At 39.6% G+C, this 70,394-nt stretch overlaps 6 protein-coding genes across 7 annotated transcripts; 2 read left to right on the forward strand and 4 right to left on the reverse strand.

Moving 5' to 3' along the window:
- The first annotated feature begins 328 nt into the window (after positions 1-328).
- On the forward strand, positions 329-13,334 carry LOC122771098 (protein FAM83F-like). The gene is made up of 5 exons (XM_044028444.1): positions 329-914; positions 8,259-8,426; positions 9,468-9,589; positions 10,666-11,354; positions 12,360-13,334. Exons 1-5 carry the CDS (start codon positions 444-446, stop codon positions 12,404-12,406), a joined length of 1,497 nt encoding a protein of 498 aa, XP_043884379.1. The 5' UTR covers positions 329-443; the 3' UTR covers positions 12,407-13,334.
- Positions 13,335-15,827: 2,493 nt separating this feature from the next.
- LOC122771102 (cytohesin-4-like) lies at positions 15,828-25,156 on the reverse strand. Its single transcript, XM_044028451.1, has 13 exons — positions 24,870-25,156; positions 23,398-23,480; positions 23,256-23,320; positions 22,681-22,747; positions 21,956-22,074; positions 21,668-21,748; positions 20,604-20,716; positions 20,146-20,294; positions 18,929-19,040; positions 18,713-18,789; positions 18,236-18,307; positions 17,234-17,388; positions 15,828-16,628 (listed from the first exon to the last, which is right to left on the reverse strand). Exons 1-13 carry the CDS (start codon positions 24,886-24,888, stop codon positions 16,547-16,549), a joined length of 1,194 nt encoding a protein of 397 aa, XP_043884386.1. The 5' UTR covers positions 24,889-25,156; the 3' UTR covers positions 15,828-16,546.
- Positions 25,157-26,730: 1,574 nt separating this feature from the next.
- Positions 26,731-39,411, forward strand: rac2 (Rac family small GTPase 2). 2 transcript variants are annotated; one of them, XM_044028458.1, is made up of 7 exons: positions 26,732-26,839; positions 31,642-31,713; positions 33,319-33,436; positions 34,536-34,598; positions 38,120-38,279; positions 38,391-38,525; positions 39,261-39,411. In XM_044028458.1, the coding sequence occupies exons 1-6, from the start codon at positions 26,805-26,807 to the stop codon at positions 38,519-38,521; spliced, it is 579 nt and encodes a 192-aa protein (XP_043884393.1). In that variant the 5' UTR covers positions 26,732-26,804; the 3' UTR covers positions 38,522-38,525; positions 39,261-39,411. The 2 variants fall into 2 exon arrangements, with proteins under 2 accessions (XP_043884395.1, XP_043884393.1); XM_044028460.1 differs by lacking the exon at positions 39,261-39,411 and having other exon boundaries at positions 26,731-26,839; positions 38,120-38,295; positions 38,397-38,519.
- A 4,800-nt stretch (positions 39,412-44,211) lies between these two features.
- LOC122771110 (anionic trypsin-2-like) lies at positions 44,212-50,145 on the reverse strand. The gene is made up of 6 exons (XM_044028461.1): positions 48,553-50,145; positions 47,844-48,030; positions 46,952-47,131; positions 46,790-46,851; positions 45,790-45,929; positions 44,212-45,036 (listed from the first exon to the last, which is right to left on the reverse strand). The coding sequence occupies exons 1-6, from the start codon at positions 48,596-48,598 to the stop codon at positions 44,875-44,877; spliced, it is 777 nt and encodes a 258-aa protein (XP_043884396.1). The 5' UTR covers positions 48,599-50,145; the 3' UTR covers positions 44,212-44,874.
- Positions 50,146-50,755: 610 nt separating this feature from the next.
- On the reverse strand, positions 50,756-53,800 carry LOC122770946 (cytohesin-4-like). The gene is made up of 8 exons (XM_044028181.1): positions 53,747-53,800; positions 53,578-53,642; positions 53,253-53,308; positions 52,753-52,876; positions 52,451-52,531; positions 52,158-52,260; positions 51,003-51,114; positions 50,756-50,863 (listed from the first exon to the last, which is right to left on the reverse strand). The coding sequence occupies exons 1-8, from the start codon at positions 53,798-53,800 to the stop codon at positions 50,799-50,801; spliced, it is 660 nt and encodes a 219-aa protein (XP_043884116.1). The 3' UTR covers positions 50,756-50,798.
- A 1,121-nt stretch (positions 53,801-54,921) lies between these two features.
- Positions 54,922-58,707, reverse strand: LOC122771108 (thrombin-like enzyme cerastocytin). The gene is made up of 6 exons (XM_044028457.1): positions 58,638-58,707; positions 57,952-58,144; positions 57,028-57,207; positions 56,866-56,927; positions 55,932-56,077; positions 54,922-55,627 (listed from the first exon to the last, which is right to left on the reverse strand). Exons 1-6 carry the CDS (start codon positions 58,681-58,683, stop codon positions 55,439-55,441), a joined length of 816 nt encoding a protein of 271 aa, XP_043884392.1. The 5' UTR covers positions 58,684-58,707; the 3' UTR covers positions 54,922-55,438.
- Between the last annotated feature and the right edge of the window lie 11,687 nt (positions 58,708-70,394).

Below are 70,394 nucleotides of genomic sequence, written 5' to 3' on the forward strand. Positions count from 1 at the left end.
AAGATAAATATGGACTTATATGAATGTAAAGAGTGTCTGATGTGTTTTATTAACTACTTAACAAAATAAATAACATTAGTCTTGCAGTTTTTAGATAACTAAATGCAAGAGTGTTACATGTATTCAACTTTAACTCTTCTATTCAGTTATTTTACTGACAGTTTAACTCATTTAAACAGTACACACACACACTCTACTATAATGCACTCATACTGGGCCAATAAAGTGGATTCTAAGTCTAAAAGTTGTTTTAGGGGCGCGGCTACAGCCAAGCAGTGAATTCCGTCACCTCGTGATGGCCCCGCCCTCTTTGCTTTAGAAAACTTTCCTCAGGTTTGTTTTACCTGCCCGGTGTCATACCTGAGACAAGGACTTGTCGAACACACGTCAGTGAGCGTTAGAGTCCTGTGAGCTGCGGGAGACCGGGACACCCACATCCAGCCATGGCCGAATCCCAGCTCACGTGCATGGAGGACGGCCGCATCGGAGTCAATGTGCCGGAGACCAAACCGGAGTTTTACTACAGCGAGGAGCAGCGCGCTGCCATCGAGGAGCTGCTGAAGAACGGCGACGGTGCGTTCAAGACGCGACTCAAGGATGACAAAATGAAGGACTTTCTGTCCGCGAGGGAAATCAAAACACTGACCAACTCTTTCAAACTCTACGACTCCGCCGAGGACAGCGACCGCGGCGGCAAAGCCGCGCAGGACCGGGAAGGGGACGCGGACTCGGGGGTCCACTCCACCTACTGGCCCCAGATGTCGGACACCGAGGTGCCACAGCTGGATATCGGCTGGCAGAGCGGGGGGATGTTCAAAGGCGTGACCCGCGTGGCAGTGCACACACATCCGCCCAAAGATAATGGACCGCACATCAAGGAGGTGGTGAGGCGGCTCATACAGGAGGCTGGCAAGGTGAGGTGTGGGGGCCCAGGCCCCCCAGGGCCCCTCACATCTATCTATCTATCTATCTATCTATAGGTTATTTACGTGTATAAAGTGTAAGAAACAAGGCCATTTCATCAAGAACAGTCAAATATTGATGTAACCCCCAAATAATAAGCCTTAAAATTAAAGAAGAGTTGTTGTTAAGTGAGTTTTCATATTTTTTTTAAATTTAATTATATAGCTTAACTATAACTTCATTTGATTACATTGATAGATATGTAGAAGCAGAACAATATGTTATGCAGTTCACAAAGTAATTGCTCATTGTGAGTTAATCAAATTAATTAGTGTTATACTTAGTGTTATAATAACGGTGTTATTAAGTCAGTCATACAACATGCTTACCTCAGTGCTTTTACTTTTGTATTACAATTACACAGGCATGTTTAACCACACGTGTGTGTGTGAGTAATAAAGTAATAATAAGAAGAAGTGTAACACTTTTTTTTTTACTGTGACCCTTATATACAAACACATTTAACAATACATTTCAATCATCAAGTTTCAAAGCAATTAAAGGTTATTTGGGCTCTGTAACAAATATAAAACGTAACATGTATGTGTAAAAAAACAGTATAACATGTAATCGTCTCTGATCAATTGAGGAAAAGTCAGATGTATAAAATAGTTTTTTTAAGCCACTGAAACTTGGAAAAGCTGGAACTGGAGTGAAAATGTGGAACATTATGGAACAAAAAAAGGATTTACTTATCAATTATTATTATTGTTGTATTATTGCAGATTACTCATATTTTCGCCCGTCTCTAACAATATCTATTTTACAGTAATCTCCAGATTATTACATGAGAAAAAAATGTAAAATAATTTGTATTTGCAGTGCAGCGCTATAGAAGAGTGGGCTCCTGTTAAAAAGATGAAGGGTCTCTCTCAGAATTGCTGACACTAAGTATGTGTGTACCTATTATTTTGACCAACTTGTGTACACATTGTAACAGTTTCCATGGCACTTAATATTACATTACATGTCATTTAGCAGACGCTTTTATCCAAAGCGACTTACAAAAGTGCATTTAAACATTTGGGTACAAATAAGAGCTAGAAGTAAGTAAGAGCTTCAAGTAGATCAAACTATGAAGTGCTAGTCATAAGTGCGATGTACAAGTTTTTTTTTTTTGTTTGTTTTTTTGTCGTCTTAGTCGAGGTAGAGTCGGAAGAAATTCTCTGCCCTTTAATGTTGTATGTTCAGTGAAGGTGGGGCGAGAATTACCTCCTTACCCAGTGACTGAGATCCTGGAGTAATTCATCCAGCGTTGCTGTTTACTCTCAGGCTGCCATATTATGACTCGGCTGAGTCATCCGTTCCGTTTGCTCACCGTGGCAGTCCCCGCTCGGCTCCCCCGGGCTTTTTTCAATCTGGGTCAAGGAGGAAGAGTCATGCATCAGTCAAACCTTTATTACACAGACTCCGTTCATCATATCCTGTCATTTCTTTTTTGTTTTGTCATGTTTCAAAATCAGCCTAGAATCATGCTGCACATTTAATCGATTAAATACTACTAAATAAATCTGAAAATTAGTCAATCTTCTTAAAAGGTCCAGTGTGTAACGTGTAAGAGGGTTTATTTATAGAAAGTGAATATTGTACCATGTTAAAACATGGATTATTTTAACCTGAAAAAAGCCTTTTATTATTATACTCCTAAGACGAGGTCCTTGCATCATGGAAGTCACCATCGACAACAGCCTCTACTGGACAAACCAGCCAGACTTGCTCCTCATACTTTTATGCAGAAGATAAATACACAAATGAAGACAATAATGACATCCTCTCTGGAATGTGAAGGTCACTGTATGTATAGTTTCCTGACATACTTAGGAAAGAGGGAGAGGGGTGAGGGGGAGGAGTCCTCTGTTTTTGTCACCACTTTTTACACACTGGACTTTTAAATATGACTCTTTTGGCTTCCATATGGTAGTAAACTCATTCTCTTTTGTTTGTGGACAAATCATTTTGAGCTTTCTGACATTTTATAGGCCAAACAAATACTTGATTGATCCAGAATAACTGATCATGACAATAACTGTAATGTACATGTATAATAATATAATATAATATACAAGCTTGGCCAAGATATTCATATTTTGAGTTGGTCAAGGCATAGACAATCGTTTAAACACACCTTTGCCCTAAAATAAATAAAGTTCAGGTTCAAGTGACTTAAATTATATCCACAGCTTTGGTTTGTGACAGAGGAATAGGCATCGATTTCTCACACAAACTATCAAGAACACCTGACGAACCATGACAAAACATAAGCAGCCGTACGTGACAGTGACAAAATAGACCAAAAATAAATGTAAAAGTCAGCTTTATCGCCATTTCTTTAACAGAGGTTCGTACAAACTGCTTAGTTTTGCTTCCCCACTCGTCCAGAGACATTACAGAGAACATACAGTTCATTTACATCATTTCAAGCAAAGTCTCTAACGCCAACAAAACAGCCAAACTTGGACATTGGTACCTATTGTCTTTTTCCACTGACGTGAAAGTGATTCAAATGTGGTTTTGCGGCCCCCTACGAAGCGTCCAGATTTATTTTTAGCTGTAAAATTCATACAGCTAGCTTTACACGTACTATTTAGCAGTTTGTGCTTCCGTCTCCATCAAGTCATGGTGTAAAATGCATCACTTCCTGTGTGTGGTTACTTTTTAAATATGACACATTTTATTAAAGCTTTTAATAATTTAGTGACCAAAGGATGGACTTGGACAAAACAGGAGATCACATATATATATAATAGCCAAAGTGGACTAGAGGAGAAAAGCCAGACTTGAAGGTCATCATGTGTCTGGATTAAGTCATTTCGCACCCATTTCTCACGGATAAATTGGCATGTAGACGAGCAGAGTTGGGAATCAAACCCACATCTTTCCCATTAAGACAACCCGCTCTACCACTGATCCACCATCGCCCCTGATGGAGTGACTAACTTTTCAAAAACGTGTACTTTGTCAATGCCTGGCCTCATTCCTCAAACTTGTATTGGGCTTGTACGCTTTTCTTGATAACTAGGTTATTTTTTCCGTGTTACCTTACTTCCTTGTCGTTCCGGTTATCCCCTTATCGTGCAAGGGCAGTCAGCTGGCGCAAACATGTTGGCTGAGTGTTCTGTTTACCACATAACTTCCTCATCTTATTGACAGTGCCGCTATTTTTAAACTTAACCTACCACTTTTTCTATCTTTAGGGGAATTTCTTTTCTTCCAAAAGTTGTGCGATAAGAGAAGAGGAAAAAATGCACAGCAGGTGATTTAGGTTGCTTTGGGTGAGCAGACTGTACCAAACGCACCAGCTTTCTTCTTCCTATTATAATTATAATTATAATAATAATAATAATAATAATAATAGCTGAGAAACCAGTTCACATTATTTCAGTTTGATTTTCTCTTTCTCGACACTGCTCCAGTTTCTGAGAGCTTCTCAGTCTGCTGTCCACATGCCTCAGCTTGTACAGTGTATGTGTAGTTTTCCCTCACAGCTCTGCTCAGCATTTTTCCTCAGTGACACACACACACACACACACACGGAGTGTGGAAAACAACCAGCCTTTTTCTGCCTGACAGAGGAACATTTGTTGCAAATTTAAAGAGGCGCTTTCTTTCCATGACTTTCTGTTTTTCAAGGAACAGTGGAATCACACACACACACATTTTTTTCCCCGTCCGTTACGTCTCAACATGTGCTGACATTTGAAATACAGAGCACTCTCTTTCTTTGTCTTGTATCTCCATGATGCTGTTAATCAGCAAACTTTTGTTTGACAATTGTAGCTTTGGCTTTTCACCTTTTTAAATTCCCTCAACACTGACTCACAGATTCTGCCTTGTAAGCTGCATGGGAGCGTATGAAAAGCCATTTATGGTCATCGACACAAATATTAGACATCATTCTATTGTTTCAGAGAGTGAAGCCAGTGCAGATGTGCCTGAAACCTGAATGATCATCACGGTACGACTCAGTCAGTCATTGTTTGTAATTCTATGAGAAAAGTTGATTATTATCAGTAAATATTTTTCTTGATCAAATAATGGTCTCAATCATAGATCTATGTCTTCTTCAATACATTTTGATGGATACAAAACAATACATAATGATGTCCATTTTGTTAACTATGGTCCCATTTAGAGTCATGGAGCGTTTCCATCGTGGTACAGTTTGGTTTGGTACAGTACGGTATGGTCTGGAAGGGTAAAGCCCTCGGTCAGGCTTGTGTTTTGACTGAGAACACTACCTTTGCTTGGTAGGCCGGGGTTGGGCTGTGCCTGATGGCCGTGTCAGCAAGATATGTGGCATGATGTTGTGCCGGTGCAACGACATCAAACGCAGCACAAAAGTCAACAACATAAACCTGCTCGGTTTGTGGCTGTTTGTCTCTCAAGACATCAAGCGATATCTGAGAATAGACTGTGGGAGTGATGCTTTTCTGTCACCAAATCAGCTGACTGTCATGGGTCTAGCTCCGCTCGTACCATACCATTGCTTTGGTACCCCAAAAGGGCCGGTTATTTTGGTACTATAAAATATGTACCATACCAAACCATTCCACTCACAAAACACGCCAATATAGACCATGACGTTTGACCGTGAAGAGTAGTTTTGAGTGGTCAGACGTCAAGGTCACTGTGACGTCATGGACACATTGGTTGGCCTTGTGAATTTGATTTCTGTTATCTGAAATCAACTGTGATCTTTAAATTTCTCAAAGTGAAGAACTTGCAAAGGGAATTTCATTACATGAATTTACAGTACTGGTGTAAAGGATGACCACATTAGAATTTGATGGTCAAATGGGAGTGGTTAAGAATGCTTTGCTATCCCAAAAATGCTTTTAGCCTCATGTCTATAGGATGCATCTGGAAAACCCTTGGGGATTTTTGTCAAATTTGGCACAAACATCCACTTGGACTTAGGTTAGTAAAGGTAACTTTCACTTCCTGGTCTGGGATCAGATTCCTGATCTTTAGCCAAACCACCCCTTCTTCTGAGAAACACCATGTAATTATGTAATCAGCAACAGGGACGGGTTCTTCCACTTTCCCTTTTGTCTCATGTGATAAAGCATTACCTCTAGCAAGGCAAAAATACTGAGGGCACGACAAATGGCATGATCATTTGTCATCAAAGAGTAGACCACATGAAGAGCTCATCATGAAATGGCATTTGCATACAAAAGTTAACATTGTCGTCCAGTGCTTTTAACTGTTGCATGACCAGTCCAGCAGAATATTGACCAGACTGGTTGTTAGCCTTTACTGTATATATGGCTATGGCCAAATAAGCAACTGCTAGCCCCATGATTGCAGGAAAAGCTGGAGCCAATACCAACTGACATTGGATGAGAGGTGGACTAGACCAACGGACCAACGTTGAGACACAAACAGCCATTTGCACTCACATTCACACCTCCAGTTAACCTAACTCTACTCTGCATCCACACACCTTAACTTAACTAACACACTGCCTCTAACCATGTGTCTTTGTTTTGTCTGCGTGCCAAGGTTTAAAGGTGCATGACAGTATCTCTAAAAGATACTGAATAAGCACTAAATTCCTCCACTTATCATTTGTTGTCATGCAGCTTTATATCTCCACGATCTGGAGCACCTGCAGCTGAGCTTTATATGACCTTACACTGCCTTCAGAGTGAGTGTATCACCAGGTAGCCAGTGCCTCCAGAGAGATTAGCTTCACCTCCAGGTTTCTTAGCTTTCTGAAAAGACAGTCTGAGTTTGGGTGACTTTTAGGAGTCAGCCTCTTTTTCCACATCTGGCTTTTTCCTGCTATAACGATACAGCATTTACTCCCAGGTTAAATGACATTGTGGTCGTCACAGTCGTCAAACATGGCACTGGGGCGAATGCACTAATTTCCTTGTCTCCGGTTCTGCACCTTTTCCCACGCAGTGATCTAAAATTGCTCGGACGGCATTGAGCTTGATTGTTTGAAAGACATAAACGCTCTCTCATCATAATATTGTCATTGAGTGTGCCTCTGTTATTTGTCGTGTGCCCTGCTTGTGTTGGTTCATGGTGCGTCTTGTTTGTGACACCAACAATCGGGCTTGTTTACAGGTCATTTTAAGCAGGTTTTCCCACGTGTGTTGTCATTTGTTGTTTTACAGAAATATCTGTAAAACAAAATGTGCCGGGTTCTAATTTTGCAAATTTGAACCCGATGGCCTCCAAAAGTAAAACCACATGTAGTCATTCTGATGAGTGTTCAAGTTGTCATTTTTCTGATAAATGTGGTTTTAATGACTTAATTGATGCCATGGAACAGAGAACAACATTAAAAATGAGAGTGTTTCTGCTGCACCTCGATACCCTGGTTCTACTACATGATCATTACAGCACAGACTAGAGCTGTTTCGATACCATTTTTTTCCTCCCGATACCGATTCGGATACTTGTGCGGTGGGTATCAGCCGATACAGAGTACCGATACCGATACCAGTGTGTTATAAAAAAAATAAATATATCATACTACGCCTGCATGACTGTGATATGATTATCATTGGTGGTAAGGTTTGGCTCAGGTTAAACTCTCTGTAAAACATGAACGAATACAGCAAATGAGAACCATTTATTTTTACCAGTGATATGTTATTTCGTTTTTCAGCTTGTACGTTTGTTTTGACTCTGGTCCAAACAATGCAGCACTGGCAGAACTTCATGTTTCCATGACGACTGACCGGGAAAGGAAGTGTGTGACATAGTTTTTACATGACAGATTGTTGAAATGATTCTCTGAAGTAACGCTAAACTTTAAAAACAGAGGCACACATACGCAGGACGCATGTACGCTGGTCAGTTGTCGCGCTGCTCTTTTCGTTTAATAAACGGGCCACTCCAGTTTGACTGTAGGCACGCTAACGGCGCTAGTGCAGCTAACAACGCTAACGGAGCTAACTGGTAAATACTGCCAAACCGCTAACGTTAGCTCCTTGTCTACAGGTTTCGGGTGATAAATTCTTCTTCACACCTCTAAAACAGCACAGCGCAACTGTTTCAAGAGCGGCGAAGAAGAACCGTGTCAGAGCTAACGGAGCTCTAATAAATGACGTGGTATCGGATCGGTGCATGGATTCCAGTACTCGCCGATACCGATGCCCAAATTTTCGGCAGTATCGGAGGCATTTCCGATACCGGTATCGGAATCGGAACAACTCTAGCACAGACTATATCCCAGATTTTTCTGGAGATGTGTAGTCCATCTTTTCCAACCAAAACACGTCATGGACTATAGTTTTCCTTCCAAAATACTATTTCCCTTTTTTTTTGTCTTGCAGGTGATAGCGATCGTGATGGACTTGCTCACAGATATCCAGATCCTGCAGGATCTGATGGACGCGGCCTGGCGACGCTCTGTGGCCGTTTACATTCTCTTAGATAACCAAGGTGTGCCGCACTTCCTCGACATGTGCTCCAGGCTGCAGATAGGCTCGCAGCACCTCCGGGTAAGACAACGGTGCACAGATACACCTACAACTACCACCAATTCAAACCAATATCAGCACCTTTGCTTTAAAGGAGACATCAAATGCTTGTATCACACATATATGTTAGTTATGGAGGTCTGCTTACACATATTAACTTGTTTTCATGGTTAAAAACCTACTAATCGCTGCAAACGAGCCGATCAAAATATCTCCTCACTGACGCTCTCGTCAGCCGCGCTGTTTCAGACCAACATCACCCCCCCAGAACGTGGACTGTGTTGTGATTGGCCAGCCAACGAGAGCTTTCCCACTGTGCTGTGATTGGCCAGGTACCTGGAAGTGACGTAATTGGTAGGCCAGCTCCCAGATACACAGCTCCCCCTCTGGCACAGTGGATGTTCTGCATCTCAGCAGCTACAACGAGAGTAGTTCTTCTTCTTCTGCGGTTGAATGTACGCAACCGGATGTGCCCGAACTAGTGCCCACACCGGGAGGCGCTACGGTGGTGAGGATTTCTGATGACGACATCAAATTACGGAAGTGCCGATCCGCTTCGCAGAGCCCAGGAAAACAATACAACACTATTTTCTCAGCGGTGGCTGAACTGTTTGTTCTGAAACTTTAGGGTTTCATAAACGAGGTAATGACGCAGATACACACACACACACGCACGCAAGGTTAATTGGAGCTTCCGGTCTATGTCGCCTTTAAGCCGAAAAATATCAATACAATTCTTTCGGGTTGCTATATATGAAAGACATTCAGTGTTTTACTTCTGCTGTGTTTTAAATGGTTTGCATTTAAAACAAATATAAAGCAGATTTAAAATACCTGTACGCAACTAAATACCGGGCCTCTTCAATTTTATGGAGTCAGGGAGAGTAGTCACCTTAAAACGGACAGATAGATTCACTGTATGGTTTTGCTGTGTGACGCACATGTGAAAAATAGTTTCCACACGAACTCTTTTGTTCGTATCAACACTTTTGCCTAAATCGTGAACCAGTTCTCTCTTTTCTCTCTCGTGCTGAACCATGTTGTGATCCTCTGTGCCCGCAGAACATCCGGGTCAGATCGCTGCAGGGAGTTGGATTCTTTCTGTCGTTCGGCAGACTGCCCGGTTCGCTCTCGAACAAGTACATGCTTGTAGATGGAGACAAAGTCATGTTTGGCTCCTACAGGTGAGTTTGTGTGCAATGTATGCACTCTTCTTCATTTGTTTTTCCAACACCGGTGAAGGTGTGTGTGTGTGTGTGTGTGTGTTGAATCACACGATGACTGCAGGTGAAGTCAAAAGAAACAAACTAATAATCATCATTTCAGAAGGGAAATTGAAGCAGGTCCTGGGTACAATTGAATGTGAAGTGTGTGTTTGCTCGAAGTAATCAGTCTCCACCTGAGTAAACCTGAGCAGACCTGCACTCACTCCGATCAGGAGGCTTCTGCAGTATGTAAATAATCTCTTAGACCTCTATGAGCACTGTTTGGGAATGCCCAACAGTCTGTTCTGTATATAGCAGGGGTGTCAAACATACGGCCCGGGGGCCAGATCCAGCCCGCCAGAGGGTCCAATCCGGCCCACAGGATGAATTTGTTAAAATTTCACACTACGATTACAATCTAAATGTAACGTCAAATACAATATTTCAGATACCTGTGACTAAATGTTTGTGCCTTTTTAGATCCAGTGTGATGTGTAAATAGTACATTTAGGCACGATATTGTTGAAATATCCTTCATTAAATGTAAAACAAAGGAGAAAAAAAGCAAGGAGTTCTTGTTGTTCATAGGTTATTATGCTATTATTTTACAATTTTTACTGGTCCGGCTCACTTGAGATCAAATTGTCCTGTATGTGGCCCCTGAACAAAAATGAGTTTGGTATATAGTGTCCGTTCTTTGTTAGGTTAGTTTTATACTGCATGTTACAACATGTTTTCTGTCCATAAAGTTGTTTAGAAGGTTTTTTTTTGATAATTGTAATTGTGGCAAACTGTGCTACCCTGGAGACAGATCTGCCACAGATGATTTTAAATCCTCTGGCAGGTGATTATTCGTGTGTTGCATGACAGCGATGCGAGATAAAGTCACAAAACATTACGGGTGTCTTGTTAAGACGAAGGCCAAGAAGAACCAGTTTTCTTAAAAACCAAATCCTTAGTACAGACTCTGTCTACAGGACCACATTTTGTGTCTTTGATGATGATGTTACAATGACCACCACAGACTTAAGTAAATCTGTGTCTCCCTGTTCCAGTTTCTCCTGGGCAACATCTCGCATGGACCGAAATATGATCACTGTGATGACGGGACAAGTGGTTGACTTCTTCGACCGGGACTTCCGTGAACTGTACGCCATCTCTGAGAAGATGGACCTCTACAAGGAGTTCCACGTCAGCCCGCCTGCTGCTCAGACGACCGCCACGGTCCGCTCCAAAGTCGGGCCTATACGTCCACCTTTACCGGCCACCACCTCTCGCTTCCAGGTCAGCTTAGGGGATTCACGGAAAGAAAAAATCGAGGTACCCGCGCACAAGTACTACAACCCCAAATACTCGCTGGTGTTTGGGGATGCTCTACGGCCAACGGGGTCCCTACAGGAGCCCGGAGCAAAGAGGGGGACAATTATGTCTCAGGTCGCTGAGGAGATGGAAGAAGGTAGACCACAAGTGACCAGCAGTGAGAGGATAGACCGGCTGAGTCCGTCAGCCGAAGCCCCGAGTGAACCCTTCAGTAGACCGGAGACGATACAGGACAAGAAGGGGCGCAGCACGATCAGGCAGAGATTATTCGGCAGGAAGTCCACTAAGAATTCACCGACACCACCCAATTGTGAGGAGGACAACTTTGATGTGTTTGTGAAATCGTCGCCCAGAGGGAAGGGGAACAAACTAGGCCTCAAGTCAGAGTCTCAGCAGCCGATTAACACCGCATTCGACAATGAGAGTGAGTAACGTGTAAAAGGGGATTTATGGAACGATTGACACGATATTTGATTCACTGTTTCTCTTAAGTGTTGGGTGTTGAATTTGACCCCATTCCCACTGATTAAATGGTTGATTAAACAGGTTTTTTTCACCAGTGGAAATATGTTCCGAGCAATTTGTACTTACTATTTTATTTTATTTTATTTTATTTTATCTTATTTTATTTTATATATAGAAGAATAGCAAACGTAAAATGTATTTATTTATTGCCAAGCAATAACCCAATTTATTTTTTCATGTTAGTGCAAAGTGCCTTGTGTTACCGCTAATGACAGCTGTGGAATGACTAATATTTAATAAGATACCAACTGTAATAATGTTAATACTAACTACTCAAGCAAAATGTTAAATGCAAATGTGTACTTTATTCGTCTAAGAATAATTTATGAGCCAAAATGTAAAATCAAAACATGTTTTTATTTTATATATAAAAAAAAAACTACTAAGAACGTAATATAACAACATTTTATTTAAAATCCCTAGACCTGCAATACATTATTATTTGGGTCCTGACAGTCAAAGCCGTTAGCAATAAATGTTAATGAATAATCATACTTTTTATGACTCGTGCTCAATATGCAAGTCATCAAAAAATTGTGCCGCTTAGTTTTTGTTTTTGTTTTATTTCGCTTTGATCGACGGAGAAATTGAAACTGAAGTTAAAAACAAAACATAGTAACCACTGAATTTTCTGTAAGTTTTCCTGCCTCTCATTGTGGTTCTGGTATGTCAGTAATGTTTTTTTCAGCACCTTCAAAAGTTGAGCGACGGCCTCGGGTCGTCTGTCGTGTATGAACACAACAGAAGCCGCTGTCTTTTACAACCTGTGATCCTGACTACAACTTTTATTATTACTATTATTTATGAACAGTGTCACAACACAGTGGGTGATCTGTTTATCGGCATCAACCTCTCTCACCTCACCAAATTCTGTCTTTTCTTTTTTGTTTTTTTCCCCCCCCAGGTGTGAAGAGTCGACATCGAGGAAAACAGAAGTGCTCCTTGTCTTGAGGGTAACTTGGATTTTTCTAACTTCAGAATGCAGTCCCGCCATCTTACAAACAAACCTCTTTAAAACCGATGCCACTTATGATTGTGCAATATTTTGACTTTACCCACTGTCTTAGACGGAGACCAAATGAATGTCAGTGTCAGGTACTGTGACAAATAAAATAAATGTGGGGGTTTTGTATTGGAATGCAGTAAAAGTTCAATAAGATATGAAATGGTGGTTCTGTTGTGTCTTGTTTTCTCTGAGCCTTGTTGGAAAGAGGGACAACTGCTCCCCCTGGTGGACACTGAGTGCACTGGTTTACATTGTAGTGCACACAGTGAGAAGCAGAAGAAGACTTTCTCAGCTTTGAGAAAATAAGAATTTGCCTTCAGTTTACAAGAGAACAAGGTTTTGTAAAAGGGCGTCTGATGGTAGCTGTAAACTCACAGGCCTTCTCTGAAGCAGGGGTCACAAAGGGACCCCAGAGGGGACAATTTGGGTTTATGTCCACATCCGCGCACAGTTCCTGACTCATTTGATAGTTTGTCTTTGCTGATAGCGCTACAGCTTTTAGCAAAGCCACTCATCATTGAAGATCAGTCTAAATCAGGACTTTGTCAAACCTCGGATTACTTTTGCTTTTTTTTTTTTTTGAATGGTTCTGCGTCTTAATTATTCAAAATGTCTCTGCGATTCCTTTTACTTTTACGTTTCATGTTGTGATTGCTCCGCGTTGCTTTCAGCTGCTTTTACTTCCCGTTTTTTATATCTCTGTTATTTGTTTTTTTTTAATCTTTTCATGACTTTATGACTTTTTAACTCCAGCATTGTGTCCTGATTTGAAGCACCTCTGATTTCGAAGTTGCTTATTCCTTTTAAGCATTTTCTGAACGGTGTAACATTGTGTTTTTATGAGTGTTATAAAACCTGGAATTTTAATGTGAATATTGTGTGCAGTGCATTTATTATGTGCTTTAAATGCCATTCATTTCTTGCTTATTAAATGGTTTCAAACCTCAGGAGGGAAATTGGCTCCATACAGATTGACGGCAGCCTCCCCTAGTGGTGTAAGTCAGTATTACAGCTACACAAACTCATAGGATCTGACTCTGTTCTCTCGCCTGTCTTTGCGTCTTCTTTTACGTCTTTCAGGGTATTTGCTCACCACTTGTTAGTAAGAGAGGAACCACAGGGCCTGATGGGAAATCAGGGGTAAACTGAGAGTTTAGGTGGGGATGTGAAGTAGGGAGGTTGGCAAGTAGGATGTTTTGCAACACTGAAACAGGAAGTCAAAACTGCAGCAGGAAGAGACAACTATTTTAGAGACTTGTCTTGCTGACACTCAGTTAGTATTAAAAGAAATTATTTCTGTGATTCTATGATTAAGATGTGTTATTCTACAGCAATGAAACTGCCTTTATTCAACCAGATGTTTTATTTAAAAATCAGAGAAATAGGAGATCCTGTTAGATCCTCTTACGGACAATTTGTTTTTGCTGTAAGGAAGTGACATCTAAATACTGTAATATGATACAGATTTAACCAAAACAGACTTAACAGTGCATTGTACGTACTACACAAAAAGCAATATTTAAATCGTAAGTTTGACAAGATTGCAACACCAAACGCTAACATTTTGGCGTTTAGGTCTCGTGAAAATTGGTGACAAATGCAGTTGCCGACGAACATTTCTACATTATCTTAAAGTCTTGAATCCATGAGATTAGTGCTACATATATATTTTTTTTTTTTTAAAGGATGTACTCACATGAGCCAAAATGTTTCCGGCGCCCTTTAAATCCACGGAAGTCAGAAGTAGTTTGTAGCTGCTGCTAAAAGAAAACATGGATGGAAACAGGGAGCAGATATGTGTTTGTGCCACATGGGGCAGATACATTGATTGCTGTTCAACCAGCTGTGCTGAGGTGGCTAATCATGCTCTCAAACAGTGAGTGGAAGGAGGGGGGGGGGCAACCGGGTCAGTGTTGTGTTGTCTACCACTTTAACCTCCACATGACGGTTGCCGTGGGTGACAAAGGGCGAAAGACAGGGCATAATTATTATGAAATACACGTACATGATTTCTCGCTGCTTTCTGGCATCAGCCGAGGTCCTTTGTTATTGTTTTAACAGAGAGAGAAAGAGAGAGAGACCCCTAGTGGCAGAAAGTATGTACAATGCATTAAATGATGTCATTGTGCATGTTTTTTTGTTTGTTTTATGTTGTGAAGCCCCACCCACCAGATGAACACTTCACCTGTGGCATTTTCTCCATTTAAAAGGCTCCACCCACATTGACACTCTCATCATGGCATGTATCTATCTTTTTAGGGCAGCCCATAGGGTCCAATCCCCCATTGCTATTGCAATCCGCGGAACTCCTAGCGCCGGATAAATGGGAGGCTTGCATGAGGAAGGGTTGCGTGAGAACTCTCTGCCAAAGCAAATTAATATGCAGATCACTGAGAAAGCAGATCATCTGCAAGAAGCTGAAAGAATAATAATTTTTTTAAAGTTGTTTCTGCTGTAACAGTTGTGTACACACAGCAGCTTGTAGTAGGACAGCTAATGGAGGAACAGTCTGATCGGTCAGCGTCTCCAGTCACAGGACAGATGTCCCCAAGGGTGCAGTCGAGAGGAGATGCAGAAGTCTAGATCTCTCTCTCAGTGCTTGTTTTTTTTTTTTTTTTTTTAGGTTGAAAAGTTAGAATGGAATCCATCCATGTTCTACCGCTATGTCAACGTCAGCTGACATAAGGCGAGGGGCGGGGTACACCCTGGGCCAGTCCATTACAGGGTCACATAGAGAGGTCAATTTAAAGTGTCCAATTTCAAAATCAACACGTAAAGAGCTAATTTAACACTGTGTCCAAGTGTATTTGTTGTTAAATTAACTCTTTCCTAGGGGGCATTCTACTCTCTGACTTTGACACTGCATATTTAACACTGTGAAATTTACTGTGTAGGAAACCAGAGAAAACCCATGCACATTCCAACTGTGCAACTGTGTCCCGAACCCAGGTCCTCTTGCTGCAAAGGCAAAAGTGCAAACCACTAGTCCAACCGCGTGACCCTGTAAGGTTTCAAAACTGATATTTTAAAGACATACGTGAAACTGCTCGCTGTACAGCAAACATGCATGTTGTCACTTTAAAAAAAAAAAGAAAAAGTAGTTCAAAAAAAAATTTGATTTAGATTTAGACGTGTTACCACGAAACCACAAAGACAGCGTTGGCGCTCCACCCATCAACATGCAAAGCCCGGGATGAGAGCGGCGCTCGTCGTACACACATGAGGAAGTGAGGTGTGGTCTCATGGTTTCACTGCGTGTTCACGTGAGAACACAGCTGTCTATTTGACCCCTCAACCCAAAACAGCACCAGCTCTAAAATGTCAACATGTTTACCTGTGAACACAACACACACAGTGATTGCAATGTTTCACAAAATAAAGGTGTGTTTTAAAGTAAATACAGTCACTCATAATATACAAATACCCCTTTTACAATGTACATGTTCATGTGAAACGAGCCGTAAATTCGTATTGCATTGTATTGCACTGTGCTTCAAAATCCAGTGAAGGGTGAAAGATACAGACTTCCTCTTATAAAGTACCACAAAAAAAATATTTATACAACCAACCGGTGAAAGAGCAAATAGCAAAATGCTTAAACTGTACAACAAAAGATCTTCAGCTCACACCAAACCAAACAATACTTTTTGTCATTTGAGAACTGAAATATGACATGCTTGATGCTTGGAGCAAATATCATCTGCAAAATAACCAACAAACCTCTCGTGACAGAAACTGAGCCATATTTAAACATGCACCAGCAAACCCTTGAGTTTTCTCGCCAGCAACGTCTCTGCGGCTTTTTCAAGAGCGACAAAAATGTGTCATCGTCCTTTGTACCTTTGACACAGATACACTCTGTCTGCATCAAGAGGGACGGAAAGAGAAGTCCCTTCTTTTAGACTCCATCGCCGGTGTCAGCGTCGCTCTGTCTCGCCTCCTGTGTCGCGTCGCCTCTCGTTTTTTTTTGTGTTTAGTACAACTGATAAAAAAAAAAAAAAATCCACAACGTCCAGATTCCAGAACAGAATCCCACCGTGGTGCCGTTCCATAAGTGTCCGTGAGGGAAGGAAGCAGCTGACCGCTCAATCCTGGGGCGCTTGGTTTATCACCTTCTTCTTACGCACTGAGACCAAGTCGTAGAATGGGTCTTTGGTGATACTTGCTCTGTTTGAAGGAAGAAAGACTGTTATGAGTATTATGTATTTTTATTATTATTATTATAATGCAGTGTCAGAGTGGAGGATTTTTGTGTGCACAACTATTCTTGGGACAGACTGTAATTAAAGACTGGTGTTAGCGATAAGCAGCTTGGACTTTGTGTTGATAGGAGTCGTTTTAAGTGTAGAATGATGATGAAATTCAAATTTCATCATCATTTTGTGTTAGAAAAGCTTTTAAAACTTGGCGTCCACTGGTGTCTGTTCAGAAAATAGCACTCAAATGAATGCCAGTGTTTCCAAACAAGAATGAATGGCTGTAATGACGTTAACATTGGTATTTTTATTACATCTATTTTCCCAGACAATTTTATTGACATTATGCAGTTGGACAAACAGAGGTGCGTGTGTGTGTGTGTGTGTTCTTGTATGGGTCTCTGTGTGAGGACGAACAGCAGATAAACCACAGAGTGAGGACATTTCGACTGGTTTTCACATTCTGTTACTTCTTCAAACTGCCTTTAGAGGGTTGAGACTTGGGTTAAGGTTAGGGTCTGGGCTAGTGAGGGTTAGACATTAAGTTGTGATGGTTAGGGTCCGTCGGGGGCTGACCTGATGGCCTCGATCCAAGAGTCCCTCTCCTCGGCACTGGCGGCACAGATGGTGTAGGACTGATGTTTCCCCTCCACCACTCTGCCGTTCGTCTCCGTTTTGCACGCCTTGATCTTCTGCCCTCGACTGTTGGGGCTGTACAGCTCCAGACAGTACTAGACGAAACCAGAATGACAGAATAATCACCTGGTTGATCTATAATGACTGAGTCATGTTTGCACAAGATTAAAAGGGAAATCAAACGTAGATGTCCACAGACTTTGCTCCCTGGACTTCACTTTTCAAAGCACAAGACTACATCCATCTTTATATCCAGCCTTTATTTTAGACAGTGTAGGCCACATGTGTCAAACTGCTGGCCCGGGGGCCACATGTGGCCCTCCAATCAATTACATGCGGCCCGCCCACCACTGTGCAAGGTGATGGAATAGAGGCAGAATATAAGACTAAATGTATTTGCCGGCAATATTTTTATTATAGTAATAAGACATTAAATGTATTACACTCAACATTAAATTACATGTATTTAATGTATTTATTATTTAATGTATATTACATGTATTTTTAATCACAATTATCCTCGTCATTATTTGCCAAATTTAATTTGTGCATCATAAATATGTTTTTATTGTGAATAAAGCACTTTTACTTTGCAATAACGTCTAATATCATAATGAATATCTTGTATTGCCCACCGGCTACTAAATAGTTGTTTTTTCCACTTTTGCTCCTCCATGTTGACCAGACTAGATGCTCATTGGCCCCCAGGTCATTTGAGTTTGACACCCCTGGTGTAGGCAGTTGTTACCCCCTCTCTCGTAACTGCCTTGTGATTGGTTAGTTGTTTTTTTTTTTGAAAGCAGAGCCCAAATGAGGAGCGAAAGTCCAGTTCTCTCTCAGATCACTTGAATATCATTAAGACGAAAGGACAAATATAACACCGAGTTCACTTTTCAAAAATAATTCCTGCAACGTAAGCAAACTCAACATGCAAGGACTCACCGGTTTGCGAGGATACGGCACTTCTCTCACACAGAGGTTCTCTAGCGGGATTATGCCTCGGGGCTCTTTGTCCTGCCGACAGATTAAAGAGACGCGGAGTGAGTGGAAGTTATCGGGATCTGATGTTGTACATTTGTGATATTTGGTTGTACACTTAAAGATTTGACTTGACAATGACCTAAAAAAGAAAAGAAAAAAAACAGAGCTAATTAAAGGTAAACGAACTTCCGTGTAACATGATCTATATCACTTCCAAGATTAGTTTCTATTCAAACCCACATCATCCTTCTAAATGAGAAGCACTACTGCGTCAGCGCTGCCATGCCAACGCAGACCACAAGGTTAAAAGTGAAAGAGATGAATACGTGGATTGTCTTTCTGTCGAGGTCAGTTTCCGTCTGACTGGCTTAAGGATGGTGACTAAAGAGGAAGAGGAGTTTGATTATGAACGTGTGACAGTGAAGCAGCGGAACTTACAGTGGTGAACTCAAAGTAGTAGAGACAGTTGTCGGTCAGGATGAACCATCGCCTCTTCCACGTCTTCACTCGGCCTCCTGAAACGCAAGCGCAAGCGCCGTCATTGTCTGTGTCGTCGCTCGAAGCAACTGTCACTGCACCCGCAGGTAAATCGGGATGCAAATATTTAGGTGATGCAAAACGTGTACTGCATGACACCGAGGACGGGTGTTTTACCCAGTTTCAAAAGCCATCCTTCTCTGTCGGGGTTGAAGAACGTGTGAGTCAGATCGTTCCCGTCGTCCTCTGGAATTTTGAAGGGTTCACTACGAATGCTCTCGTACAGTTTCTGAGGAGAAGGAGAGGGAGTAGTTCAGAATACTTCAAACAATGCGGTGACAGAAAATCCACCCACATTTCCTGTATCACTTTCAGTCACTCAAAAACAGACTATATGTGCTCCGTGTCTAGAAAGTGAAGCCAATGTGAAAGTGCCTAAAACTTGTGTTCGGTGAATGGCCATCGGGGGGCGTTGTAAACACACATACGAAACAAGTCTAGATGGAAATGAGCTTATTTCTCCCTTGATTTATAATTGTTTCGCTCAAGGATTCTGTGGATTCTCAATTTTGAAGACAAAGAAGACGTGTGATTTAGGGAAGAGGTCTCAAACGCCTGGAGCCACGTTTGACTTGATATCACAGTGAAGAGAATTCAGGCCTTGGTTTCAGGGGAGGATCAACAGTCTCAACAGTTGGAGGATTTCCTGAAACTCATATGGCGTTTGAGACCACAGATTCAGGGCGTCACTATGGTGGGATTTTACAGGGAGTGTGCACCCCCAGTGACCTGCCAGTCAATTGACCTCTCCATACGATTCCACCCCCCTTGGATCTTCCCCAGCTCCGCCCTTTCCAAAACCAACCAAACATGGTCTCTTCTGGTCAAATAAAAAAAAACATAAAGAAAGGGAGACAAACTGAAGTGACGCTGAATCCGCAGTGAGACTGGGTGGAGCATGGGTGTGTTCACACCAGCACATAGTCAACAGATTATTAAATATTAAATAAATAAATGAGTCCTTTATCATCCTTTAACTAGAAGCCTTCCTAGAATTAGGAGCAGTGAACAGCCACTGAGCACTATGGCAACCCTTTATTTGCAAGCCAAGTTCCCTTTCCACTTGGCCATAATGTACAGTCCTGTGTTCAAGCCACCATTATGATATAACACAACCAGACAGGAAATGTGTATGCAAAGTATTAGTATGTCAGAAAAAAACGCCTCGACAGGCTAAACTGTCAAATATTAGTTTTTATAGTTAATATACTTTTATTTTTTGTGTCCTTCCCTGTATAATGTATTGTATTGAGACTTTAGAAGATGAAAATGACAGCTGTGGTCATTGTCATGTGACTATAGGTCGGACGCTGCGATTGGCTGGACGTTCTCACCGAGAGCAGCTCATCGGGCAGGTCCTCGCCGTTGTTGATGCCTCTGTTCATGGAATAGAAGCGCTCCAGCGTGGTCTTGTCCTTCACGTTGGGGTTGTGGAGGCTGGTGTTCAGCATGATTATAGCGAAAGACAGGATGTAGCACGTGTCTGGTGTTGTAAAAGAAGATTCACCCCCACACACACACACACACACACATACCAAAGTAAGAGGAAGTTAAAAAAAATACAGAACAATATACAGAGAAAACAAGAATTGTCGACAGAAGTCAGAGAGACATGATGTTAAATAAATCTGTAAAAGTACTTTACTGCATTATTCCTAACCAGTTAATGGCTAACCCTTACCACAATTAAAATCTTAGCCTTAAACTTAACCAGAAATACAAACACACACACACACACACACACAGAGGAAGAGGACATGTCACATGTGTGTAGCGACTTCTTGAAGCTCACCGGTCGACTGGAAGACGTGAGTGTTGCAGTCGCAGTAGCGTGTGGCAAACGCCTCCATCATGCGGTCGATCTTCTGGGCTTCGCCGGGCAGACGGAAACTCCACAGAAACTGTCTGTCTCGCACACACACACACACACACAAACCACAACAAGAATAAAGCTAAATAAAGGACTATTGTCATTTATTTGTTTCATAGTTATTTTTCAGTGTATTATATTTGGCAGCTGCAGTTACTACATAGCAGCGTCTTTTCCACCCACATAAAAAAACATCTATTTCTTTCCCATACACTTCCTCAAAGTGAGAGGGGAGAATAAGGAAACTAAGAATCCACAGCCACAATACTGGCACAGACACGGCTAATTGAAGTCATTGCACGTGCCTTTTATTTCCTGTAATCCGAGGTGAAGTCGTGACATCACGTCCAGGCTGACATAGAATCCACGATTTACCAAAAATTGGCCAAATGAATAAGACGTGGAACGAGTCCTTGAGACCATTAAGTCCACGTTACAATGTTTACTGGTGTTGGGAAAGCAGGTGAGAAATAGGAGACTGTCCTCCAATAAAACGTACATATAGGTCGTATGCAGGAATTACGACCTATATTTACGTTTTCAAAACATGCGCCCCTAGTGGTTATATATATATAACAGCAACCACTTCCGCCTTAGACGCTGTTTCTGTTTTTTTACTACCTAACCCTGTCTTTTTTGCCCTAACCCTACCCTCAGTAACATCTGTGCATATTCGAGTTGGAAAATACTACCTTTACGTCGCATTCAGGGGTTTGAAAAGAACGACCCACAGGCACGTTTTCAGAAAACGACCTATGTGTACGTTTTCAGGGGTTGAAAAAACGACCTATATGTACGTTTCAGTTGGAGGACAGGTTGGAGATAGACTTATTTTCCCATTCAAAGCGAGTTAATTATGCAATTCACGATATTCTCATCTCCTTGTTGGCTTCTGGAGGAAACGACCATGCCACCTATTATTATATTTCACAGATGCTCTGCTGTTATTTTTGATGTAAACGAGTGAAGGTGGGGTGAGAGCTGACCTCAGGGCCTGGACCAGGTTGAGGTCAGAGAACTCGTGCAGCTCCACAAAGGCCTTCAGGGTCTGGAGGTGGAGCTCCTCCCTGTGGAGGAGAAAGGAGGTAGAATATGAAACATGACACCGGCAGAAAGTATTCACCTTGTTGGAACCTGCCTTTACCATCTGTCTGTTCTCATCCTGCTACTTTCTTTTCCTCCTTCACACCACCCCTTTCCTACTTAAGCCAATCCACTGGGCCTTTCATGGTTTTCCATCCCTCCTTTTATCATCTCTTTCCCCCCCTTCTCACCTTTCTCCAAGAAATTCCCCTATCGCCGTTTTGTTGAGCCCCTCCTCCTTGTAGAGGAACTCGGCGATGGAGTGAGCACTTCCATCCAGCAGCTTGTTTTCCACCAGGTACCGGATTCCCTGCACACAGACATTCACATGCACGGGATGTAAAATTGATAAGCGGAATATAGTTTCATGCAGAGGGAAGTGCAGCGTTCTCGGTTTGGGACGTAGTGATTCACACTCTGCTGTGGTTTCATAATGAGCTCATCTCTGTTTGGTAAAAACCATCTTTTTTTTTTCTAATCCTAATTCCTTAAAACCAGTCTCTCTTCCTCTTGCTCGCACAGCCGCAGGGATTTGGACGTAAAAACAAAACAAAACACCAACCACTCAGACTCGACGCCTCCCTGTAGAAAGAGAAACTGGTGGTGCTTTTAGTTTGTGTTTGAATGTGTCTTGTTGCATGCACACCACAGCGTCATGTGCGGCGACCTGTTGCCGTGGCGATGGGAAGTCCACACATGACGAGTGTGTGCGTTGTTCTTAAGACGCTCAGTTGCCAAAATGTGTATGTTCATGAGTTTGAAGATGATTTTGTTACAGTTTGTAAATGTTAATATTTACAGGAAAAGATCACATGTGAAGTATCATGCATTAATTCTCCTACATATTATTTTCTATATATCTTATATGATATAAAACGGAGTTCCATAGAGCACAGTGGCACATGCTCACACTCACTTTTTTGGGGTCCATGTTGAATTTCTTCTTCCCATTTGAAAACCGTTTGCTCTTCTCTATCGTCTTGCTGCGTGGGGGGAAATCAACATTTGGTATTTACTCACACTGATATTATAGGCATGTACAGTATACCGTATATCCCAAACTGCCGTGCAACATCTCTCACTTAAATGCTGGTATAGTTTACCTTCATGGTTATACAGCTTATTATTAGAGTCAGCGAGAGCCCACGCTTAGGAACTAGTGACATTTAATCATGGCACTGCAGACTGTGAGAAATGACTCCTCTCTCACCTCTCTGTTTCCTACATACTGTAGGTGACTGCATTGACCCCCTGACTGGAAATCCCCCTGACGAGGCCCTGATACTGATACTGATACACTGATACGGAATCCCAAATAAAGCTATTCTTTTAATATGATGATTAAAAAAAGAAAAACCTTTTTTAAAAAAAAGGGAAATCTTCCATATGAAACTACACACATTTCTAACCTTATGGTGAGTGAGTGAAACTATGTCAGAAAGCCATTGTGAAAATGAAATGAAATCAAACAGGTGCGGGCTCGAAACTCACTTTTCCTCCGCAAACTCAAAGCTGAGTACTTCGGCCATCACGTTGTCGATCTCCATCTTTAACTTCTGTACGGGGAAGAAGAATGTTTTAATATAATAATAAAAGTTTAAGTTGGAGTTAAATATGGATGCAGATATCTCACCTGGATTTCGTCCAGAAGGTCTTTCTTATACGTCTTAATGCTCTCAATCTCCATCTTCTCATCTTCTGTAAAGTCTGAGGAAACTGTTTGGAAGAATATATTGAACCAAACATTAGACGGATTGTCAGGGACTCTAAATTTATAATTTTACATATGATAAGGGTGCAAAATTCAATTGTTCTTCTATTTTTGTTTATAAAAAATGAGCCAAGCAAACTTTGAAATGTGACATATTTCCAAATTTCACAAATTTTTAGTACTTTTTGCTCAGGTGTGTTTATGTAACTGGTGAAAATGATAACACAAAACATGTTATCAGATTGCCTATAGGTTGTGCTGGGGAAAAAAAGGATATAAGACTCTCTATATTGCACATTACGTTTTAACATAGTAATGGGGAAAAAAAGCAGCCTAAATGCTCTGTGTTCTGGGGTTTTACCCTGCTTTGCAATGATTTGAGTGATTTGAAATTACATACTGCATCTCTGTATCTTATATGTAAACATAGAAATGAAAAAGGAAATGTGGTTTTCTCTGAAGAACCTGCAACACAGGTGTTGTGGTTTTCACATTTCTCGATAAACACACATTCAGACCTGTGCGCGCACAGCTGCTAATATTGAATACTGGAGGTTTTGAGGAACACTTTGAGTGGTCACTGTCTCCTCAGGGTTTTCTGCTGAAAAAGAGCTTGTTTGAATATCAGGAGGAAGTAACTTAAAGGTATAAGTGTTTGTCATCAGCGTACAGGATGTCGTGTGTTACACCTTAGATTGTGTCCTCTGTCGTGACAAAATGGCAGCTGTCATCCGTCTGTGTCGAGATCGAGTCCGGGGTGGTGTGACCACAGGACTTCCACGTCCCCACCCTTCCTTTACACCTCTTGCACAACCAGCTGTTTACATGCAGCGTGTTTCGACAAACTCTATGATTTTGGCCATGATATGAGTGAGAACGACTTGATGGCTAAAAATGCTACTCAACACCTGGACTTTTAATAAAATTACAAGAGGACAAATGTTTGTAGTCAAAATACGGCTTCTTCTTCTTCTTCTTTTTGTGATGAAGTGGATTCTAAGAATATCATCCCTCTACGTGGCCAGTGCATCTTTAAACCACAGGATGCAATTTACAATCTGCTGTATTACCAAGAACTCCACCACACCACCTCTGACTTAGTTATTTGCATTTGTTCACAGGTCACAACTATTATCTGTGAATTTGAATATGTGAAGCTACACAAAACAACACATGAAATGACATTAAACAGCCTTGTTTTATTCTTTATTGTTATAATGTCATACCAGTTTGCTGCTAAATGTGTGTAATATAGTATTTGTAGTTGTAAAAAAAAGTTTAAATACTCATCAATACACAATGTGAATGGGATGCCTTAACATGAAATATGCTCATAATCCTACATGTTCATAATGGATAGAATAAGGACAGAAATAAAGCTAAAATCGTCTTACCCATTTGGCAATCAGTCATTTAATCCAAGGAAATATATATTTAAAATAAAAGAAATAGAAGAGAGAACAGGAGTCACAAATCCAAATGTCAAGTGAGGGTCCGAAGACGTGCACACTGTCTCAGTACATGGTGCAGTGGAGCATGAATGATGTGTTCTCTTTTTAACTCCACCTCTTCCTCATCCATCGGCCATCAGTGTCGAGCTCACATCAGCACAGAGACACAGGTAATGACAGGCAGGTGGAGCTCCTTTCAAAATAAGAGTGTCGTTCGGCGAATTGATGACATTAAGATACACAATGAAACAACAATGTTTTTCTGTTAGGATTTTTTTGTAGATGTGAGATTCTTTAAAAAAAAACACACACATCCTGTGACAGAGTAACAGAGAATGTGTTGAAATTTGCCCGAACAACGTAACCTGGGTGCAAATCCCGTTGCACACCAGGAAGCAGGTTATGAAAGTCCAGCGTGACGTCACGTGGTGAGGTAAGTACGTGGTGAGTCATGACTAAAGGTGAACTTTAATTTATTATTATTATTATTATTATATTATATGTATATATATGTTATTTTATTATTTTGTGGCTTCACTTGATATTTAAAAGTATTTGACAAAAGCAGAAGTGCTGTTTTGCCTTAATAATGTCCACTGTTGACAAATCATCAAAAAGGAAATTAGGAATCTAGATTTAGTTTACGTTTCAAAAGTGTTTATTGTTTAAGCTAATGCAAAAAATATAACAATAAAAAAATATATAATTGTATAATACAATAATGCAATATGAATAAAATGTGTAAATGTGATACAAATACACAATGAAATAAGAATACTTCATTCAGACACACAAAATGATCAAGTAAATGGTCCATTTTGTATAAAAAAAATATTTTTTTATGTTACTTTGCATGAGCTCACATAATATTTAAAAAAAAAATATATATAGTATATGACTATACAATTATGGGATGTTTTTTTTCATGTGACAGAAAAACCACCACAGGAGATATTTGACATGTTTTGTGAATTGTATTCAATAAATGTTTATAATCAACATTTATCATAATCAAATGCAGACTGGAATAAAGTCACACTCACACATTATCATGGACAGCACCGACACTAGTGTAGCACCATCTAGTGGAAACAACACCGTATCACAGCTGTGAGTGTGTGATGAAGTTTTTACAAAGTCACATTTTTACAATTGTTGCAAAAGTACATTGAAATTTTGAATAATGTTTCAATAAAAATGACAAACATGTGTATAATGTATATATTAAGTTCTTAATTCATAATTAATTTAGTTTGTTATCTTTTATCCTTTTTAAAAAAAAACACTAACTAACACATATGTACAGTGTGTGTGTTTCAGGTATTACACATGTTGTGGGGACCTAGATCTGATTACACAGTCACATGATGGGGACTTGTCTTCCTTATGGAGACAAAAATCAAGTCCCCACAATGTAAAGTATTAGATTTTAAGGTGAAGACATGTTCAGGATGGTTAGTCAGTAGTAGTTAGGATTATGTTTAGAGTAAGGAAATGAATGCAGGTCAATGTAATGTCCTGTGTTCAAGTTGTATGTGAAGCCTGTCGTGTTAATGTTATCAGCACATCCTCCTTTCAAAAAAACTGCTTTTTTCCCCCACATTGTTTGTCCTCTCCTTTCCTTTTTGTGATGTTTTATATATATTTCTCTCACCCATGAGCTCTGTTGGTAAGCGGCACAAAACAGGAAGGGGAGATGGGTGCAAAAAAAAGAAAAGAAAAAAAGAAAGAGGCTGTAGCAGAGGGAGGGGAGTGAGGGAGGTGTGTAACAATTTCCTGTCGTTGCATGCTGCTCTGCGTCTCTTGCACCTTCCTCTCTGTGAGTCTCTGTTTGTGTCAGGGGCGAAGAAGAACTCAGACGAGGCTGAGCGGAACAGGATGCAGGCTATCAAGTGTGTGGTCGTGGGAGATGGGTACGCCAATCTTTTTACTTTGCCTATATACATTTGTTGTAACTTCAGCTGTGTTTGAATGATGGAGAGGTAACTCTTTGGCCCTCGTCTAAGGATTTTGGCTGATTGAACAGAAACATTGAAGGGTTTTAGGCCCGAGCGGCCTCGACTAACAGTTTCTTCAACTTCTGCTATAGTGTGATTGAGTTTTTTTTCCACAGGATCAACAGGTTACTACAAACTTTAAAGTCACTTAGGAACACACACTCTTCCAGGTGATGCATGTAAACCTGAAGGCGTGTATTTGATGGCGCTGATTCAGAGCAATGGTGCCTTGGCAAGAGGTGCAGGCCACAACATGCAGGGAAATGCTGTACTGCAGCAAAAGTACACACTCGTTCTGTGGGGGGGGGGGAAATTTGAGAAATGTTCAAGAGTTTGGCTCCAGAAAACCCTTAAAAAAAAAGGCTATATGCTGTAAAAAGGTGGACATAACTGCAGTTTTTATGGTGAGAAAACGTGTTTCACAAAGTCTAAAGTCTAAACTAGATTACATTTGGGACAAAGTTTCAGCGAATACATCAAATAAATTCACTTCTGCGCGAGCGTTTTTACCCGTGAAGGTGGAGTAAAAAATGTGGAAATTGTCGAGCGGAAGTGGCGTCGCTGCCAGAGAGGCATAAAATGAAAGGTTTACAGGTCGCGCACGCACGCACGCACACACACACACACACACGCACACACACACACACACGCACACACACTCTACAGTCCTGCAGCTGCATTTGCTTACATGTGACAAAGCTTCCTGGTTCCATGCTTAAATGAGACACTGTGATTTCAAACTGTTATTAGGACGATGTTTTTTTGTTTGTTTTAACATGAATCAGTTATTAATGCCAAGGAAGTGTCAACTTTAAGGTTTTATTTTCAGATATACGCAGACAAACAACAATAATGTCGCTTGCAGCACAAATGAGGGCATCATTTAACCTTTTTATTTCATTTTTAAGCGACAAGGCCTTCTACTGGCTGGAGAAAATTCTGCTTAATTCATCTTGATGATGATGATGAGTTTTAATAGAATGTACAGATTGCTGTAGAAATGTACTGTTGCAATATGGCGCCTCCATAAAGCAAGGCCCTTACACTAAAGCACACAGAAGCCAAGTGTTTTTTTTATTAATTTATACATTACATAACATATATTCAAACAAAGTTTGATTCTGGCTCTATCACATTATGTCCACCAGGAGATTATAATCTGATTCTACATTACAGTATGTAACCAAGACTGGAATATTCCATGTAGTTTATCTCAGGTTTGACTTTATTTGAGTTCGGAACGTAAGAAAATGCTGTTGCGATGGTTGAGTCTTTGTCAGTGGACGTGTTTTTCGGCATCGCCGTGAGTCTTGCGTTGCTCGGCAACACTCCAGCATGTTTGTTCCATAATAACGGCATAATAAAGTCTTTTGTCACCGCAGCAGTGATGAATGAGATATGAACTGATTTTTTTCTGACCAGTTGTGGCTTCACCAATAAGAATCTGAACTCTTGTTTTGAGGCCTCAAGATTTGTGATCTGGATCGGTGGTATTTCATAAATGTCACCTGACACCTGCTGTCAATCACACGGGTGTCCTCCCCTAACTGCAGTGCTTCGTTTTTCTCTTCATGGGAAGATAAGTGACATCATGGGCTTTTGAAGAAGACCTGGAACTAGAGATTTTATGGAAGAGTATTAGGGCCAGATGTGAAAAAAAAAATTTATCTCAGAATTCATGCTGTTTTTCTTTAATCCCGGAATTCTGACTTCAATCTGAGAATTTGTATTTTTTTTAAATCTCAGAATTCATGCTGTTCTTTCTTTCTTTCTTTCTTTATTTATTTTTTCTAATGCTCTCGTAAAATTCAAAAAATCAAGTGCGAAGTAGACTCATTTTCCCATAGACTCCTACTCAGCAGAGTCGCCCCCTGGTGGCTATCCATTACATTCTCACATCTTCAATAGCTTCAGTTAGCAAACCAGAACGTTCCACTTGTTTTATATAAATCTGTGGTTTCAGCTTACAACCTTTTCAGCACATTTTCAGACTAACTTGTCTTGCGATATCACATCAGAGTGCCAACAGGATATTTTGTAATTTAATTTAATTTTAGCGTACAGCGCTGAAAACAGGAAATAAGTCTTTCATCTTTCATCCAGTGTAATTTGACTTTAGTTCAGTGAGGAACAGGCTTTATACGAGAGAGAAAAAGCTTCACGGACAAAGATAAAAGGGAAACTCCTTCAAATGTGGCTAAATGTTCACTCACGGGGAAATATCTGGATGAGTAAACTTCCATTTATGTTTTAAATGACATTTGTCAGCGTGTTTTAGTTATTGTTTAATTAAAATCCGACTTCCCTTCCCTTATTACTTTTACGACAGCACGTTTCTGGACCAGTAATCTTACTTGTGCCTCAGTGAAGCTGCAGCACACGACTTACAGTACAGTACGTGACATAAAAGTGTTTGTACGCTGTGTCTGAAAACAGGCTCTGTGAAGCAATACTATCAGACCCGAGTGAGGGAGTGTTTACGTGTACACAGTGGCAGCACAGGGGCCGGTGAAGACACACTCCGGCCTGTTTTGCAGGCGTCTCGCTTTACTCGCACAATCTTGCCGCTGCCTCCATCCGTCTCTGCATGAGACACATTGTTATACTGGAAACTGCAGTACAGAAACAGCATGGCAATAATATTAGATTATCAATTTTAACTCACAAATATGATGGCATGGTTGCTGACAGTAATCGTCATTACCAAGCAATAAGCTGGATATGACTTTGGAAATAACATAGTATGACTGTCATAATTACACCACACGTAAATACCAAGTTGGAAATTGCAATTATGATGGTATTTCCTTGATATTACCTCCCTGTTACTTCCTGTGTGCAGCGCAGGAAGACCACTGGCTGAAACAATGGGTGGATGGGTGTTTATTTCACCATGCTACTGTAATCTGTGCTGTATGCCAGTCGCGTTTGACCCACTTTTTTTTGGCTTGTCCTACCTGGACTGGACCAAGACGTGAAAAAAACGGGGTTTCCTCAACAACCAAGATTCAGGAAATGATGAAATGTACAACATGGACACAGACAAATAAACTGTAAGGGTATACAGGGAATGAGATAAAGCGGAAACACACGGCGATGGAGTGAACATGATGAAAATGATTGACCTTTGAAGAGTGTGCCAAGCTGAGGCCAGATAACGTGGGCCGGTGTCAGAGAAGCTGATGGAAAACCAGATTAAAAATAAACACGCAGCGAGAGATCAGAGGTGGACGTTTTTTTCCTTCTTCTTCTCGATAGCTCGCGCTGGCTGGTTCCTGTTTTCAGCTCTTAACCGATGAGTCTGAAACAGATCGGTTCCCTTTTTGACTCACACGCAAACACAGACTTGTCTTTGTATCACTGCGAGGACACACACATCCACATTATGCAATCCTTTATTCTTACCGTTACACAACTAAAGCCTTTACCTTTGACGCCTCTCCTTTATTATTTCAGCCACGGTGCTTTCATGGACTTTAAAAGAAGAAGTGACCATATGTGGACGAGTTGAGGTGGGCCTGACTCACAGCCCATCCAACCCAAATTAATTATTATAGCATCTGTTTGACTCTAAATGGACGCCATGCTATAGCACATAAAGACCTGCAACTAGTGATTGGGACCGTCATCGCTGCAGGGAAATGTTTACTGATGTCTTCAACTCGTGATAAGGCATAATCCAGGTTTTTAAAAGCCAAAATATGAATGAATAACCACGTTAGAGGGATTTCAAACCGGCAAACCAGGCTTAATTAATCTGGTTGTCAATGGAAAGGATTAGTCGATTTTCAACCTACTTACTAGAGTCGCCCCCTAATGGCTATTCAAGAGATGTTGATTTTGATTTAATAATTGTAATATCAAGCTACAGAAAGCTGCAATATGCAGAAAAATATGAAGTAAAACGTCTTATTTATTACGTTAAACTTCCATTTACGAAAATGTCACTGTCACTTTAAATAATCAGGCAAACGATCATAACCTGCATCCTGTTTGAATGAGATTAAAATGAGAACGCCACCTACAGGCAAAAGGAAGCAACCCAGGCACCAGAATCTAAATGTTATACTATGGCCTAGTAGAATAATCTGGATTTGCACTTCACACAGTTTACATGAATATTATGTGGCATCTCTTGTGTGTGTGTGTGTGTGTTGTGTCTGAAATGCTCACAGCAAAGCTCTGGAACCAAACAAGAACCAGAGACCAGTTCATACTTGTTTCATCCTCCCCCTTCACGCGCGCCGTGCCACTTCCCTGCCGTCAAATTCACGGCTCACTGTGCTCCTCTAGATTTAAACTGTACAATGCTCCGGGACCTGTTCCAAACATAAGGAAAGCAAAGTTTTGGACCGTGTGTTCAGACGTGTCTCACAATGTGATTTAAAAAAAAAAAACAGTTGGGATCTGCTCATTAAAAGCAAAGGAAGTTTGTCTGTATGTGTCTTTTTTAGATAATATGATAATATGGATCAGGATGTGGATTTCAGTGTTGGCGGAGGTGTGTGTTATTCTTTAAATGGGACAAAAACATGGTGTTTTAAGGCCACAGAGTCAGCGGTGTCTGTCAGCGCATCGTCTTGCATCACTTCCTGTTAGTAGAACATGGACAGAAACCCGCTGAACTCTTCACACCGTCCACAGTTAGTGGGACAAAGTCTCCCACCGTGAGCTGTGTTATTGTCTGTTCATCGTGTGTTTTCACGTGTGCGTTACAGAGCTGTGGGAAAAACATGTCTCCTCATCAGCTACACAACCAATGCCTTCCCCGGGGAGTACATTCCTACTGTGTGAGTATAAAACACACACACACACACATGCTCACACAGGTATTTGAAAAACATTTGAAAACCTACAGAAAGTGACAGTAAAACAAAGCATGTGGCTGCACAGTTTTACCAGTGTGAACCCACATGTGTTCACATGAGTCTTTAAAGCTCATGAGACACACGTCTTCTGAACATAGAATAAGAGGGTAAAGAATAAAGTGTATTAGACAGGCCAAAAAAGCCAAGAACCTCTCTGTCTTCCCTTTCTCTTAGTGCTTGTTTTATTTTTATTTATTGAATTTTTACTTTATTGACTATTTATTTTCTTTTTGTGATGAGAGCAGACCTGGGCGTGATGCGGCTGTCCCGTCTGAGGTTAATTAGAAATTTGTTTTGGTGTCAGACTATACTATAGTATACTAAGTCAAATTACTACAAAATCATACTGTACCATACTGTGATTTAGTGTAGTGTGGTAATTTGATACTTTCAACATAATTAGTTGGTTATAATTACAATACAATACAATCTGCATTTTCCCTGATTGTGTTTAGTGTGTGTTTTTACGGCGCCCAATTTACACCAAAACAATACAATTTACAGCTTCTTTTTTTTTTTTATAAAGAAATAAAATGAATATTGAGTAAAATAATTGCCCACCCCTGGAATAGGGGGGTGAGAAGGTGTCTGACTGTGCTTTTAATGTATATAACAAAAAAACGACTAAAACTTAGCTAATCTGCTGTGCTCACGAGCAAAGGCATTTATCATATGCTTATTTTCCTAATGTTACTTAATTACAATTTTATTATTCCAAGTATAATCATGGCTAATGAGGAATCCCTCGAAGGATAATATTATGAGAAATCTCTGTGAAATAAGGCTAATCCTGAATAATACAATTAAACATTAAGATAATGAAGAAGTTGTATGAAACCAAGACAATTTAAACATGTGGAAAAACCCATTTCCACGATGTTTCCACTTGAATCATGACACTACATATATAAAGTAAGGTCATTTAAATGTAAAATTCTTGAAAAAAAAGAAAAAAGTATCTAAACCAGATTGGAAAAGAATAATGAGAGAGAGATTTATAACTTTAATTTCCATTTAAAGACATTCTAATGGTTGAAAAGTGCTTTTTTTTCCTATTAACCGACGGCGTGAGACGACTGTAAACAAGTGCAAAGACACAATCATGAAAGAAGAAGAATCAGAATTGCACGACATTCACATTATTAATCAGATAATAAACCGGGATTGATGACACTTTATGTCCATGACGTTTTCCTGCGTGTGTCTCTCAACAGCCTCCAGATGAGACTGTGTTGTTTCAGTGTGACCACATGGGGGCAGTGTCGCTCACACATTACATTTATAGATTCTGGAGTGTGACGAAAATAAAAGTTCAATCTTAACAAGCTCCACGTTTTCTGTAGTAACACACTCTTCCTTTCTGACCTTTGGCAGCTAATGTCTAATTATGAAAACCCAGCCTGAGTGTGATGTCATTTTTATTGCCCTCATAAATCAAACCATTGATGTTTTTCTTCTAATAATCACTTGAATGAAAATGTCGACGCCGGGTGATTGACTGACCCATGACCTTCTTGCTCCCCATAGATTTGACAACTACTCTGCTAATGTGATGGTGGACAGCAAGCCAGTCAACCTGGGCCTCTGGGATACAGCCGGACAGGAGGACTATGACAGGCTCCGCCCACTGTCCTACCCACAGACGGTACACACACACACACACACACACAAAAATACATATACTTAGTCGCCTCCTGGGGTTTCATAGAGGTAGTTTAGAGAGTTCCAGATCAATATGCAAGAGTACAGCCTGTGACATCACGTCAAAATTAAAAGGACAGGAAGATAATAAGAAAAGAAGCGCAAGATATGACTGGAGAAGCAGCTCATTGTAAGGGTTAGGCAAAAACCCACTGAAGAAACACAGAGACAGACGCTGTTAACAGTCACAATGTGAGAAATACAGAATATTAGGCGAAAAATCAACAGAATTAATGAAAACACATGTTTCACTTAAAGCTTTCAGCCTTGCATATGGACTCCGTCGGCATCATTTGCTCAGTTGCTATGGAGATTGCATCCCTTTCTTTCCATGTGCTGTCAAGGGATAATAGATTTGACCACAAGAGAAAGGGAAAACTATAGCATGTTGTGTTGCTTGTGTACGCATTTATTTGTTGGGTTAAGTGAGCAGAAAGATTTTTAATCAGTCATTTCGTAATGAAATGAGAATAAAACAACATATATGTACTGTATATATGTAAAGGTGTATATACTGTATATATATAAAGCTGCTGCTTGAGCAGGGAAAACACTGAGGAAGCCACAAACCAAGATTATGACTAAATCCTTAAACACCGAGCATATTGCAAGCGGAAAATTCCAGCGGTTTCTGAAAGCTGCGAAGTTGCACGTCAAAGCCAACGTGTGGTTATTACGGTGATTTCAAAGTGACCACGCAAAATCTGGTGTTTGTGTACGACTACAGTGTTTTTTTCTGAATAAAATTTGAGCATAAATTGTGAATGCACTACTTTAACATGCAGTAAAATTGTTAATAACTAGCAGATATTGAAAGTTATTCTGGAAAAATGGGGAAAAACACCACATTTTCTGGTCCTTTTATGGTTAAAATAAGCAAAAAAAAAATCAAAAAAATCCAGACGGATATTCTTGAGGCTTAGGTGTTAAAGAGTTAAAACTCAATGACTTCCTCAGCTACAAAAATGCACTTTTCTTTTTCTTGTAATTGATGTTGTTTACATTTTCTATGTCACTCCCTTTTCTCTTCTCACTTCATCCAGGACGTTTTCCTGATCTGCTTCTCTCTGGTGAGCCCGGCGTCCTACGAGAACGTCCGAGCTAAGGTGAGGATAAAGTAAAACTAGTAGTCTGAATCTCATTCTTGCATATTTTCATGCATTGGTAAGAAAGACGGGAAAAGTTTTGTTTTTTTCCTGTGTGATATTCATAATGTGCCTTATGTGAAAAATGCCACCACGTCTGACTCACTTTACATTTCGAGACATACTTTTTATTATAGTCTTCAGTTAGAAGTATATTAATACAATAATACAGTGACATTTACATGCAAGGGAATATTTTTTTGTGCAATTTCATTTCAATTTAAAAGTTCAGTCCACTGACTGAAGATGTTTCAATGAATTAAGTTCTAATGAAGACATTTGATTTGATTGAGTCATGGTAAAAGCTCTATTTCCTGCATTTTTCTTTTAGGTTTTGAACTATTTCTGTATGCGGTTATTTCAGAAAACCAAAAAAAGCCCCTACATACAGAACATGCAATGAAACAAAAATTAAAATAAAGAAAAACAGCTAAACAAACGAAGCAAAAACAAGATTTTTTTTAATTAACAGTGGTATCAATCAGAATAGCTTCGGTTTTGGTTGTAAATAATTGGCTTTAAACTTTTAATTAACCATTAAAGGAGCTGCAGTGTTGTTATATAACACATGTTGTACAAGATGTCTGATTCCCCGTGTTTATTCCACTACCTATTTCTATTCAGTAAGATAAGGCTTCACAAGAAGCCCGCCAGGTTCTTTAAGTAGCACGGTCAGATGAGACCTTTCATGTCCAGCACTGTCTAATTGAGTGCTCTCTTTGCCTAACAGTCTCATTCATGCACTGAGCCAAAAGCAGGACCTTAACAAGAGTTTTTTCCCCGTGACCTCACTCAAATCCAATCACGGTCCCTTAGCCGCGAGGGCGCTATACGACGAACACCTCACATCAAAAGGGAACGATGCCATGAACATGGATTTGAGCAGTTTTAGCACGATTCGCTGTTGCTTTGCTCACGAGTCGCCATGGTTACTTTGGAACTGGTGTGGTGACGATGGAAACGTATTCCCTGGGAGTCCATTTTAAAAAAAAAGAGGATGGAATCAAAAGAACAGGTGACAAAAACACGAGTTCTATGAAGTGAAACTTCAAAAAAGATAAAGATAAAAAAGAAAATAATGGCATGAAATAGATAAATACAGGCCTGTATTGCAAATGTATTCTGCACAACTACAGTCAGTTATTCATGTGGTGGTGCTTTTAAATTGGATTCATTGTGTTTACGACATGGAAGGTCAAATACGGGTAAAAATAGACAATTTAAACAATTCTGTACAATATTATTTACCATCAATTAGAAAAAACACAACCCCTATGGCATCTATAAAAAAAAGTCAGCAATTGTAAAACAATTGTTTCCACAAACCTTTATTATTATTGATAAAACTGGAGCTCACTCATCCCAAGGACAATTTTTTATTCTTTAAAGAAAAGAAAATAGACCTTTTATTACTCTGGATTCTTACGTAACGCTCATCTCTTCACGCTCTCTCCTCAAACAGCTGAAATGATTTTGGTCACGCCTTCTTCTCTATCTTTTCCTACTGTTTCTCAGCTCCACGCTGCCTTCTTAGATGTCACCGGCAGGAATCCTCCCGAGTAGCTAAATGTCAAGTTCTAATCAAAGGAATATGGATTAGCGGCATCCTGCTCGCTCGACGTCAGTCCATCGCCAATCAGATTGTATTCAATCTGTGTTACATTACGAGACACACGATCAATTAGAGGGAAAGAGCAGATGGATTAGCGTTGCACTTCGAAACAAATTAAAACCTTTATCTCGTGTCTGAGAAGACAGAAAGACGAAGATAAATCACTCGAACAACCCCACTTAACTGTTAAATACATTTGTAAGAGAAGAGAGTTCACATAATAAAACCAGAAACAAACGTTGAATACTGAAGCTTTCTGTCCTGAGCCCCTCCCTCCAGATGAGCGTGGACAGACAGACAGTTCATACACAATAGATGACCCAAGGCAATAGTTTCATCTCTCAAGCGCTGCCATATTAACTTGTATTTTAGTCCGGTTTTGCTTGTTTTAGGTTCCTTTTGTATCATCATCAAGAACAATGGAAGCTAATATAACTCCAAATGATGCAGCTGAATGTACAAGGAATAAAGTAATGGACCAAGGAGGGACCCCTGAGGCACTCCAAAACTATTTTTAAGGTCAAGAAAACTGTGATCGTGCGAAATGCTGCACTAAGATCCATGAATGTTAGGGAGTAAGTCATTCACCACTCTCGTGTCTCTGTGGGATGGCGAGCCCTGAAAGCATGACTGGAACGGTTCATTATTTGCTAAATGGGTTGTGATTTGCTGAGACTCAACCCTATATTCGAGAGGGTATATTCGAGAGAAAAAAAGACAGACCCTGGACCAAGAAGGCTTTTCTTAAGTTAAAGTTTAATTACTGTAGCTTTAAAGCTCAAGGGATCAGATGCAAACAATAAATTGACATTATCAGTCCCAGAGGGAGTCAGAGCTCCTTAAACGACCCAGGAAAATGAACAAAAGACCCAACACAACCTCATGACCCGCTGCACCCCTCACACAAAGCCCAAGTGGTTTCTTATACCCCAGGCTAACTCCGCCCTAATTGGACTGTACCATTATACAGGGTAAAGGTTGGCAAATTAAAACAGACAGAACTTAATAATCTCAGTCCTGCACCAGAAACATGCAACATACAATAAATTATAGATTAACTGTGGGGAAGGGGAGCGGGGGGAGGACATATCAATGCACGTCTTAGTATTAAAATCACACACACACACACACACACACACATCTACCCAACCTGACTCTGGGCTCAGTTAACCAGTCACAGGTGGCTTCACTGAGCCTGATTGCTGTGGGGAGTATGAGCAGGTGAAAAGTTAGGAGGTAATTCTCAGTGACGGCATCAAAGTCAAATGTCAAACCTATCAGAATAAATTCTAATCACATCCAGTCCAAACTTAAAATAACATGCACGTTTATTAAATCTCAGTTTAACAGCTCTGTTAAACCGTGTCGCAGATTAAAACTGTCCAGAATTTAATTTAGTTACATTTTTCTCTGGAGTCATTTACATCAAGAGCTTAAAACATGAGTAGGCAATTTTTGAAAAATGTAAAATGAAAAAAGCCAACAACTGTAGTATGGCTCATCAGGTAATCCCCATAATCCCCATATGTCAAATAAGTGGCTTGTTAGAGGACTGCTTCACTAAGCCGGCTGGATTTGCCAGTCAAACATCTGTCACTGGCCGGTGGGCACAAATGGAATCTACTTCATTTCTGTAGCAGATACGATCTTTCATTTCCTCACGACGGAAAATGGATTGAAGGAGAGGCAGAAGAGTGAGAAAGAGATGTTTTTTTGGTTTTTTTAGAGGGAATGGAGAAAGTGGAATAATCCGTGAAAGTGAGGGAGGAGGTGGTCTGAGTTTGGGGATTGAAAATAAAAGCTTTTCTCATGTTGTGTACAATTATTAATTCACTTTTTACCTACTTTTCCAACTCCGTCCCTCCCCCAGTGGTTCCCGGAGGTCCGTCACCATTGCCCCTCCACACCCATCATCCTGGTGGGCACCAAGCTGGATCTGAGGGACGATAAAGAGACCATTGAGAAGCTGAAGGAGAAAAAGCTTTCACCGATCACCTACCCTCACGGCCTGGCTCTGGCAAAAGACATAGGTCAGTTGCATTCGTGGTGTTTGGACAGGAGACAAATGAGCCAGGAGGTTCCATAATTCCAGCAATTTTTTATTAACTGTAACCGCGGTGTTCTTTGCGTTTACGTTACAGAGGCAGTGAAATACCTGGAGTGCTCGGCTCTGACCCAGCGTGGTCTAAAGACTGTGTTTGATGAGGCCATCCGCGCCGTGCTCTGCCCTCAGCCCGCCAAGGTCAAAAAGAAGCCCTGCTCGCTGCTGTAAAATGGTAAGAAATGAACACAGGAGGGAGAGACAGAGGGAGAGGATGGGAGGTCAGGGAGAAAGAGAGAGAAGAAAGGAAATGAGGGGAAGTTGTAGTGAGCACTCACAATGGCTAGTTAATGGCCTGCTTTTCTCTATCCTAGGTCTGAATGTATCCTTCACAATTTATTGTACAGCATGGATGGACGTCCCACAGTTAGACGATACAAAGGCTTCTTTCATATCGACCACACAGTTTCACTTAGTGGGAACTGAAAGTATAAAAGTGGCAAAGAGAAAGAAAGACCGAGAACAGGATAGAAAATAGATGGAGTGAGCTCTGATAGCACACAGAACAAAAGGCTAATCCGCGATGAGCCATTTCACTAATGTTGCACTTGAAATATGAAATAGAAGTTGTGATCTCAGGGTTATTTCCTAGCCTTGTCAGGGCAGAATTAATAAAGCGAGCTGGAAAGGATGGCATCAATTTGACGGGAGTCTGAATGAAAGAAAGCCATCTTATTTTTGAGCTTGTTAATTAAGATAAATTGATGTAATTGAAGAACTGATTGAATCCCATTGTCATTTTAATATGCCAATGTACAGAAACAGATTTTATATATACATATATATATATATATATATATATATATATATATATATATATATATATATATAAATATGATATATATATATTTTTAATAGAGATAATACATGTGAGATAATACAAACCATCTGGTTCTCATTTTTTTTACAGATTCTTCCAGAAACTGGGAGAAAAACCGCTGAACCTGGGTAATAAGAAGAACATCTGAGAGTTCTGTATTGTTTATAATATCAAAATACAAACTAGATTTCCACTAGTTTGAAAGAAAATTATAATAAATAATGCTTTCGGAGTCATAAAATAATGGTACAATATTGTGTGTACAGACCACTCTCTCTGAGACTGAATTTTAAAGTGCGTTTAACATGCAGCGGCAGATTTTTCTGTAACATATTCTGTTTGATCAGGAAAAAACAACCAGTGATTGAACCTGCTCCAGCTCATACACTATGCTGTAGATTCTCACATAAGTCACGCACTTGTTTCATATTTACATTAAGTGAAAGTGTTATTTGCATATTTAAATTTGAAATGCGGTGCTGCAACGACATTAGTCGTTAATGTTACGTGGCTGTTGTTTTAAGAGTGATAAGGATTGAAAAACAAGGATCGGCACTGACGAAAAGAAAATGGATGACAAAATTAAAAATAATACATCAGTCGGTGACGTTTTCGTTTAGATGTTAGTAATTCAAGTCACATTTTCAAGTTTGCAAACCATTTTCTTTTGTCAGTGTAGTTTTAAGTCGGGAGCTGAACAACGTTGTATTTCAATTTAAAAAAAAAAAAAAAATTGAAATGTATTATTTTTTTGTGATGTTAAAGTAATAAAAAAAAATGAGTAAGGAAAATAACTGCGAGGTCATTATTGTTCTACTTTTGCTAAAAAAAACACACTGAATTTAAATCGGATTAAGTCCGCAACCGAACTCTGATCCGCACCAAAGAAGCAAACTCTGGTCCGCCTAAAACATAGGTCTCGCTTCGCTTCAAGTGGACCAAATGCAGGAAGCCGACTACAACGCGGGGCATTGTGGGTAAACAAAACCAGAACAGAACTTAGTGGAGGAAACAGAAGTTACCCTGCATTAACACATAGATGAGCGAGTTTTCTTGTTCATTTTTTGTCTCATCTTCTCCTCCAGTAATTCTTGATGCAGCGCCGCCTCAGGCGAGGAGGGGAACACGTTATTAAGGATTGATTCGTTTCGGACCGGCTGAATATTGCAACCCCCAAATGAAGCGAGTCCCCAACGGTACAAGACTTTAATGCGTGTTTTCTCAGTTGCAACCGAATCTCTACAACTTCCCAAAAACAGGTCCACATGACGTCAAATTTTGCACACAGAGACCTTATACGTAGACGGACACAAGCACCCCTCCAGTTTCACTCTGCACAGACCATAAATTATGCATCGACCCAGTCCAGTTGGTGAGGTGGGTCACCAACTGGACTGGTTTTGGAGCGAAAGAAGAAGACTGTTACCATAGAAACTCCTGGTGACAAACCTCCAGTATTGAATACGATGAGATTGAGCATGTATGCATGGAACGGCAGACTTACGAGCACCCTCGCTTAAGTATGAACTGAGCCTCAAGCATGTACGCCAATGAGTCATTTCTCCTTGGATGCGGAACGCTGTAAGTGTGACCGGATCTTGGAGGATCTTTGAATGCATGGAGAGCCTTTCCAAAGTGTCCTATGTGCATTTACACTTGTGATTTCTGAGAAGATGTGTACGAGGCCAACAGCGGCGTTAAAAAGTGTGTGTCGAGTATTTTGCAGTGTAAAAGTTATGTCAGCCATGTCGACGCATCACCTTATGATGCACCTGGTCAAACACAAACTACACCAGAAGTTGTAGAAAGTGTAGATTGCAATACAATAATACACACAGTGCACGTATAAAAACAAGTGTAAGTTCTGCAGGAAACAAAACAAAATGTAGATAACACTAGATGTTTTTTTTGGAAGAGGACTGGACAGAAGCATGAAAACAAAACAAATTACTGGGGAGACTTGTCCTGGAAAATAAATATGTGGATCGTTAAAACACCAAATATCAAAGGAGGGAGGGAGGGAAGCGTCATTTATTCAATATTGCCCAGTGCTGAAAAGAATTTGGAAGAAAATTCAGCATAAAAGAGCCAAACACTATACTTGTATTTTAACAAATCACAAAAAAAAATAAAAACATTTGATGAGATTTTTTTTAATTTAGAAATGGAATGAATGAACAGCTTAGAAACAAAAACAGCAGGAATTGAAGAAACACTTGTGTCATGGAGATGGATGGAGAGGAACAAAGAAGCATCTTGTGGGAACAAATTCTAACAAGAGTGATCACCTCGAGGGATAATTACGACCCTGCCCACGGAAAAAGGAAGAAGAAGAAAAAAGGATAAAACTTCATTAACCGTTTCATCGATATAGACGTCAGGTATATCACTCACCAGATGGATCATTTATGGAGTTGGGGTGTTATTTCACACTTTTATTGGCTTTAGTTGGACCACCAGCTGTACCACATTATCTAACGAGAAAGAAAAAAACATTTTTTAAAGTGTCCCCGAAAGTGAAGTACTAAAAACCTGCTGGGTACTGATATTGAAATCCGGATACTGACACCGAATAAATTCTACGTGAAAAGTCCTCAAGCCCAGTCCGCACAATCCCAGCAGTGACACCAAGTTATAAGTGATTGTATTTCTGCCGTCTGTTAGAAACAAACACCATCTATCTCACTTTGAGGACAGCAGCATTAATCTGACTTATTTCTTTAGACTGATTAACAGTGTCTCGTTGATTAATGATGCAAATGAACGGGGAAGAAGTTACAAGTTACACTCAGCAACTCACCAGGTGGGAAACATCAGTCATGATTTGTTGAACAAATGATTCCAGTGTTAACGTCATAGAAGGACAAACAATTGGATCTATTGATCTTGTTTGCTGTACTATGTAGACATCATAGAAGTAGAAAATCCAATTTGTGTTATTAATTTTTTTGCATGCTTATTTTAATAGCAAAAGCATGAAACCAAACCAAAACAAGACAGTTGACATATTGTTTTGACTGTGTAGAGGGCGTATATTAAGCTCAACAGAAGCAAGGAACTGCCACAGAGGAGAAAAAGACATTATTACAAGATATGATAATGAGATACTTTTCTTGTTAGGTAACGAGAGTTCTACGTTTCCATAAATCTTTGTGTCTGGAAAGTAAGTCTCAAATCTTAACCTTCAAGTCTCGAGCAAGTCTCAAGTCTTAACCTTCAAGTCTCGAACAAGTCTCAAATCTTAACCGTCAAGTCTTCAACTTGAAATAAGTTCAAATCTAACTTCAAGTCTCTAAATGACCCAACTCTAGTCTCGAGGCAAGAAGTCTTAACCTTCAAGTCTCAACAAGTTCCCAAATCTTAACTCTCCAATCTTAACCTTCAAGTAAGTCTCAAATCTTAACCCAAGTCTCAAGCAAGTTCGAATCTAAAGTCTCACCAAGTCTCAAGTCTTAACCTTCAAGTTCTCAACAAGTCTCAAGTCTTAACTTCAAGTCTCTAACAAGTCCAAGTCTTAACCTTCAAGTCTTGAATCAAGTCTCTCTACCCTAAGTTCTAACAAGTCTAACTCTTCAAGTCCAACAAGTCTCAAGTCTTAACCTCAAACCCAACAACAAGTCTCAAGATCTTAACCAAAAGTCTCGAATCAAGTCTCTTAATAAGTCTCACCTTCAAGTCTCAAGTCTTAACCTTAGAATTCAAGTCTTCTAAGTCTCAAGTCTCAAGTCTTAACCTTCAAGTCTCAACAAGTCGTCTCAAGTCTTAACCTTCAAGTCTCAATGTCCTAAATCTTAACCTCTCAAGTCTCAACAAGTCTTCAACCTTCAAGTCTCAACAAGTCTCAAATCTTAACTCACAAGTCTCGAATTCTCTACCAAGCCCTAAGTCTTAACCTTCAAGTCTCGACCAAGTCTCAAGTCTTAACCTTCAAGTCTCAAACAAGTCTCAAATCTTAACCTTCAAGTCTAACCTGCACGAGGAGCCAGTGTAGAGAAGCTAACACTGGAGTTATATGGTCTTTCTTTCTAGTTCCTGTCAGAACTCGTGCTGCAGCAGTTTAAATTAACTGAAGGGTTCTAACAGACTTGTTGGAACATCCTGGGATTACAGTAATCTAATCTAGATGTAACAAAAGCATGAACTAGTTTTACCAACTTTACCAACATTAGTCAAGTCTCAAGTCCTTAAATTTGCAGATGTGACTTGAGTTCCTGTCTCTTCTTGTCTTCAGCATCCAGATCCATTTTAATGAAATCCTGCTGTGCCTGTAATAACTGATTTTTTGGTCATAAAGGTTGTGGCCAATTCCGCTGTGCAATATCTATTTTAGTGTGAGTTTTGGAAATGGAAGTCGAGGGAAATTGCCCTGCACTTGATTACCGGTGATTGCTTTGTGAATTTAACTGATGAACAGTGCAGAGGGTGTGAAAACGGTGCATTCACAGAAGAGAACAGCAAACCAAACTAATGATAAGCACGATTGTAGAAAATCTGTCAAACCAGGACGGGGGAAATAAACGTTTATGCTCTTAATCGGTAAAAAACTCTATATGTTGTGTTACAGTAGACGTGGTTGAATAGATTTGTATCATAAGTCTCGGCTTTAAAGCAAAAGCTCTTTCTTTACAGCTGAAAGCCTCTTCAGTGGCTTAGTGATTTGTTGAACAGCAGCTGGTAAAAAGGCTCCTGGTTTGTTGCAGCAGAGTGAAAGGCAGCCTTTTCAACCTAGATTATACTTGACTTGATGATTACAAGGAACATGAGGCTGACAGCACAGGTCTGGATCAATACAGGGACACTCTACGCTCACTGGCATTAGCATGTCCTGGACTTTTACTTGACATGTGCACACAGGTTGAATACTTAGTAAAGCCACATAAGTAAATAAATAAATACAAAAAAACGATGCCTTAGTGATAATAAAAACAGATTGAAATGAAATTTTGCTTTTCATGATGACTGTCTCCATAACAAACCTTATATGGCATGTGCGATCACTATGGAAACAAACAGTAAGAGAAGAATAAATGAGGACATAAAATAAGCACTTGTTTTTTTATTGAATAAATCAGATTTGTGCACAGCAAATACTTGGTACAATTGCTAAGCTTACTTTCACGTTGCTACACACTATTGTGCTAAATTTTGGTTGTATTTTTTGTTTATTTTGGATCAGGTCTATGCCCACTGTGTTATATTTTACTACTATTACTATCCCAGTGATTACCAAAGCCTGGGTTGCGGTCCCCTGGTTGGCCGCAAAGGTGCTGTGGGTGGGCCATGAAAAATGACTATGAATAGGGTCTAATTTAGTTCTAATTCTAGTTTTTTTCTAGCAAGAATTCCAGTCATGCAAGTTTTATTTTTTCTATCTTTTTTTGTTTTAAAGAAAAAAAAAACCTGTCAAAATTCTTCACTAATAATTTCCTTATAGTCATTTTGTTATCTTTTAAAATAAGACTTTTAAAATGAACACAACACAATTGTGGCTCCTTTAATTTCAATAAAGAAACAAGTGTGCTATTAATGCTTAAAAAAGAGCAGACTGTTATTAGTCTTATTATTATTATGATGATGATGAACAGAAAAAAAGCATACTGTTGTGTTTTTGCAAATTTAAATTTCCCGAAATGAATTCATGAATTTTCAGCAACTTTTTAAGCAAAAATGTGAAATGGCTTTTAACCACAACAATTTAGACCCTTTAACCAGCGCTTTGGGCAATGATTCTGTTGATCCATTGAATGTATGGATTATGACAGATGTCCATAAATTTTGCTGGGGTTGTACACGTATAGTTGGCATTGCCCCTGACAATGACACCATAAATCCTGTTCTTGTAAACAACTCCTCCACCAGAGTCACCCTGCAAGAGGCAAACAGAAAACAATACGCACACAACAATCACATAAACAATCTACATGCATAGTTACAACACCAGAACACTCAACAACCCTATCAATTATATACTTAAATTCAGAGGTGGAAAGAGTACAGAAATATTCTACTCAAGTTAAAGTACCACTATTTTGATAAAATTTTTACTTCAGTACAAATAAATGTACTGGTCTGTACTCAAGTTAAAGTTGAAATTTCTCACTCACTGAGGGACCTTAATTAACACCAATTCACCTGTCCTCATCATTCACCTGTCCCTGTCCTCATCATTCACCTGTCCTCATCACCCATTCATTCCTGTCCTCATCACCCATCTGTTCTCATCATTCACCTGTCCTCATCACACACCCTGTCCTTATCACTCACCTGTCCTCATCACTCACCTGTCCTCATCATTCACTGCCAAAGTTTCCGGTGTTTGTTTGTTTTTTTAAATTTCAGGCCAACCTTTTTTTTACTCAGTAACGGCTGTGATTTAAAATGTAGTGAAGTACAGTACTTCCAAAAAAACATACTTGAGTAAAAGTAAAATTACAAATGACACAATAACCTACTAAATTACAGTCATGCGAGTAAATGTTTCTTTCCACAACTTTCCACCTCTGCTTAAATTAAATAAAGAAGACAAAAAATGTATTATATTTTGTTTGCTTCTGACCTATAAAACAAACAAATAAACAAATACTACCGCAATTTGGTCTCTAAGATCTTAATTACTTACTTTGCATGCGTCCACGCCAGGTTTTTGGCCACACATCAATTGTTCATGAGCATAAGTATGATAGTTTTTCATCCTTTTTATGCGTTGACAGTCCACAATGGTGGTATCGGCACATTGGAGAGCAGCTGTATAATTAGGTTCTGATAATGATAATGAGTCGTTAGAAATGTGACACATACAATTACAAAGCAGACTTATAGATATACGATGAAATAAATCCAATTGTATGTATTTTTAAGAATAATTCATTTAAAGTTGTTAGTTTCTGCTGCTGCTACTGATTGGTCACCACCTAAAGTACATATGAAACTGTTATTCTGAGGCTACAAAACCCTAACTTTTTTAAATTTATCGAATTAAAACACAGTCTAATACAAACACACTAATGTAAACAAGTTAACCCTTTAACACCGAGCAGACGACACACTTTGCAATACTGCACTTATGCGACGGTTTGTGCTATCGGAAAAATTCCAGCGGTTTCTGAAAGCTGAGAAGTTGCACGTCAAAGCCAGTGTGTGGTTATTGCGGTAATTTCACTTGTGGCTGTCGCAGGAAGCCGGCAAATCAGCGTCTTTGTCACCAGAGAGCAGAGAGTTGGAAAAACGCCTGCACTGTTTTTGCATATTGAGACAAAGACTCAGATAAATGTTATTTTAAATATATGTTATACTGTTCATATTTCAAAATCTGGTGTCCATGTATAATGTATTTAATATGTAATATTTTAAATTGTAAAAACACAACATTAACATGCAGTAAACTGCCAGATATTGAAAGTTATTCTAGAAAAACTTACTCTGGTTCATTTTCTGGTTCTTTTATGGTAAAAATAAGTCTAAAAGTCCAGACGCACATTTTGAGGCTTAGGTGTTAAAGGGTTAATAGCAACACAGTCTCAAGACAAAATGAAAGAATCTAAATATCTCTGAACACAAGACAAGATCACAGTATGCTGATATTTGTAATAAATTTAATTAATTAATGGAATTGTTCTCACGTCTTTCATTATTTGGGCCTGATGTTGAAGCACCATGACCTGCAATCTGAACTGTATCACCTCTGCAAAAATAACACATTGAATTTAAAAAAATAAATAAATAATTACAATTATATCTGACATTATTTTTCTCTACATGTTAATAAAAAGATCACAACTCACAGCCTGGGAGGATTTTGACAGTCGGGAAGTTGAACAGTCTGGGTTTGAGTTTTTGAGGGGAGCTTCACTAACATGATGTCGTGTGTCCTGCCGTTGCTGTCCTTGAAGGTCACGGGTGGATCTGTGATTTGCACCGTTCTTGCTGGACCTGGATGCACACCTAAATCTGCATACATAGTCCTGCAAGAGGCAGGTTAAAAAAAAACAGTGACGTTAACAATGGCCTCATGCCATTTGTGTACATCAGCACTGAAAAAGCTGCAAATTGACATGAAATAATTCCATATTAACAAGCATAATGTACATTAAGTGTTCCTAACATTGGGGAACATCTGGACTGCATGCATGGAACTAATGTTCTGAAACTTCAGAAGCTAAATGGAACACACCCATCATTAATTTGATGATTTACACCTGCGATTTTACTGCTATGACCTCTCTGAAATATTGTTCCTTTTTAAATAAAGCTGGGAGAGGCATATTAATTTGTTTTGTTTTTTCCTGCATTCATACAGCAGTAGTGATAGACTGCTATCACTTAAAAATCATTAATATCAATGTATCACCATTGATTATATGGCATAACCTGCAGAACAATACAGTATTAATTTGATTAATAATTCCATATTAAAGAGCATCATTTATATTAAGTGTTCCCAGCCTTGGGGAAAATCTATGACCAATCACTAAGTATCCATTAAGTTAGAGGCTATATACATATGTTTTCCTATACGAGAAATGTTGCTATTCCAGCAGTGGCAACACAGGAAAATTAGTCTAAAAGAGTGTTGGACAATAAATATGGACAAGACCTTCAGGGATGGAGGGATGCCTCGGGGCATCTGTATTTGAGGGTATGAGACTCAAAAAATAATTCTAGTGTGTTTTTTACCGTCCTGGTATCAGACAGTGAGCAGCGGTCAGAATCCACTGGTCACTGATCAGAGAGCCACCACACAATGTTTCATGAGTTCCATTATCCATCCTAAATTGGACGTGGTAGTGACGGTCATTATGTCCACAGCCCACACCGCCGATGATTCTCTTCTGCAGATCCACCACTGTGCTCACTGTGACGCCTGAAGGAGAAAGTAATCCATGTTTATGAATAAGAACAACATTGTCATTGTCATTGTGTATTCAAGGAACATGAAGTGAACATCAAGCTCTTATTCACCTGTGTCCTGCATTAAAAATGTGGTAATACAACATTAAAAAGAACAATGCAATGACAAAAAGTAAAAATATAAGAAAAACAAATGTGGTGATGACAAATAAAACATAATAAAACTATAAAATGAAGTGTATGTCTAAAATAATAAATGTTCTAAAAATACTATGACAATGGGCCATTAAATTGATCCTTGAGGCACACCATTTTCTAATGCAGTGATTAACAATTTATTACAGAATATAGTAAGACAAAATGTACTTTCTGAAATGCATGCATGTCATGTCATTTCTGAAAAAACATGTCATAAAAACAAGTCATATCAGCAAGTTGTGAAAAGCCTTTTGATGAAGCCAAAAAGAGATGCTTTCTTAGTCTGAAATTTGAGAGTGTAAACCAAAAATGTAGAACGTCGTTGTTGAACACTTACCGACGCACAGCAGAAAGAGCAGATGTGTAAGACAAGCCATCGCCATCGTTCGCTGTCAAATGACTGTCCACCAACTGCAACAGTGGTGGGTTTTTAAGAGGAACGCAGACACAAGCGTAATCGCCGTCATTATCTGTGTCGTCGTTCAAAGCAACTGTCACTGCACCCGCAGGTAAATCAGGATGCAAATATTTGGGTTATGCAAAAAGTACTGCGTGACACAGAGGACGAGTTTTAAAAGTCATCCTTCTCTGTCGAGGTTGAAGAAAGTGTGAGTCAGATCGTTCCCGTCGTCCTCTGGAATTTTGAAGGGTTCACTACGAATGCTCTCGTACAGTTTCTGAGGAGAAGGCAGTAGTTCAGAATAGTTCAAACAATGTGATGACAGAAATTTCCTGTGCTCCGTGTCTAGAAAGTGAAGCCAATGTGAAACAAGTCTAGATGGAAATGAGCTTACTTCTCCCTTAATTTATTATTGTTTTGCTCAGGATTCTCTGGATTCTCAATGATTAGTACGATGTCCACTTTGTCAATTTTGGTTCAAAGCAAACGATAAAGCAGGGTGTGATTTAGGGAAGAGGTCTCAAACGCCTGGAGCCTGTGGGCCACGTTGACTTGATATCACAGTGAAGAGAATTCAGGCCTTAGAAAACACTTGGTTTCAGGGGAGTCACAGGAAGGTTTCATATTTTATTCACATTCAACGTTGGCCTCGGTCTGAAACTCATATGGAGTTTGAGACCACAGATTCAGGGCGTCACTATGGTGGGATTTTACAGGGAGTGTGACCCCCAGTGACCTGCCAGTCAATGGACCTCTCCATAAGATTCCACCCCCTTGGATCTTCCCCAGCTCCGCCCTTTCCAAAACCAACCAAACATGGTCTCTTCTGGTCAAATAAAAAACGTGTATGTTTATGTGTACGTGTATGTCAAAAAATAATAAATGTTCTAAAAATACTACGACAATGGGCCTAAAATTGATCCTTGAGGCACACCATTTTCTAATGCAGATATGCCTGTATATACAGTGATTAACAATTTATTACAGAATATAGTAAGACAATATGTACTTTCTGAAATGCATGCATGTCATGTCATTTCTGAAAAAACATGTCATAAAAACAAGTCATATCAGCAAGTTGTGAAAAGCCTTTTGATGAAGCCAAAAAGAGATGCTTTCTTAGTCTTAAATTTGAGAGTGTAAACCACACACTTAGAACTTACAGTGGTGAATTCAAAGTAGTAGAGACAGTTGTCAGTCAGGATCAGTGTTTGGAATAACGCCGTTTAAAAGAACGGCGTTAGGTAACAGCGTTATTTTTTCAGTAACGGGGTAATCTAACTCATTTCTTTTCCCTTCGTTACAGCGCCGTTAACGTTACTGGAAAGTAAAATGCGGTGCGTTACTATGCATTGATTGAATGAACAGTGTAATCCCAACGCACCCCTGGCTCACAGCTGGTGAGGAGGCGGGTTAATAACGAGGTAAGCGATTATGATTGACCAAGGCAGAGTCATGTTTCACGCATTCCAGCATACGTGCTACACACACACACACACACACACAAACACACACGCACACAACAGCTAAACAGAGAATCGATGAAGCAGCAGAGATGGCGAGTCAGGACTCCGATGTAAAGTTGGCACTTTCATTGTTTGTGGCGATAAAATCACTACTTCAAGTTCATTGTGATCAAAGGCAAGTAATGTGTACATTATGTCCCGGAGCAAAAACTTTGTCGACATCCGTTGTAAGCAATTCTAATTTAATGAAGCATCTCACAATGGCACAAGCAAAGTGAGTTGCCAAAAACACCGATTATTGAGAGTTTGATTTATTCAATTAAGAATAAGACTACAGAGCTAAACACACTTTTTTGTTGTTTAAAAGTTTACTTTTGTTGTCTCAGGTTGAGGGAGTTTGATTTAATTTGCTAGAGTTAAATGCTCTTTATATGTTGTAACTGATAATACTTGAAGTGCAGGATAAACATCTTGCCGTCTGTCGACCTGCAATAAATATAGAAAGTTATGTACAAACATATGTCTGTTCTACTCATTTCAACTGACTTGTGAAAACTACACAAAAAAATCCAAATTCTTTGACAACTTTTTTTAACAGTAACGCAAATAGTTACTTTCCCTGGTAACGAGTTACTTTTTATTATAGAGTAATTCAGTTACTAACTCAGTTACTTTTTGGAACAAGTAGTGAGTAACTATAACGAATTACTTTTTTTTTTAAGTAACGTTCCCAACACTGGTCAGGATGAACCATCGCCTCTTCCACGTCTTCACTCGGCCTCCTGAAACGCAGACACAAGCGCAATCGCCGTCATTATCTGTGTCGTCGTTCAAACTGTCACCTGCACCGCAGGTAAATCAGGATGCAAATATTTGGGTTATGCAAAAAGTACTGCATGACACCGAGGACGGTTGTTTTACCCAGTTTCAAAAGCCATCCTTCTCTGTCGGGGTTGAAGAAAGTGTGAGTCAGATTGTTCCCGTCGTCCTCTGGAATTTTGAAGGGTTCACTACGAATGCTCTCGTACAGTTTCTGAGGAGAAGGCAGTAGTTCAGAATAGTTCAAACAATGTGATGACAGAAATCAACCCACATTTCCTGTGCTCCGTGTCTAGAAAGTGAAGCCAATGTGAAACAAGTCTAGATGGAAATGAGCTTACTTTTCCCTTGATTTATTATTGTTTTGCTCAGGATTCTGTGGATTCTCAATGATTAGTACGATGTCCACTTTGTCAATTTTGGTTCAAAGCAGACGATTAAGCAGGGTGTGATTTAGGGAAGAGGTCTCAAACGCCTGGAGCCTGTGGGTCACGTTGACTTGATATCACAGTGAAGAGAATTCAGGCCTTAGAAAACACTTGGTTTCAGGGGAGTCACGGGAAGGTTTCATATTTTATTCACATTCAACGTTGGCCTCGGTCTGAAACTCATATGGAGTTTGAGACCACAGATTCAGGGCGTCACTATGGTGGGATTTTACAGGGAGTGTGTTGGATCTTCCCCAGCTCCGCCCTTTCCAAAACCAACCAAACATGGTCTCTTCTGGTCAAATAAAAAACATAAAGAAAGGGAGACAAACTGAAGTGACGCTGAATCTGCAGTGAGACTGGTAGGATCATGGGTGTGTTCACACCAGCACATAGTCTACAGATTCTTGTCCTTGTAAAAATAAATAACTAAATGAATGAGTCCTTTATCAGTCGTGCATTTAAGCCATCCTCTACTAGAAGCCTTCCTAGAATTAGGAGCAGTGAACAGCCACTGAGCACTATGGCAACCCTTTAGTTGCAAGCCAAGTTCCCTTTCCACTTGGCCATGGGCTGCCCTATGTGTTCAAGCCACCATTATGATATAACACAACCAGACAGAAACTGTCAAATATGTATTTGTTTCTTTTTTTTTTATTAGTTTTTATAGTTAATATACTTTTATTTTTTGTGTCCTTCCCTGTATGATGTATTGTATTGAGACTTTAACTTTAATTATCCCCACAAGTAATAACGGGTGACCCAGACAATGCCAGAAGATGAAAATGACAGCTGTGGTCATCATTGTCATGAGGTCGGACGTTCTCACCGAGAGCAGATCATCGGGCAGGTCCTCGCCGTTGTTGATGCCTCTGTTCATGGAATTGAAGCGGTCCAGCGTGGTCCTGTCCTTCACGTTGGGGTTGTGGAGGCTGGTGTTCAGCATGATTATAGCGAAATAGACTTATTTTACCATTCAAACCGAGTTAATTATGCAATTCACAATATTCTTATCTCCTTGTTGGCTTCTGGAGGAAACGACCATGCCACCTATTATTATATTTCACAGATGCTCTGCTGTTATTTTTGATGTAAACAAGTGAAGGTGGGGTGAGAGCTGACCTCAGGGCCTGGACCAGGTTGAGGTCAGAGAACTCGTGCAGCTCCACAAAGGCCTTCAGGGTCTGGAGGTGGAGCTCCTCCCTGTGGAGGAGAAAGGAGGTAGAATATGAAACATGACACCGGCAGAAAGTATTCACCTTGTTGGAACCTGCCTTTACCATCTGTCTGTTCTCATCCTGCTACTTTCTTTTCCTCCTTCACACCACCTCTTCCTACTTAAGCCAATCCACTGGGCCTTTCATGGTTTTCCATCCCTTCTTTTATCACCTCTTTACTTTATAGCATCTCAAATCCTCCGTGTCCTTTCTCCAAGAAATTCCCCTATCGCCGTTTTGTTTTTTATCGCCCCTCCTCCTTGTAGAGGAACTCGGCGATGGACTGAGCACTTCCACCCAGCAGCTTGTTTTCCACCAGGTACCGGATTCCCTGCACACAGACATTCACACGCACAGGATGTAAAATTGATAAGCGGATAAATAGTTTCACGTAAAGCTGAACATGCAGAGGGAAGTACAGCGTTCTCGGTTTGTGATGTAGTGAATCACACTCTGCTGTGTTTTCATAATGAGCTCATCTCTTTTTTGTAAAAATCAACATTTGGTATTTACTCACACTGATATTATATGCATGTACAGTATACCGTATATCCCAAACTGCCGTGCAACATCTCTCACTTAAATGCTGGTATAGTTTACCTTCATGGTTATACAGCTTATTATTAGAGTCAATGAGAGCCCACGCTTAGGAACTTGTGACATTTAATCATGGCACTGCAGACTGTGAGAAATGACTCCTCTCTCACCTCTCGGTTTCCTACATACTGTAGGTGACTGCATTGACCCCCTGACTGGAAATCCCCTGACGAGGCCCAGAAACAGACGTTCTCTGTCCTCTAAGAATACACTGATACTGAATCTCAAATAAAGCTATTCTTTTGATATGATGATTAAAAAAAGAAAACCAGAAACATTTTTCAAAAAAAAGGGAGATCTTCACAAGGCGGCCACATTTCTAACCTTATGGTGAGTGAGTGAGTCAAACTATGTCAGAAAGCCATTGTGAAAATGCAACGCAAGTATCTGAGGTTGGAGAACTCGCGTTCAAACAGGTGCGGGGTCGAAACTCACTTTTCCTCCGCAAACTCAAAGCTGAGTACCTCGGCCATCACGTTGTCGATCTCCATCTTTAACTTCTGTACAGGGAAGAAGAATGTTTTAATATAATAAAAGTTTAAGTTGGAGTTAAATATGGATGCAGATAACAGATATTCTGATGTCTGAATGTACTGTATCTCACCTGGATTTCGTCCAAAAGGTCTTTCTTATACGTCTTAATGCTCTCAATCTCCATCTTCTCATCTTCTGTAAAGTCTGAGGAAACTGATTGGAAAAATATATTGAACCAAACATTGGACGGATTGTCTGTAATTTTACATATGATAATCATGCGTTAACCCTTAGTGCTCACGTGGCACGGATCTGTACCACAGGTGCACCCATGGTAAATTGCAGTGGGAATTTACCATGTGTTGTCAAGTCAAAATTCAAACTCCAAAATTCAATTGTTCTTCTATTTTTGTTAATAAAAATGAGCCAAGCAAACTTTGAAATGTGACATATTTCCAAATTTCACAAATTTCACAAACTCAATTCCGATTTTTAGTACTTTTTGCTCAGGTGTGTTTATGTAACTGGTGAAAATGATAACACAAAACATGTTATCAGATTGCCTATAGGTTGTGCTGGGAAAAAAAGTATATAAGACTCTCTATTTTGCACATTCTTATAGCCTCTGTATATACGTTTTAACATAGTAATGGGAAAAAAAAGCAGCCTAAATGCTCTGTGTCCTGGGGTTTTACCCTGCTTTGCAATGATTTGAGTGATTTGAATTTACATACTGCATCTCTGTATCTTGCATGTAAACATAGAAATGAAAAAGGAAATGTGGTTTTCTCTGAAGAACCTGCAACACAGGTGTTGTGGTTTTCACATTTCTCGATAAACACACATTTAGACCTATGCACGCACAACTGCTAATATTGAATACTGGAGGTTTTGAGGAACAGTTCGAATGGTCACTGTCTTCTCAGGGTTTTCTGCTGAAAAAGAGCTTGTTTGAATATCAGGTGTAAGTAACTTAAATGTATACGTGTTTGTCATCAGCGTAGAGGATGTCGTGGTGAAAATGGCAGCTGTCATCCCTCTGTGTCGAGATCAAGACCACAGGACCACCCCACCCTTACAGTGTGTTTCGCCAAACTCTATGATTTTAGGGTTAGCTGTGTTAACCCCCTGTAGGGTTAACCCTCCTCTAGACAGAACTACAAAAAATGGTGCCTTAGTGACAATAAAAACAGATTGAAATTAAATTTTGCTTTTCATGATGACTGTCTCCATAACAAACCTTATATGGCATGTGCGATCACTATGGAAACAAACAGTAAGAGAAGAATAAATGAGGACAAAAAATAAACACTTGTTTATTTATTGAATAAATCAGATTTGTGCACAGCAAATACTTGGTACAATTGCTAAGCTTACTTTCACGTTGCTACACACTATTGTGCAAAATTTTGGTTGTAATTGTTGTTTATTTTGGATCAGGTTTTGGTTTTTTTTTGTAAACAGAATAGCAGCCTGTTGAAAGCAAGAATTCCAGTCATGCAAGTTTTATTTTTCTATCTTTTTTTGTTTAAAAAAAACAAACAAAAAAAAAACTGTCAAAATTCTTCACTAATAATTTCCTTGTAGTCATTTTGTTATTGTTTAAAATAAGACTTGGCCCCTTTAATTTCAATAAAGAAACAAGTGTGTTATTAATGCTTAAAGAAGAGCAGACTGTTATTAGTCTTATTATTATGATGATGATGATGATGATGATGATGAACCGGAAAAAAAGTGTACTGTTGTGTTTTTGCAAATTTAAATTTCCCAAAATGAATTCATGAATTTTCAGCAACTTTTTAGCAAAAATGTGAAATGGCTTTTAACCACAAGAAATTAGACCCTTTAACCAGACATTTTCTTTGCCAATGGTTCTCTTGATCCATTGAATGTATGGTTTATGACAGATGTCCATAAATGCTGCTGGGCTTGTACACGTATAGTCGGGATTGCCCCCGACAATGACACCATATATCCTGTTCTGGTAAACCACTCCTCCACCAGAGTCACCCTGCAAGAGGCAAACAGAAAACAATACGCACACAACAATCACATAAACAATCTATATGCATAGTTACAACACCAGAACACTCAACAACCCTATCAAGTATATACTTAAATTCAGAGGTGGAAAGAATGACACAAAAACCTACTAAATTACAGTAATGCGAGTAAATGTTTCTTTCCACAACTTTCCACCTCTGCTTAAATTAAAAAAAGAAGACAAAAAATGTATTATATTTTGTTTGCTTCTGACCTATAAAACAAACAAATAAACAAATACTACCGCAATTTGATCTCTAAGATAAACTCACTTTGCATATATCCACGCCAGGTTTTTGGCCACACATCCATTGTTCATGACCATCATACTCTTTGATCCTTTTTAAAATGTTTATTAAGTCTTCACATTCCACAAGGTTGGTATTGGCACATTGGAGAGTAGCTGTATAACCAGGTTCTGATAATGATAATGAGTCGTTAGAAATGTGACACAGACAATTACAAAGCAGACTTATAGATATACGATGAAATAAATCCAATTGTATGTATTTTTAAGAATAATTCATTTAAAGTGGTTAGTTTCTGCTGCTGCTACTGATTGGTCACCACCTAAAGTACATGAAACTGTTATTCTGAGGCTACAAACTTTTTTTTTAAATTTAACGTAATTAAAACACAGTCTAATACAAACACACTAATGTTAACAAGTTAACCCTTTAACACCGAGCAGACGACGGTTTTTGAAAGCTGAGAAGTTGCACGTCAAAGCCAGTGTGTGGTTATTGTGGTAATTTCACACTGTCGCAGGAAGCCGGCAAATCAGCGTCTTTGTCACCAGAGAGGAGAGAGTTGGAAAAACGCCTGCACTGTTTTTGCATATTGAGACAAAGACTCCGATAAATGTTATTTTAAATATATGTTATACTGTTCATATTTCGGTGTCCATGTATAATGTTTTTAATATGTAATAATTTAAATTGTTAAAACACAACATTAACATGCAGTAAACTGCCAGATATTGAAAGTTGTTCTAGAAAAACTTACTCTGGTTCATTTTCTGGTTCTTTTATGGTAAAAATAAGTCTAAAAGTCCAGACACACATTTTGAGGCTTAGGTGTTAAAGGGTTAATAGCAACACAGTCTCAAGACAAAATGAAAGAACCTAAATATCTCTGAAGACGAGACAAGATCACAGTATGCTGATATTTGTAATAAATGTAATTAATTAATGGAATTGTTCTCACGTCTTTCATTATTTGGGCCTGATGTTGAAGCACCATGACCTGCTATCTGAACTGTAGCACCTCTGCAAAAATAACAAATTGAATTTAAAAAAATAAATAAATAATTACAAGTATATCTGACATTATTTTTCTCTACATGTTAATAAAAAGATCACAACTCACAGCTTGGGACGATTTCGACAGTTGGGAAGTTGAACAGTCTGGGTTTGAGTTTTTGAGGGGAGCTTCACTAACATGATGTCGTGTTCCTTGCCGTTTCTGTCCTTGAAGGTCACGGGTGAATCTGTGATTTGCACCGTTCTTGCTGGACCTGGATGCACACGTAAATATGCAAACATAGTCCTGCAAGAGGCAGGTTAAAAAAAAACAGTGACGTTAACAATGGCCTCAAGCCATTTGTGTACATCAGCACTGAAAAAGCTGCAAATTGACATGAAATAATTGCATATTAACAAGCATAATGTACATTAAGTGTTCCTAACATTGGGGGAACATCTGGACTGCATGCATGGAACTAATGTTCTGAAACTTCAGAAGCTAAATGGAACACACCCATCATTATTTTGATGATTTACACCTGCGATTTTACTGCTATGACCTCTCTGAAATATTGTTCCTTTTTAAATAAAGCTGGGAGAGGCATATTAATTTGTTTTGTTTTTTCTACATTCATACAGCAGTAGTGATAGACTGCTATCACTTAACAATCATTAATATCAATGTATCACCATTGATTATATGGCATAACCTGCAGAACAATACAGTCTTAATTTGATTAATAATTCCATATTAAAGAGCATAATTTATATTAAGTGTTCCCAGCCTTGAGGAAAATCTATGACCAAACACTACGTATCCATTAAGTTAAAGGCTATATACATATGTTTTCCTATACGAGAAATGTGGCTATTCCACCAGTGGCAACACAGTCTATACTTGAAAACAATAAAAACAAAAGGAAAATTAGTCTAAAAGAGTGTTGGACAATAAAAATGAACAAGACCTTCAGGTATGGAGGAATGCCTCGGGGCATCTGTATTAGTATTTGAGGGTATGATCAAAAAATAATTCTCGTGTGTTTTTTACCATCCTGGTATCAGACAGTGAGCAGCGGTCAGAATCCACTGGTCACTGATCAGAGAGCCACCACAAAATCCTGATTGTCCCTTAATTTTATCAACCATCCTCAATTGGACGTGGTAGTGACGGTCATTATGTCCACAGCCCACACCGCCGATGATTCTCTTATGCAGATCCACCACTGTGCTCACTGTGACGCCTGAAGAAGAAAGTAATCCATGTTTATGAATAAGAACAACATTGTCATTGTCATTGTGTATTCAAGGAACATGAAGTGAACATCAAGCTCTTATTCACCTGTGTCCTGCATTAAAAATGTGGTAATACAACATTAAAAAGAAACAAATGTGGTGATGATAAATTAAACATAATAAAACTATAAAATGATGTGTATGTCTAAAATAATAAATGTTCTAAAAATACTACGACAATGGGCCTAAAATTGATCCTTGAGGCACACCATTTTCTAATGCAGTAATGCCTGTATATACAGTGATTAACAATTTATTACAGAATATAGTAAAACAAAATGTACTTTCTGAAATGCATGCATGTCATGTCATTTCTGAAAAAAACATGTCATATCAGCGAGTTGTGAAAAGCCTTTTGATGAAGCCAAAAAGAGATGCTTTCTTAGTCTGAAATTTGAGAGTGTAAACCAAAAATGTAGAACGTCGTTGTTGAACACTTACCGACGCACAGCAGAAAGAGCAGATGTGTAAGAGAAGCCATCACCATCGTTCGCTGTCTAATGACTGTCCACCAACTGCAACAGTGGTGGGTTTTTAAGAGGAACCATGACCTTTTTATAATGTGAGATCATTATCAGTTATTGCGAAAGAGACCCAGTAACACCAATTTTTTTTTAATTATCATTATTATCATATTGTTTGTGGAATTTGTAAGTCAGGTCACTTTTTTGCTTTTGCCTTGTGGGCCAGACACGGCTCACCAGAAGGTCCAATCCGGCCTAGAGGATGAATTTGTGAAAATTTCACAATGTGAATATAATCTTAATAATATGACATACTATAATTTTCAGTCTCAGAATCACATAAATCCATTGTGATCTGACAGGAACGTCGACACACTGTCGCACTTGCTTCTAAGCTTTCCAAAGACAAGTTGTTATGGTATATTATGATGATGTAAATGTCTATAGTTTTATTTTGTGACTTTATAGGCTGCCACCATATTTAGTGAAACTCTTGTGAAGTGAAAACCAACATAAGACCATTCTTTCAAATTTGCTACCATTTAAGATTAAAGTCAATATAAGGGTAAGAACATACCAAGGTGATATTGAGATATTAATGTTCATGTGTGTTGTCCTGAAAAGCCAATGGCGAAGGAATTCCTGCACCTCATCGACTCTTTTAATCTTGTGCAGTCTGTGTCTGGACCCACACAGGAACGTGGACACACACTTGATCTTGTTTTGTCATATGGTTTGCCTGTTTTTAGCTTGCCGTCGCTATCAGACAACCGTGAAAAATGCTAAAAGAAACCATTTCTCTGACATTATCCTGTCAAACAGTCACAAGACCCGTGTTTTGTTTGACACCATTAACTTGGTTCTAAATGCCCCACAGACTGCCTGTATGGAGGCCTCCACCACTGTTTGTGAGAACTTTATGCACTTTTTTATTGACAAAGTCTCTTCTGTTAGGGCTCTTATCGCACCTCCTGCATATGAGGTGTTTTTAACCAGTTTGAACTTGTGACAATGTCTTTTTTACAAGAGGTTGTTGGTCGGCTGAAGCCTTCAGGTTCTCCAAATGATGCTGTCCCTCCTCGACTATTTAAAGAGGTTTTCCACACTATAGGGCCATCTATTATTCTGGTTTTTAAATAGCAGTCTGTCCACAGGTTTCAAACAAGCAGTAGTGCAACCTCTTATCAAAAAACCTGGTCTAGACCCTGCAGTTCCGGCCCATCTCCAAACTGCCTTTTATCTCAAAAATACTTGAGAAGCTAGTCCATGGTCAAGTAATGGCCTTTTAGAGGAAAATAATATCCTTGAGGTTTTCCAGTCCGGTTTTAAATCACTGCACAGCAGATGATGATGCAAGCAACACAGCTACAGCTGTGCAGAATTCCCCCAGAAGCATCATTAAATGTACTGCTTTATTATGAGCGTTGATAAAGGGCCCAGCGGAGGCTTGGACCGACCCTGTTTCAAGCTGTTATCTTACATCTACAGCTTGTGCTGTTACAACCTTTAATGCTGACTTGCAGATTGAACATGTAGATTTCAAATGGAGGAAGACCAAATTGAAAAAGCCAGTCACCCTCACAGCAGAAGTAATCAAAATGTTCTGTGCAGGTCGTTTCTATACAGTATATATATATATAAATATATGTACATACACATATGTATATATTTTTATATATATCTATATATATATATATATATATATATATATATATCAAATCTACATGCCTATTAAAAAGAATGATGCATACTCTTTTAAAATTCTACTTGAGTGTCTTGATGACATAAAGGCCTGGATGGCTCTGAACCTTTTAAATTTCAATGACAAGAAGACAGAAGTGATGGTGTTTGGTGGCACCACTGGGACCCCTCAAGTAGATCTGGGCTGCTTGGCACCGCTTTTAAAACACACTATCACAAACCTGGGGGTTAAAATCAACTCTGATCTGAAGATTGACAACCAGATCAGGTCTGTTGTTAAATCAAGCTTTTTTTCAATTGAGGCAGCTGGCCAAAATAAAGCCAATTCTCTCGAGGCAACATTTTAAAATGGTAATTCACGCCTTTGTCACCACTCGGCTGGATTACTGTAATTCACTTTATGTGGGGGTTAGTGCGTCCTCCATTGCCAGCTGCACAAAACACTGCCGCACGTCTTTTAACTGGCACACGTAAATTTGAGCACATTTCCCCTATTTAAGCCTTACTCCACTGGCTGCCCATACACTTCAGGATCGATTTTAAAATGATTTTATTTGTTTTTAAATCCCTGAATGGTCTTGTCCCGCCCTACCTCTCCGAGCTTCTACATCCACACTCACCCGCTCGCTCTCTCAGGTCAGCTGATCAGCTGCTCCTGAGTGTGCCTAAAACCAGGTGGAAGCTCAGAGGGGATTGTGCCTTCGCTGTCGCAGCTCCAAAACTTTGGAATGATCTGCCTCTGCACATAAGACAGGCCTTGTCCTTGTCTGTTTTTAAATCCCTTCTTAAACCCACCTTTTCTCTTTGGCCTTTGACACTTCATGAGACGTTTGGTTTTTATTTATTTTATATATTTTAATTTGAATATAATTTATTGTTTTTTATTGTATGCCTGCTATTTCTTATTGTGTTTTTATGATTCTAATTTATTTTAAGCTGTTTTATCTCATTTTAAACCCTTTAACTTATTATGCCTTTTATTTATTCTGTACAGCACTTTGGTCCATTGTGGTTTGTTTAAAGTGCTTAACAAATAAAGTTGGATTGGATTGGATATTGGGATGATGCAAGCAACACAGCTACAGCTGTGCAGAATTCCCCCAGAAGCATCATTAAATGTACTGCTTTATTATGAGCGTTGATAAATGGCCCCGCGGAGGCTTGGACCGACCCTGTTTCAAGCTGTTATCTTACATCTACAGCTTGTGCTGTTACAACCTTTCATGCTGACTTGCAGATTGAACATGTAGATTTCAGATGGAGGAAGACCAAAGTGAAAAAGCCAGTCACCCTCACAGCAGAAGTAATCAAAATGTTCTGTGCAGGTCGTTTCTATACAGTATATATTATATATATATATATATATATATATATATATATATATATAGATAGATATATGTATATCTATCTATATATAGAGAGAGAGAGAGAGAGACAGAAGAGAGAGACCAGGAACAGATATACAACTGTATCAAGTTACAACTTTATACAAGACAGTTAGAGTCAGTGATGACATGTTTATACAACTACAATGTCATTTATATAAGCAGCAGCAAAGACTGTTGATAAAAATTCTACTGATATCGACTTTTAATTATAGCATAATGTATAATATATATAATGATGACGATATGTATGATAGTAATAGCCTCGAAAACTGGATCTGGATCCTGCAACTTGCAAGATGAGGACAGAGAGAGAGGGAGAGAGGGGAAAGGAAGGAAAGACACAAACTCGTATTCATACCCTGAATATTGAAATTCCCCCAGCAGTCTAGGTCTATAGCAGTATAACTAAAAGGTGGTCCAGGTTTCCCTGAGCCAGCTCTAACTATAATCTTTATCAAAAAGCAAAGTTTTAAGTTTTATTGCTATTTTTTGTAATTTAACTATGTATTTTAACTCTGCTGACATTTTTTATTGCCGATGTACAGCACTTTGGGCAGCGATGATTGTTGTAAATGTGCTTTATAACTAAATGTGACCTTGACCTTGACCTTATGTCTAACTTTAAATACAGAGCGAGTGTCTGCCTTTCGAACTGTCATTGGGAGCTGGTTCCACAGCAGAGGTGCCTGTTGAGTGGAAGCTGGGACCTGAAGAGTAGTAGGAAACGAGAGGAGCTTGAGAAATCACACATGCAGGTGTGTGATCATTAAAACATTAATGATCATATTCCAGTTTTTTGAAATGTCTGTTTTTCAAGGCCACAATAAGTGGTTTCTTTTTTGTTTTTATGATTGTATGTATTTTTGATGTGAGTGATGATAACAAGAGGTGTTGGTTTAAAACTGCTGTTCTCACCCTGAGGTTGTCCATCTCTTGTTGTTATCTGTGACACCACAACTGCAAGTCAGCATGAGAAGCTAAAACCACATAGAAGTGTAAAAACTCAGCTGGGTCAGTTCCCGTTCCTGTAACCCTGAACAGATAAGTAATGTAGCTGATCGATGGAAATCATTAATTTTCTGTAATTTAATCTTCTCTCTGAAATGTGCTAAAACGTTCCATATTTGGTTGAGCCAGTTGCAAAAACAAAACTATTTTCCATCAGCTTGAATAAAAAAAATGTGTGACTGCAAAGGTATGACGGTGATAAAACCCAGACATGCAGGATAAGAACTAATGGATTTGAAGTTGAAAGCAATACAAGAGAGGCAGGGATGATTTCTTTGAAGAGCTCGGTTTATTGTGCAATTATTTTTTTTTTATCAAAAGGCATGTAGCAGGTAGATGTACGATCAGAAACAGTCTTCGACCGTCTTCAGCCAACATTGGCCTGACACTCTTCTTTAACAACCCAACAGCTTTCCTGGCAGGTACAGTATATATTTCTCCCTGGCATACTACACAGTAAGAGATGTTTTCTATATATTTATATTACAACACTGCTGTGTTGTGTCCAGTTTGATGTGGAGATTGCAGATGAAGGTAAAAACAATAAAGAACTAAGAAAAGAGCGTTCGTCAACAGAAAGATGTTCCAGTTTTTGCAAATGCGCTGTGGCAAAGAGAAGCAATGAGAGTTTCTTGTAGATCTTGAATGTCTGGTTGCATTTATTTATGAGGGGTTTACAGTTTAATTTAGTTTACAGTGTACACTTGTATTCCATGGGGGCTCTAATAGTGTTCCCCATCCGTGCATAGTAATCTGAAATCCAGCTGCTTTATGGCGTAGCATAATGACCACTGCTGCGGAAAGAAATGACACCATAAATCACCACACCCGTTCCAGAGGCACACTGTTTGTGAAGAATAAAAAAATAGATATATTGTTTGTGATTTAATTGAGCTTGAACAACAATGACTTTGGGGTTTTATTGCAAGTCCATCAGAATTTAATGTTACTCTGGCTTCATCAGGGTCATATCTGAGGATGAGTCTGGTTCCTTATATACTTACTGTGATGGATTCCCTGAAGATGCAAAGTATATGACGTTGTTATTCAGAAAGCCAAAATAATTATCCAGACACTGATGTCTTTTATTGTTGTGGTTGTCAAACTTAAATGAGTACACGAGCTACATTAACAGTGGAAGCTACGTCAAGCTCAGTGTGCTGTTTTGCAACATGAGAGCAGGATGTGGATTATTTCAAGTTGTTCTCTTCGACTTGGTATCTCTATAGTTACGTCAAAAATTGGATCTGGTCATTGTCCCATTTGCATCTGAGGAACACAGCAGGAAACATACAGTCTTTCAATCCTGAGGAAGCACAGACTAGATGATCCAGTCAAGACACATGACCACACACTTGGCAGTTGTAAATATCTATATAACACGTTTAATACTTACAATTTGAAATTGGGAAGGATGCCTGTTAACCCCTCACACTACCGGATCATTTAGCCAGATAATCTGTTAGTATCAGCCTACAATCGGAAGGCACCCACGATTGTTGTAAGAGCCAGAAGGGGACCAATATCTGGCCAATTATCCTCAAATGTGGGCCAGGCATTAGTCATTTTCTGGAAATTTGCTCAAAATAGACCAACAGATCAGTATACATACTTGTGTGGATCACTTTTTGGTTCATGGCACTTAAACCTTTCCACACCAGTAATTCCCAAATGACCTATGTTTGAGACTCTTATTTATCCTGTCTCATTGAAGGTCCAGTGCTTAAGAACTAGAGCTAGACCAGTTCTTGAAGTTAGCCAGTACACTTCTTAATTTTATTATTTTGAGTACCAACACTTCTCACAAGGTGCCAGTACTCGGTTTAGGTTCCAGAATAATCATTTGTGATGTACGTCGCCAACATCTTCTGGTATCTTTTATTCACTGAAACCGACACTTGTTTTTTCTCCCCATTTCACACAATGGGTGAGACTGCTGATTGCATTCACGGAGGACTCCTCCACTCACCCCTCCCCGCCTCCCCAAGTGCGTCACAGAACTCTCTCATAATAACTGTCTCCATTCTTCTACTCGCTCTACCATGTCCTCTCTCCCTCTCTTATTTGTGGGTGTATGCAGTGAGTTAAAGAGGGCTAAACCATTCTTCTTCATCGGAAAAAGGAAAGAAATTACACACTTTGCCAAACGTACATAACTCTTCCAAATGTTACACACTGGACCTGTGAGTCACAAATAATATGTTGGAACCCCTCAAGTTAGTAAATGGACATAATACCTGTTTCCTTAACATATTCACTGTTAAAAAAAAAAAAAACTGAAACAAAGTAATTCAGATAACCAACACTGTAACACAACAAAAATAATTAGTCAACAAACGCCAAGCCTATAAGAACAACACCACACACTCCTATCTTCACAAAGGAGATTCAAAAGTATGAAATGCAATAAAGCCTAATCTCCACCTTAAACCCAACAAAGCCATGTATGTGATGTATGCTTTTCTTTTGTGTCTGATCTTTTCATGAGCTATATGTTTTCCAGCTGTGTGACAATCCAAAATGAGACATACAAAATGTACAGAAACTGTGAAACTGAATCTCCCAAGGGGACAATAAACAAAAATAATACAGTAATAAAACAAGTGTACAGTGTAAACTGTCTTTTTAAGGAGCATGCTTTGTTTCTAAATGGACTTTCATTCTGGGTGCAATCATTGCACAAAAACCCATATTAATTCCCATCCATGGTCTATTTTCATGTTGCCATGTGTATAAATCCTCTACTGCAAATTTACTCCTACGGTGATGGAAACATGTTGTTACATGGGAAATTTCCATGGCAGGTGCTAACTAATTGGATGTACCAATTACTAACAAAAGATAATTTAGTGACAAAAAAAAGAATGTGCATGTTCAGGCTTAAAGCGGTTGGTAAATAAGACCAGGTGTTCGTTGCAGCAGGAGGGCAATGGAGCAGTAAAGTGTGTCAGACACAGCCAAAACTCCCAAACTTGCATTTAAAGTCTCAAACATCAAGGTCTGTGAGGGTTCAGGGTTAAAGAGATTAGGGAGGAACTTTGGGACAAGGTTATAGACAGATGGAGGAGAGGGATTTAGTCAAAAGAGTCATCTAAGGTCCAGTAGGTCCACAGGTCCGCCCTCACTTCCATCTTTCTCTGCTACTGTCACAGTCCATTAACTGTTTCTGCTATTCCAGCTATCCCAGAATAATAACAAAGCTGCTGACGTCAGGCGACCACGCTCAGCAAAGCTTATGTTTCTCCTGGATCCAACACTGATGGAAGACTGGACATAAATGTCTAGCTGCTTACTCCTTATTCCATTAGCATTGCTCTTTTGTCTTTTGGCTTTTCCTTCTCTACATGTCGCCACAGTGATGATCCACATATTTCATTTAGCAGAGAATTTTATGTTGGATACACTTCCTAATGCAGCCCTTCCATTTATCCATTTGGGTCCTACACTTGGAGGACCCAGTAAACTGGATGTGGCTACAGGGTGTCAAATTAACAATGAGCAATGGGGATTGGATACCTCGCTTAGGGGCCACAGGCTCTGCTAGCACTACGAATAAACCCATGCTCATTTTTAGCAAAGCTAAAGCTGCTTACAACTTAATGGATGCACTAAATCAGAGGTCTCAAACTCATGGCACATTATAATGACTTGTATAATGTCTGTTTTTTTGTTTTTATTTACAGAATCATTTTGCTTCACAAATACATTTATCATTAAAATTATTGTTTCAGGCATTCTATTAAATATCGCAATGAAAAGCACTATTGCGATATAATTATGGAACGTTGTGATATCATTTTAAGCTCATTTGATCCACTGTCTCGCTGTCTTTTTTTATTATTTATCACTCCACTGAGTTTGAGACCCCTGGGCTAAACAGTCACATAAGTCAATGTGTACAGCCATTGAATAAAGAGGAGTCCATTAGTTTAAACTGGTTATTTCCAAACTGGGGTGGATTGTCACAAAATATGCCCAGGCTACATTGATTTAAGATATTGTATGTGGGGGGTACATGGCTGGAGGTCAATTGTCTGAAAAGTTTGGGAACCCCTGGTTTGGCAGTGAGTTAAGAAGGACACCTGTGCATTCAGGCGTCCCCATTAACCTCGGAACTTGACAGCCTCAGATCAAGTGTCCATGATGTCGTGGCGACAAAGAATATGTGGGACCGACTGATTATAACTGCTAAAGTATAGCAAGAGAAATAAATGAATAATGAAATAATGCACATTCTTTTAGGCAACGCTTTCCAAAGTTACATACTACAGCTTTACGGTGAGGGTTGGGGATTAACTGGTTATGGTTAAGGATAGGGAGGAGGTTTTGTCGAGGCTGTTCAAATGAATGGAAGTGCAATGCAGAATCCAGAGAAGAATAGCTGTGCAAACATGAACAGCTGATAATGTGTGTGTGTGAGAGAGAGAGAGGGAGAGAGAGAGAGTGTGTGTGTGTTGTGGGGGGGTGGGGGCTTCTCCCGCATCGGAGTGCGGTGCGCTCCCGGTGCGGTGCAACACAACACTTCTGAGGTCCAGTTTCATTCCCCTCCATCTGGACTGTAACGAGGCTGCTCGGTCGCGGGCAGAGGTGAGATTTATCTATTTCCTTCTCTCTTTCTCTCTCTCTATCTTTAATGTTGCCAAAAATGTGACTGCTGGATGTGTGCGTGGATGTTTATCTGTCTCAGACGCATCGGATGTTATTCCCACTGACAAGTGAAGACTGAGCGCGTGGCTTGATCAGTTAGTAAAACATGTTATATTCACAGTTGCATTAACTGTGAGTTATAAGTCTGTAAATGCACTCATCACATGCTTTCTGAAATTCCCTATACTTGTCATATTGTACTGTACAGCTGAATGTCACTGTTTTTTATTTGTATTTTATTGGATTGTATTGGATATTGTGTGTGTGTGTGTGTGTGTCACTTATTTTTCTATATTGGGTTTAAGTTTTGATTGATGACAGCATGTTTGTCCATATCTAACACTCACTCTATAGTCACACTGCATGTGGTGTGTCGTTTCAGTTGATTTCAAGGTGAGACAATCCTTCAGGGGAAATCTGAATACAAATTCAATTTAAGAGGAATCGTGGGCTCACAGGCAAACATTGGGGACTGGGGGACTCAAAATGAGGTGGAGACAAGGGGTTGTATAGGGAAGGAAAGACATATGAGATGAAAGGATGGGGGATGGGGGTTGGTAGACTTTCTAAAAAATATGAGATGAAAAGAAAGGAAATGTAAAAATCCTGGGTTTAAATTGTGTTGTGTTGACTCCAAATGACATTGTTGGGAATGCAATATTTGGGTGACAGCTATTCAAATTCTGGCATTATTCCCAGCACAATGCTAAGACAAGAATTCATCTTCTGGCCGTTAGCCATAAATGTTCTTGCTTTCCACAATACGGGACATCACTTCGTTTCATTTTATCATTCACACGCCACTGACTTTGAAGGAGAGATCACACAAAGATGCAAAAACAAAGACTCACAATCACAACTTTGTCCATGAGCTCCTCTGTGGTGTCACAGTTCTTTTTCTTCACCCTCCAACTCGTTTTGTTTCAGGCACATTTATGATGATGAAACACAGGGAAACAGGGTTTTAATCGGGTTCACTTGGGTTTAAACGTGTCATATGTACACACAAATATTGTTGCGAAAGAGGCTTAATGTAACCTGTAACCATTCTCTTTAATTTGTTGCTACCTGTTGCTGAAGTCCTGCGGCTTATCTAAAAGAAATAGAAATGAAGACGAAAGCGTTTCTCTCTGTGAATAATATGCCCGCAGAAATGTGCACTGGAGCTTCTGAGTTAATTGATTAACATCTGTTCTATTGCAGCTTTTAGAAATGCTTATTCTTTTGTGTTCATCTGGGCAAATTGGGCCTGTAATTACCTGCATTTGTATGGAGCACATGTGTGTTGCACACAGTGTGGGAAGTTAATTGGAACTAATGTTGTGGTTACAGTCATACACTGCAATCTGTCAACACAACACAGCACAGCACGACACATCCTGGACGCTGGACAATCTGTACACACGTGTGTGTTGGTCTTTCCTTGTGTGTGTGTGTGTGTGTATGCAATACATACATGTAGAAAAACTGTAAAGCATCCATGTTTGTACTGGGAGCTTGTTTGTAATGCTGTGGCGTAACATTCACAAAGAGAAAATTCATGAATGTTGGCTCTAGTCTTTGTAATGAAAAGTGAGGAGGCAGTGATGTGGCGTGCCTGTAAACTCCAACCCTGCAAATCTGTTAATTGAAAAAGACATCAGTTCCCTTGGGGGTGGTGGTGGTGGGGGTACTGATGGATCACCAATTAGCTGATGGTGCATCTCTCTCAGGGTGTGAATTGTGAAGGGGCCTTGGGGGAGTTTGGCTACTTTTAATCAGTCTTGAGCTCCTGTGAAACATGATTTGTTATTTTCCCTCCTTATTTCCCTCCTTGTGTGTGTGTGTGTGTGTGTGTGTGTGTGTTTGAGGAGGGTGACCTCTCACCATAAGCTACTTTTACCTCACGTCTTACATCTCAATCACCATGGATGATGCGGATTGCAAAGGCATGACAATTGAAGTTGTAAAAAAAATTTATTAAAAAAAAATCTGCAAACCCAAGGATCTTTTTTTTCATGTTCACATGAATTATTCCGATGAATGAAAGCAGTTTTATCTGTCGCTTCTCCCGTTAAAATGCGAGAAAGAAATGAGCTCATCTGAAAGCCACGCTTGCACTGTGATCTCTATTAAACCAATAATAATTAAACGCATGTCAATCATCTGAGAGATGACACATGCGCCTAATTATGTTTAATGTCTGTATTTCATTGAGTGATTCAGTGATTGTGTAAAAACAGTACAGAGCACAATCACACAGTGCTTGAGAGGAAATGAGTGACAAATAAAAGGTTTGGTAAACAATGTGGTAATTAGTCAAGAGCAATTAAATTAAACTAGTAGCTCATAGTGCTCACAGTCATGAAAGGACCCTCACATCCCCCCATGCATCGCCAGATCAACCACGTTTCTGTTGGGAGGTCATGGCATGCATACGCGTTCAGGGCAGGTCCCTGGTCTCACATATTAAGTTTCGAGCAGATCAGTCAATTTCAGGGCAAAGTTACAGGGAACTTCCTGTTTTCGGATGGCCTACTACCTGTGTGCAGGGACGTGTTAAGGGTTGGTCTCTTGTGTCACGTGTGAAGTTTTGAGGCGATCGGTCGAAATTTCCTTTCAATGGTTGCCGTGGCAAAACCTTTTCATAATTTTTTTTTATCTTTGATGTGTTTAGTAGAAATTGACACCTCCTTTATGTTCCTTTTTCAGGGCTGGTCCCTGGTCTTGCATGTTAAGTTTGGAGCAGATCGGTCAATTTACAGCCGTGGCGAAATGGCAGCAAAATTTGAAATTGCCGACTTCCTGTTGGGTCAAGTTAGTATCGTGTGGTGTATCGTTGGAGTAACCCAACCTCCAAATATCGGGGGGGTTTCCACACAATTTCTGTCCCAATCTCAATGTTGATTGGCAAAGAGTTGCGAGTGAAGCGAATAACTCAAATTTAGGCAAATGCTTTTTTTTTTTTTGCTTTAAATCACTAATAATTTAAAATTGTGCAATTCACAGCA

The sequence above is a fragment of the Solea senegalensis genome, linkage group LG6, assembly GCF_019176455.1.
Source record: "Solea senegalensis isolate Sse05_10M linkage group LG6, IFAPA_SoseM_1, whole genome shotgun sequence".
Classification (NCBI taxonomy): domain Eukaryota; kingdom Metazoa; phylum Chordata; class Actinopteri; order Pleuronectiformes; family Soleidae; genus Solea; species Solea senegalensis.

Coding starts and splice junctions, on each gene's coding strand:
- LOC122771110 (XM_044028461.1), bottom strand. CDS start 48,598: ATGGCGATGGCTTGTCTTACACATCTGCTCTTTCTGCTGTGCGTCG. Junction 45,930..46,789: donor AGGCCCAAATAATGAAAGAC/GTGAGAACAATT, acceptor TATCATTATCAG/AACCTAATTATACAGCTGCT. Junction 45,037..45,789: donor CTGGCGTGGACGCATGCAAA/GTAAGTAATTAA, acceptor TGCCTCTTGCAG/GGTGACTCTGGTGGAGGAGT.
- LOC122770946 (XM_044028181.1), bottom strand. CDS start 53,800: ATGGAGATTGAGAGCATTAAGACGTATAAGAAAGACCTTTTGGACGAA. Junction 53,309..53,577: donor TTTGAGTTTGCGGAGGAAAA/GTGAGTTTCGAC, acceptor GGGCCTCGTCAG/GGGATTTCCAGTCAGGGGGT. Junction 50,864..51,002: donor AGGATGGCTTTTGAAACTGG/GTAAAACAACCG, acceptor TCTGCGTTTCAG/GAGGCCGAGTGAAGACGTGG.
- LOC122771102 (XM_044028451.1), bottom strand. Junction 22,075..22,680: donor TCAACATGGACCCCAAAAAA/GTGAGTGTGAGC, acceptor GTCTGTGTGCAG/GGAATCCGGTACCTGGTGGA. Junction 21,749..21,955: donor GGGGAATTTCTTGGAGAAAG/GTGAGAAGGGGG, acceptor TCTCCTCCACAG/GGAGGAGCTCCACCTCCAGA.
- rac2 (XM_044028458.1), top strand. CDS start 26,805: ATGCAGGCTATCAAGTGTGTGGTCGTGGGAGATGG. Junction 31,714..33,318: donor GGGGAGTACATTCCTACTGT/GTGAGTATAAAA, acceptor TGCTCCCCATAG/ATTTGACAACTACTCTGCTA. Junction 34,599..38,119: donor ACGAGAACGTCCGAGCTAAG/GTGAGGATAAAG, acceptor TCCCTCCCCCAG/TGGTTCCCGGAGGTCCGTCA.
- LOC122771098 (XM_044028444.1), top strand. CDS start 444: ATGGCCGAATCCCAGCTCACGTGCATGGAGGACGGCCGCATCGGAGTC. Junction 915..8,258: donor TCATACAGGAGGCTGGCAAG/GTGAGGTGTGGG, acceptor TTTGTCTTGCAG/GTGATAGCGATCGTGATGGA. Junction 8,427..9,467: donor TAGGCTCGCAGCACCTCCGG/GTAAGACAACGG, acceptor CTGTGCCCGCAG/AACATCCGGGTCAGATCGCT.
- LOC122771108 (XM_044028457.1), bottom strand. CDS start 58,683: ATGGTGATGGCTTCTCTTACACATCTGCTCTTTCTGCTGTGCGTCG. Junction 56,928..57,027: donor TGTCGAAATCGTCCCAAGCT/GTGAGTTGTGAT, acceptor TTATTTTTGCAG/AGGTGCTACAGTTCAGATAG. Junction 56,078..56,865: donor AGGCCCAAATAATGAAAGAC/GTGAGAACAATT, acceptor TATCATTATCAG/AACCTGGTTATACAGCTACT.